This window comes from Schistocerca serialis, chromosome 10 (genome assembly GCF_023864345.2).
Source record: "Schistocerca serialis cubense isolate TAMUIC-IGC-003099 chromosome 10, iqSchSeri2.2, whole genome shotgun sequence".
NCBI lineage: Eukaryota > Metazoa > Arthropoda > Insecta > Orthoptera > Acrididae > Schistocerca > Schistocerca serialis.
In genome coordinates this window covers 125647618-125719706 of record NC_064647.1, presented here as the reverse complement: position 1 = coordinate 125719706, position 72089 = coordinate 125647618, and positions in this window count along the sequence as shown.

The window sequence follows — 72089 nt, the reverse complement described above, 5'->3', positions numbered from 1 at the left end:
ACTACGTTTTACATTCTACTACAAAGCCTTATAAACTGACCAACAACTCTCGTATGAACATCTCTAGGAAAGGTTCTATTATTACAGAAACTGTAATGGTCACATGGCCCCCTTCCTGACAACCTCAGTAAGGCTAGCCACTTCGCGTCCCACCTTTGCGAGGTCTGAGGTCTTCTCCATCCCCGATTATCCCCACTTTGATTATTCTCTTTTCCCCACTGTCATGGAACCTGCCGATACCTTGGTCGCTCCACTTGCTCCTAGTCTCCAGTGCTTGGGGCAGTTACTCCCTCCGACATAAACCCTCCCATCACAGCACAAGACATTAAACTTATCCTCCGGTCCAAACGCAACACGACCCCTGGTCACGACTGTGTCACCTACCGTCACCTTCGAGAAAGCCCCTATTCCTTCCTGACTGTCCTTGCCCATCTCTATAATGTCATCCTCTCTACTGGCTTCTACCCTTACCTGTGGAAGACCTCCCGTGTCCTCTTATTCCTCAAACCCCCCTTCTGCCACCTCTTCCTATCATCTCATCTGCCTCACCTCCGTCTTCAGTAAGGTCCTTGAATCCATCCTCTCCCACCGTATCCATCAGCACCTTGCTCAACACCACCTCCTCCCTCTTACCCAGTGTGGCTTCCGACCCTCCTTCTCTGCTGAAGCCCAACTCCTCAACCTCGTTCACCTTCTGTCCCTCCAGCTCAACTCCCGTCGCTCCGCCATTTTTGTTTCCCTTGACCTCCAAAATGCCTATGACCGTGTATGGCATCCCGGTCTCCTCTTTAAACTCCAAACCTACGTCCGGCCTATCAATTTTGTCCATCTGGTCGCTTCCTTCCTCTTGCACCGTCCTTCCTATGTCACCCTCCACAACACCAACTCCCGTATCTTTTATCCCATGGGTGGCGTCCCCCAGGGTTCTGTCCTCTCCCCTCTCCTTTATCTCTTGTATACGGCGGATATGCCCAAACCGCTTCTACCAGTCCACCTTCTCCAGTATGCTGACGACACTGGCTTCCTGGCTCTCTATCCTACCCTTCAACGGTCCCAACGTACCCTACAAACCCACCTTAACCAGTTCACCAACTGGTGTAACCAGTGGTTCCTCCGTCTCAACCCCTCCAAAACCCAGGCAATCATCATAGGCCACACCACTCGCTCCTTTTGCCTCCATTATTTCTACCTCACCCTTTATGGTCGTCCCATCCAGCTCACCCCCACCCTGAAATACCTTGGCCTCACCCTCGACCGACACCTCACCTGGACCTCTCATCTCCAGACTGTCCAGCAGAAAGCCCATTCCCACCTCCGCCTTCTGAAACTCCTGTCTGGCCGGACATGGGGATTGCATCCTTCTATCAGCCTCCACACCTACAAATCCCTCATCTGTCCTATCCTCTGTTATGCCAGCGTTGCCTGGATCTGCACCACCACCCGCTTTTACAAGGCCCTCCAAATGCTTGAACGCCATGCGCTCCGCCTTGCCTTCTGTATCTGCCTTCCTTCCCCCACACGGCTCCTGCATGAACTGATCCCCTTCCCCCACCTCCTCCTGTGCCTCCAACATCTCCACATCCTTTACATTGTCCACAGGCTTGATTCCCCCCACCCTCTGGTTTCCTCCTTCCACTCCACTGCCCCCCCCCCCCCCCCGGCCTGTTGCCGCGCCTCTATCGCTGTATCCCTCCCTCTCTCCACCTCCATCTCCTTCATCAGGGCAATTTCCAACGCCTCCCCCTCCCGGATGACGAACTTTGCCGTGACATCTACCCTTCCTTCCAACTATAACCTGGCCTTGTCCCCCACCTTCCCCAGGGCCCCCTTTTTCCTCTCCCCTCCTTCTCCCAGAGCGGATTTTCCTCCTCCCCCCCCCCTGAGACCCTGCACCCCATACTTGCCTCTTTCCTTCCCACATCCCTCCCTACCTGGCCCTCTTCAGCGCACTCCCCGCTCATCTCCCCCCTCTCTTCCCCTCCCTCCCTTCTTCCGGTCTCCCTCATCTCCTTGCGCTTGGCAGATCCTCCGTTTTGATCATCGTCAGTGTGCCACATCAGTGTTGTGTTTAGTGCTGTTTCTCCTGTGCGTCAAGAGGTGTGATTTTAATTGTGTACTGCCTTGAGGTTCGCCGTCGGTGTTTGTTATGTGCTACGCTATCCGTCGATACCTTTTATGCTCCAGTCATACTGTGCCTTGTGTTCTTTTAATTGTCAAATTGTGTGGCTTTTTGTGTGTGCTACTTTTAAACAGTTTTTTATATCCATTTTACAGTCACCCCGTTTTTTGTCTATTGCCTTCCATGATATTCCCCCTTTTTTATATCTATGTTCACCATGTTTTCTCCTTCGTTATTTTTAAGTGTCTTCTCTTGTTTTGTTCTATGTCTTTCGGCTGAAGAGCAGCGCATATGCTGCTGCCAGCCCGCCCCGACGGGGAATTGGAATACAATAAAGAAAAAAAGAGAAAATGGTCACATGCATTATAAATTATTGTAAACCTAATATAGGGTGGGAGCCTTCGAAGTATGCCCTATTTTTTAGATACAGTTGATGGTTGAGTAAATTGCCTCTATCTGTAATTAGGTGTGCATAAATTTGTAGTTCCTAAAGCGTGTCGAGTCTACAGCCCTTAACTTCATGATGTAGTAGCTCTATGTCACGTAAAGGTTTAGGTGAATGAGCCATATGCATCAGATGTTCCGCAAAGGCTGACCCCCGTGTTCCTACGCCCTTTATTGGAAGATGTTCTTTAAACCTTACTGCTATAGCTCTGCCTGTTTGACCTATGTAAGAACATGGGCAATCATCACACACAATCTTATATACGCCTGATTTCGCTGACTTATCACAGTCTTTCTCAAGGGTATGAACCAAATTTCGCTTTAAACTCTCGTCGAGAAGGAAATTTTAAAACCTGAATTTTTGAACAGGCGCCCTATCTTGTAGGAGACATTACCTATACAAGGAATCGACAACCATTTCTTGGTCTGATCTTGGTTTTGAGTATTTGTGTTTACTAAAGTCGTTGCCCTTTTTCGCGTTTTCTTATGATATAATTCCCTCACTATCTTTGGATCATAGCCATTATTCTGTACAGTACTCTCGAGCATTTGTAATTCATTTTCGAGGTTGACATCTGACAACGGGATAGAAATCGCCCGATGGATACTAGAATAGAAAAACGCCATTTTATGCGCTTGGGGGTGGGTTGAATCGGCCGGGATGATGTTGTCTGAATAAGTTGCCTTTCGGAATATGTTGAACTCTGTTTTAGCATATTTAATAGTCAACGTTAAATCAAGATAATTTAGTGATCTATTAGCTGATTCCAATTCTTGTGTGAATTTTATTTTTTCATGTAGACAAACGTTGCGAAAATTTGCTTTATTTCTTCTGGAGAGTTATTAACCAGAAGAAGAATGTCATCCACGTATCTTGCATAAAAGATGATGTTGTTCACTAATTCCGGGTACTTTCGGAAAAAAAACAATTCCAGGGAATTTATAAAAATTTCAGACATGATACATGCAAGTGGACTCCCCATAGCTAGGCCACATGGCTGTGAATATAATTTTTTATTGAATGAAAAATAATTGTATTTAAGATTCGTTCTAAGAAGTAGCATTAGCTCAGCAATTTCTATGGTGGATAATTTTTTGTGGTACCTTAAGTTTTGCTCTATAATATTCAAGGTCTGACCCACTGGTACGTTTGTGTACAAGCTAATGATGTCAAATGACACTAATTTGGTGTTTTCGGAACATGTTACGGTTTTGTCTGTTGGCTAGGTCCACTGAATTTTTAATCGAAGAATTATTTTGAAACACGAAATATTCTTTAAGTGTCTCGCTAATTTATGATAAGCACTATTGGTGCTATCCACAATTGGGCGGATCGGATGGGAAATTTTGTGGAGCTTAAATTGACTCCTTAACGTTGGGGGCCTTGGGTTCATGTTTATCAATGCCTTTTTTCTAAATGCTCCGATCAACTTCTTAGTATTGCTGAGACTCGCTCTATCCCTCTGTACGGCGGGCGATGGGTCTACCTCTAGTGGTAGAATGCCATTCTCTTCAAAGAAGATTTCCGTTTTCTGAATATATTCTTTTTTTGTAGAAACGATAATCGTATTCCCCTTGTCGGCCTTAGTTATTATGGCTTCATTATTTCTTAGTTTTTCGTTAATGTTTTTAACATTGCACATATCTTTCGTGAACGGATTACTTCAAGGACAGATCCGAGCCAGATGTCCTCTGCCGTGTATTCCACTCAACCAGACACCGCCATTTGGGACTCTAGTGGTGTCAAGCGAGAGCTTGTAGGAGCGCAGTGTTTTCTGATGGAAGCTGGTTCTGCCTCGGTGCCAATGATGGCCGTGTGTTGGTTAGGAGGAGGCCAGGTGAACGAGAGTACCTGCAACCGACCTCTCTGCGTAGGAGACGTACAGAACCTGGATTTATGGTCTGGGATGCGATTTCGTATGACAGCAGGAGCACACTTTTGGTTATCCGACGCATCCTGACTCAAAATGTGTACGTCAACCTGGTGATTCGACCTGTTGTGCCGCCATTCCGGAACAGCAGTCCATACGGTGTTTTCTAACAGAATAAAGCTTGCCCAAATACCGCTATTGTAGCCCAATATGCTTTATACAGTGCCGACATGTTGCCTTGGTCTGGTTATCACTGTTAGCATTCAACCGCGATTCTTATACATATATTAAATTGCCTTGGTCTGCTCAGTCATCAGAACTGTCCCCTATCGACCACATCGAGCACGTATGGGACGTCATCGAATGACAACTCCAGCACACTGCACAAACAGCATTGACCGACTAAGTGCAACAGGCCTGGGACTCTATCCGACAAACATTTTGGCACATGAGCACACTGTAAATGCCACAATTTCAATATTTGAACGCAGGCATGCAAATGTGTGCAACACAATGTATGTTTGCATGTTTGTATTCAAATTTACCCCAGTTGTTAATGCAGCAGCATTTCACATTTGTAATGGCTTATGTAATGCATACATACACCTGTGATCCTACAGCGCTAATGACTTAACTGTATCACCCAGACAAATGTATCCCAGAAATTTCATTACTCTAATTATTTTTTGGTGTTGCTATTTTTTTCTACCTGTGTATGCTCTGTCAGGGAGGGACATAGTGATTGGGTGACCACAGGAGTATCCCAGCATCAGGCAAACTGTTCGTAGAGATGTATGCCATGTGCGGAAGATTATTGTGCTGTTGAAAAGTGACACCACGGTACTGTGACATGAGTGGTAAAGCATAAGGATGCAAGACGTCCACGACATACCGTTATGTCGTCAGAGCTCTCTATATCGCAACCAGCTGTGACCTGAAGTCATACCCGATGCTTCCTTACACCTCGCTGCCAGCAGTAACATTGCTGTGCCGCTCCAGAACACTGTGTGGGGCGGCGGGTGGAGTAATTGTTATATATAAAATGTTTTGTTTTTCCCGGCCGATACACCATATGTCGGGCGGCGGGTGGAAATTATTGTTAAAATGTGTAGAATGTAATGTAGAAAGGATGCATTTCCCGGCCGATTCACCATATGTGGGGCGGCGGGTGGAATTATATATGTTGTTATTTAAATGTTCCTATCATTTATGCAGTCTTTTGCCGTTGTCAACACTGGCTCACTAACTACAATATTGGCAACCAGAAAGTGATTAGCAAAATGTGAAGCCTGTAATTAGGATTCCTAGTGCCTACTTCATCTGAGAAATACACTTATAGCTACAGCTTATAGTTCTGAGGAATTAGGAGATTGTCTAAGATTCATAATCAAAAACGATTCTCTAAAAATGTTCACTATATTCTGAAAGTCACAGACCAAAAAGAATCCACACAATCCAACTAACAGAGCAGTTCAGTGTCTAATGCGCTGATGCTACTATAACTGTTCAAACTAAATGTTTAAGTGAATGCTCGCCATGATTTGAGGATAATGTTCATCAAACGCCACGCTAGAATGTCTGTTCCGCGGCGGCACGTGAAAATACGACATACGCAAACTAAAGGTAGATCGTTAAAGTTATCCCAGAATTAACACTTCACTCGAAAACGATTTCATGGTTACGCATATCCCGAGTAACTTATTACGGCATCCGAGGCTGTTTATAGCAACGATACCGACGCGACGCGACTCCTGGCACAGGTGGTGTGCTAATCAGCGTCTGGAGAGAACTGGGGCCTTTTTCTCTCGCGCAGCGTTCTTATATATAAAGCCGCGGTGCGGACGGCTAAGGGAACGCCTGATCAATTCCGCTCTCCCGACTAGCCGCTGGGCTAGTAATGCACCACTTCAAGTTATCGAATAAATCATCGCTTCCTTTGCTGATGGCCGATGAAGCTCTCAATTTAAATGTGCAATCAGCACACAGGTAAGTAATCATAATAAAAGTCTGACGTGGCTAAGTCAATTATTTTGGGCGAGAGAATTAATTTAATTACACTACACGCAGTGGACGAGCTCTGAATTTGCCCTTTGGAAATACGCTATCGCTATAGTTTTACAGTTATTCAATTGAAACTTCTCACATTTTTATGATTATATCGGATCTCCTTTCTACTTAAATTTAAACATCCTAGCCTCATTTATTAGCCTATTTAATCTATCTTGCTTCCTTAATTTTTAAGACAAAAACCAGAAAATCATGAATTTCAACTAAAATTTTGATTTGTGAGATCCAGAATACTGTTTCTACTAAATTATTATGCAAAAGAAATCTAAATACAAATTTTTAAGTTTCTAGCTCTTTTCTGTTGCGCCAGTGATTTTTACAGAAAAACGTCCAAATTTCGAAAATGGTTAAAGTTATTGAGTTGACATTCAACACATATTGATTTAGTATTACTCCTGACATGCTAGAAACGTTTCAGGTTATTTACTTGATTTTTAAAGTATTGCGCAACATTTATGACGTCAGAGCTAGTTACAGCGGACTAGGCTGGCACACAATGGAGAGACTGATGTGAATTTTATACGGCATGAGTAGGCTGCTTCCCTACAACTGGAACGATGAACTTCCTCCATGTCGCCGCCGTACTCACCGACGATGGTCACCCATTGTAGTGCAGAACTGTTGAAAACAAAGGAATGCCACTTATCAGGTCCATGCTTCCCAGATACATAAGCACTCCACAAATCCGTTTGTGGTTTTAATGGCAACCCACGCATGGGATCGTAATTGCCTCGTGTGGCTACTGCTGCTTTGCAAACAATGGTGCAGGGTGACAATGTTGCAGGGAGCCCACTACTTGTACACCACTGGCAAGGCAGATGTGGAAGGGCTACTGTGGGCCTGGTGCACAATACTGCGATCCTGCTATGTGATGGTCAGACGTAGTAGACTGGAACACTGATGCCAGTATGTCTGCCCCCATGTCCCCACGCACTCCAACACTGAGCTGCTGTCACATCCGAGTGCTCCATAAATCTGTACATTGCACGATTCGATCAGCCAGCCAAATGTACGCCCACAGTGGGACCCATTTCGAATTGACAGCAGCTGATCTCACATGAGTGTGTGGCACATCTGTCTGTTTCGCAGTAATAACATCTGACGCTGCTCACACCCCTTGTATGCCCTGCCCGCCCTGGTAACAACACTGAACACTCTGGTGGCCGTTCGACGCGTCGCAGATAGCTCGTGTGCCTTGTACGAAATTACATCGACATCCGAGCGTGTCTTTTGAGTGCTTCCCTTTTTTCGTCAGATTGTGTGTGTATGTGGCGGAATATAGCTATGCTGCCACAAACCCTTCACTCCCTTTCCAGTTTTATGGGGGGAACAGGGGAGAACGACTGCCACTAAAGCTCATATGAGCTCAAACTTTATTGATTTCTCCGTCGTGACAGTTTCAGAAGACATATGGGCACGTACATAATACGAGCGTTGTCCAGAAAGTAAGTTCTGATCGGTTGCGAAATGGAAACCATTGGGAAAATCCGGTAAACCTTTATATCAGTGGACAGTGAGAACGTAAAGATGCGTAGGGAATACCGTCTCCCGCCAAGTATGAGGGCCTGGTTAGAGATTTCGCCTGTGTCATGCAGCCCACATAACACAACTGTCGAGCAGATCCTTCTTCATGCCAATTCTCGGCCGCACATTTCAGGGGCAATGAAGACGCTCCTGCAGCGTTTCCGATGAGAAGTGTTTGGCCACCCTGAGTCTCATCTCTGCTCACAAGAACCGCCGTCTATGAGGACAAAATTTTTCATTGACAACAATTTGCAGACCGGTGCAGGTAACTGGCCGAAAGCACAGGCGGCTACTTTCTATGACGAGGATATTGGAAAGTTTATACAAGACTACGACAAAACTCCAAGATGGAGCGGCAACTATGTAGAGAAGTAGGTGGAAGGTGTATCTAACTGCTGCAAATAAAACGTTTCTGGTTTTCACTGTGGTTTCCATTCCGCGACCCATCAGAACGTATTTTCTGGACAACACTCGTATACTGTCCGTCAATTCATTGTGAAAAGTACTCTCTCGAAATTCCAAAGCTCTCCATGATGCACAACGCCTCTATTGTAGCGTCTGCCGCTGGAATTTGTTGAGCACCTCAGTAACGCTTTCGCGCTGGTTAAACGAACCCGTGACGAAACGAACCTCTCTTCGTTGAGTATTCCCTGCCTTTTCTGTTAATCCGAGGTAGTAACGGTGCTTAAATTAGGAGCAATAATCAATAATGGGCCTTAAAAGTGGTTTCTAGGCCGTTTCTTTCATGGATGAATTACGTTTCCTTAACATTCTTTTAGTGAAAACCTGGAATCTGCTCTCCTGCAATCAAAGTAGCTGTTGCACTTAGCTAAATTAATACATCTCTTCAGCTATTTATATACAATATGTTAAATTGGGGTCAATCAATATATGAAATATCGATTCTTCACTGTGTTCTATATGACTCTGTACACAATGTTAAAGAGAGGTCGGCTACAGAGTGGTGCGACAACTGTCGTCATAGGAAAGCTGGCCAAGAGCAGTAATGATTAACGAACAAGATAACACACCAAACAGAAGATTTACTTAATTTGTATTTCTCCAAGCGAATGAAGACTCGTTACAAATAATGCAGCAAGAAACAGACTCAAGTGTCTCTACATCAACAAGGATGCGGCTCGCTGTACGAAGCATGAATGACAGTGTCATAGCAATAAGACTCCTAGTGAAAGTGGGCTAATTGTTTGCCACTGGCTGTTCTGTATTGCAACGGAAGAGGCCGCTCGTAGTCCAAAGCCTCTGGAGGTGTGGTGTGGCTCAGCAGGTATGCATCATTGGATCCGCCAGACGCTTCACGACTGCTTTCGGCGTCTAATGGAAACTTGCTATTCTGTTACTAACTGTGGGACGCCCGTTGGACGGTATGGATATGTGACGCCACATGCAGGTCTTCCTGGATATTGTAGTGGAAGAACAGAATTATGAATAATAATGTACAGTGAAGAACATTGATCGTGTCATTGAATGGATTCCCAACAGAGATTGTAATTATTCAAGTGTATTGGCCAATTACGGATGCAGATAATCGTGAAACAGAACATATGTATCTCATATTAATAAATTCGGATAAAGTAGATGAGAACCGAATAATCTGATTCCGGAATGGTCATTGGTGAAGGCAAACAATAAATAACAGCCGGCCGCGGTGGTCTCGCGGTTCTAGGCGCGCAGTCCGGAACCGCGCGACTGCTACGGTCGCAGGTTCGAATCCTGCCTCGGGCATGGATGTGTGTGATGTCCTTAGGTTAGTTAGGTTTAAGTAGTTCTAAGTTCTAGGGGACTGATGACCACAGCTGTTAAGTCCCATAGTGCTCAGAGCCAACCAATAAATAACATGAAACTTCCTGGCAGATCAAAACTGTGTGCCGGGCCGAGACTCGAAGTCGGGACCTCATCTCCTGCCTTCCAAAGCTCTGAGGGCGGGGCATGAGTCGTGCTCAGATGGTAGAGCCCTTGCCCGTGAAAGGCAAAGGTCCCGAATTCTGGTCTCGGTCGGGTACACAGTTTTGATCTGCCAGGAAGTTCCATATCAGCGCACACTCCGCTGCAGAGTGAAAATCTCATTCGGGAATAAGGAACATCATAAGGATCCTGACAAAAGGAATAACAGGAGATACAAATTAGTAGGTTTGGTGGCACCAGTTCAGACGATTTTCTTCTTCATCTTCTTCTTTGGTGCCACAGCCCATGATGAGTTACTTCCTCAAAAACCTGCCTCCATACCTCTCTGCTCTCTGTTTTTCTCTTTTCCCTTGCATCCTCGGATCTTCATCTTTGTAAAATGAGACGTTTTGAATAAATTTTTTGAGAATATCTAGTGAAGAAAATGCACGCGGGAGAACGGGCGATCAAAAATGATTCCAAACCAATTAAATGATGACAAAACAGAGATTCGGGAATCATATATCCTGACAATCGGTGGTGGGAACGCAGTGTATATTTTAGCAGTTATAAATGAAGTAATCTGTGGATGCAACGATGGTTTTTAATATCTTCAATTCATAACCCATTCTTGAAGTAGTGAATCAAGGACAGGATAAAGAGAAGAGTACATCTGTTGCTTCTGGCTTTTGTGCGTTATGGAGTCCGCTAAGGTATGAAGATAGCCATCGTCTGATGCCGTTTGCCTGATTGCATTTAATTTCATTTGGAAAGAGTACATCTGTTGCTTCTGGCTTTTGTGCGTTATGGAGTCCGCTAAGGTATGAAGATAGCCATCGTCTGATGCCGTTTGCCTGATTGCATTTAATTTCATTTGGAAGATGTCTTCAGTCATCGGGATGGATTGTAGGCGATGTATCATACAATGAACGGTAGCATATTTACGGGTGACGGGAGGTTGAGAATTGGCCAATATTATTACATCTCTGGTGGTAGGTTTCCTATAAATACTGAAAGTATGAATACTGTCACTGATGTCTAAGGTGGATGTAATAATTTATGTGGTTACCCACAAACTCCATTGTGAACTTCATATTGTTGTGATTATAACTCATTTGTTTGAGGAGTTTTTGAAGTTGTCTTGTAGTACTTGTCCATCAGCACAATACAACATCAACATATCTAAACCAGTATCCAACCTTGGAAGGGAGTGGATTATTTTCCAAAAACTACGTTTCAAAATTGTTCATGAAGGTTTCAGCAAGGGCTGGGCTGAAAGGGGATCCCATAACTAAACCATCTAACTGTTTGTGTATCCTATCATTGAAACAAATAATCTTGTGTTACATGAGTTTCTGTAGCTAAACCTGTCATCTGTGACAAGTGGGTTAACTCCTGATTTAGTAAACCTGTGAGAATGCTCAAGGATTCCCGAGCATGTATGTTAGTGAATGAGTTTCTAGCAACAAAAGAAACACCTATGGCATTAGAATGGGGCCTTTGGGGGGGAGGGGGCGATTTGGGGGGGGGGCGGAAAGCCAGTGATCATGCCGTTTTGGGCGTCGGATAAAACGCCTCGTTTCCGTACTACAACAACGACTCGACAGTTTCACGCTCCGCCAACACTCATTATACCGGGTGTTACAAAAAGGTACGGCCAAACTTTCAGGAAACATTCCTCACACACAAAGAAAGAAAAGCATGTGGACATGTGTCCGGAAACGCTTACTTTCCATGTTAGAGCTCATTTTATTACTTCTCTTCAAATCACATTAATCATGGAATGGAAACACACAGCAACAGAACGCATCAGCGTGACTTCAAACACTTTGTTACAGGAAATGTTCAAAATGTCCTCCGTTAGCGAGGATACATGCATCCATCCTCCGTCGCATGGAATCCCTGATGCGCTGATGCAGCCCTGGAGAATGGCGTATTGTATCACAGCCGTCCACAATACGAGCACGAAGAGTCTCTACATTTGGTACCGGAGTTGCGTAAACAAGAGCTTTCAAATGCCCCCATAAATGAAAGTCAAGAGGGTTGAGGTCAGGAGAGCGTGGAGGCCATGAAATTGGTCCGCCTCTACCAATCCATCGGTCACCGAATCTGTTGTTGAGAAGCGTACGAACACTTCGACTGAAATGTGCAGGAGCTCCATCGTGCATGAACCACATGTTGTGTCGTACTTGTAAAGGTACATGCTCTAGCAGCACAGGTAGAGTATCCCGTATGAAATCATGATAACGTGCTCCATTGAGCGTAGGTGGAAGAACATGGGGCCCAGTCAAGGCATCACCAACAATGCCTGCCCAAACGTTCACAGAAAATCTGTGTTGATGACGTGATTGCCCAATTGCGTGCGGATTCTCGTCAGCCCACACATGTTGATTGTGAAGCCTCATCCGTAAAGAGAACATTTGCACTGAAATGAGGATTGACGCACTGTTGAATGAACCATTCGCAGAAGTGTACCCGTGGAGGCCAATCAGCTGCTGATAGTGCCTGCACACGCTGTACATGGTACGGAAACAACTGGTTCTCCCGTAGCACTCTCCATACAGTGACGTAGTCAACGTTACCTTGTACAGCAGCAACTTCTCTGACGCTGACATTAGGGTTATCGTGAACTGCACGAAGAACTGCCTCGTCCATTGCAGGTGTCCTCGTCGTTCTAGGTCTTCCCCATTCGCGAGTCATAGGCTGGAATGTTCCGTGCTCCCTAAGACGCCGATCAATTGCTTCGAACGTCTTCCTGTCGGGACACCTTCGTTCTGGAAATCTGTCTCTATACAAACGTACCGCACCACGGCTATTGCCCCGTGCTAATCCATACATCAAATAGGCATCTGCCAACTCCGCATTTGTAAACATTGCACTGACTGCAAAACCACGTTCGTGATGAACACTAACCTGTTGATGCTACGTACTGATGTGCTTGATGCTAGTACTGTAGAGTAATGAGTCGCATGTCAACACAAGCACCGAAGTCAACATTACCTTCCTTCAATTGGGCCAACTGGCGGTGAATCGAGGAAGTACAGTACATACTGACGAAACTGAAATGAGCTCTAACATGGAAAGTAAGCGTTTCCGGACACATGTCCACATAACATCTTTTCTTTATTTGTTTGTGAGGAATGTTTCCTGAAAGTTTGGCCGTACCTTTTTGTAACACCCTGTATAGCCTTCACTGCTAGTACTGCCAGCCGCAGTCCATCACTGGCTATTGCACGTTCAACATAGGTGGTGATCACACTAATGTGACTATTCCATATACGTCCGCCACTCGTGGACCTGCGGTAGCGTTCTCGCTTCCCACGCCCGGGTTCCCGGATTCGATTCCCGGCGGGGTCAGTGATTTTCTCTGCCTCGTGATGACTGGGTGTTGTGTGCTGTCCTTTGGTTAGTTAGGTTTAAGTAGTGCTAAGTTCTAGGGGGCTGATGACCACAGATGTTAAGTCCCATAGTGCTCAGAGCCATTTGAACCATTTTTTTTGTACCATATAGAAGTTGCTGTATCTGCTGGTGTGATTACTGATAATCATAGACTTTTTACACGATTACATTACAGCATTACGTGATGACGTTTGACACCTAAGGTAGAAAATACAGTTGTATTAATATTTTGTCGCCGGCCGCGGTGGTCTAGCGGTTCTAGGCGCGCAGTCCGGAACCGCGCGACTGCTACGGTCGCAGGTTCGAATCCTACCTCGGGCATGGATGTGTGTGATGTCCTTAGGTTAGTTAGGTTTAAGTAGTTCTAAGTTCTAGGGGACTGATGACCACAGATGTTAAGTCCCATAGTGCTCAGAGCCATTTGAACCAATATTTTGTCTATCTCCTGAACTATGTGTAGCACGTAGATATAATTTTGCAGATCGGCGCTACATTCAGTGTTGAGTTGATTGATTTGCGGGAAGGGGACCAAACAGCGAGGTCCTCAGTCGCATCAGATTAGGAAAGGACAGAGAAGGAAGTCTGCCGTGCCCTTTCAGGGGAAGCACTCCGGCATTTACCTGAAGCTTGAAACACGAATGTAACATAGCAGCGATGGCGAGGCATTGTAGCATCTGTGACCAGAGAGTATGCGCTTGACCGCGCGAGTGTTGCGAGCGGTTCTCAGTCTGTCAGTCAGTCGTTGCGAGTCTGTAGCTCTGTCTAGTTGAAGAGTACTCTGTCAGTAGTCGTCGCGTGCAGTACGCTAGTAGTCGTCATGCAGAGCGGTCGGTCAGTGGTAGCAGTCCAGTGGGATTGCGTGATGTGGTCTGGCGACAACACTGGTCAAGATGCTGAATGAGGTATACTGTTAATTAAGATAATCATCGGATAATGTAAAGTTTAATTATTGTAACTAATTTTCAACAAGTCCCCCAATAATAACTTTGATTTCAAAAGCAATTTTACATAAAATTTTCATTTAATTGAAGTAACTATTTCGTTCCACTTCCCCTAAACAAAAGTTTCAGTTTTCAATTAGATTACAAAAAAAAAAAAAAAAAAAGGAATATTATTATTTGCAATGCAGTTCCTCCAAGCGGTGCGCAACAACAAGAGCAGAAATTTGACTAGGTGTTGCAATGAGGTAAGAATTTAATTTTGATTTTTGCACAGGGCCAAAGACCGATATTTCGGTTTAATTGAATCATTATTATCACTGAGATTTTCTTATCACTGAATGGACTTTAATTTTTTTATGAAGAACTTATACTTGAGTCAGATCGCGATTCTCACTTTTATTGTCATTAAATTTAATTGCTAGGGAGGTTACGTTTGGCTCCTATTCATTTATTATTTGTGTCTTTAAAATTTCAGTGGAGAGGTTACACTTAGCGCAATGTCCATTGGCATTCCTAAATAATATTGTCATTCCTTTAAAATTTCTGCGGGGAGGTTACACTTGGCGACCCTGCCAGGATCGTATTTCGTTGAGAGCCTTTTGAGCGACAGTCAGATATCTGCTCTTATTTGCTTAAATATAATTAGGATTTGGCGCAACGCTTTTATTAACTTGTGACTTTCTTTCTACAGGTCAACGGCAACTCGTTGCTCTGTTGTATTTGTGTGTTGCTTTCGCATTGTGCTTATTTATTTTGTGAAAAATTTTGACTATTGTAAAAATGCCGCAAAAGACTGTGAATAGTGTATCGCGAGGTATTATGAACGAAATTACCGACTTAAACAGCGTGACCGATAGTAATTGTGACACGCAGTGTAATGATGACAATCCTGCGTTCACTGACAATCAGTGCGTTCTAACAATTAGTAATGATGTAGACCTTAATGATGAACAAAAGAACTCGATTGTGTCTTGTGTTGATTTGACGACAATTGATGACGCGGGGCACACTATTGTAATGAGCGCTGCCCTGCTTAACACAACCGATTTACTAAATTCACGTGACGAGCAGACAAATTTGTCTAATGAAAATGGTCAGTGTAGTGAAAGTACGACGGATTTATTTCATTCCGAAATAGGGACTGACAGTGTATGTTTAACTGGCAAACCTTTTTGTAAATTGCAGAATGACCAAATGGTCACGCAAAACGAGACAATTCCAGATCCACCATTAAACACCACAGAGAATAGAAATGCTAATTTTGTGTCGGATCCACTTAAGGCATTGTTGCTACAAATTCTTGAAAAACAAGACAACAGTAGTAAAGATCTCAAACAACAATTTAGTGAACAGAACAAAAAATTAGACAAACTTATTGAAAAGTTCAGACAACAGAGTGAAAGTTTTGACAACCATTTCAAACAACTTAGCGAAACAATTGATAAAAGTGTCGATCTCACAAACGAAAAACAAGACGACCTTAAAGAACAGAACAAACAAGTTAGTGAGCAGATTACAGCTGTTACCATGCAATGTCAGGACAGTAAAGAACAATTACGTGAGGATACTACGACTTGTGCTAATAACAGTAATGAAAAAATTGGCACTGTTGCACAAGAATTAAGTAGCACACGTATAGACACAACAGAATCACATAAAGACGAGATTATTGCAGTCACCGAACAATGTTCAGCAAACGCAACACTGATACACGAAATTAATGCAGTCACTGAAGAATGCCCTAAAAACGAAGTACAGATTCGCGACGAAATTAATTTAGAGTCAGTGGAAGTTTCACACACTCCGAATACGGAAGATGACGAGAAATTTGCACGACAGATCAACCAAATTGACGAAAGTGTTACAGTAACAGAGTTGAAAACTATTTCAGTCACCAATACGTCACAGAATCCGCCACTTTGCGAGCATTTGTCAGAGTCACGCAGCGCGTATCATGTGAGCAATTTACAAAGACTACGCGAATTAAAATCCGAAAAGCCACGCGACTTAAAATATGGAAAGCTACGCAACTTGAAGTACGAAACGACACAGACAAACAGATTCACACACAAACCCGAACGTGTTATCAAACTGAGTGACGAGAACGTAGATTTCGAGCAATTTGCATTTGTAAGAAAATGTAAGGAATTTAATAATGAAAGCGTACAGGTACACGATTTGCACTGTATACGACAATTTATTTTTGTGCTTTCACCGCTATTGCCTGTAATGCAGAAGCTAGCTTTGAACCAGATGCGACAATTTATTTTTGTATTTACAACAGCATTGCCTATAATGCAAAAATTAGAATTAACATGGATACAACTATTTGCTTTTGAATTTATACCGCAATTGCCTGTAACGCAAAAGCCAAAATTTATTTACAGTGCGTAATTGACCTCAGGGGATTCATTACGCTTTAATGAATATGTGCCGTAGCGAGCATAGGGCCCCAAGCTGTAGTAGTGCTATTTCATCTTTAGTTTTCTGCACTGCTGCCTTTTCTTCTACTATCCTTTATATCTATCAAAACTGCTCTTCAACTATTGCTCTATCTAGGATTAAGAACATGTCATGAATACCCGATAAGACAACTTTTACCGACTGTGACATTTTTCATTAGGCACTCCAGAACCGCCGTAATTTTAATTACAGATAAAATCGTAATCTTCAGTATGTGTAAAATTTTGAGCAATCGGAACCATATTTTTGTAACAATAGATGTTTTTCACCACAATAGCATGAAAGTCAGCCGCTTAGAATACCTAACCAACAATGCAGTCTGCAAGGTCAACCAAACTTTAATGTTTCGCCGCGTGCACGTATAGTCCCAGCTCCAACAAATAGTAGCGCATGGCAGCAAAGAAATAACTACGTACAGACAACACACTATTTCAACTCGTATCGCAATGCGCCGTATAGAAATTACTATCATGTCAGACGTAAAAAAAAAAAAAAATGATGAGCACAATTTTCAGCGTACATTTAATAACAGTCGATCTTATGAGCAGCAACAACATCAGCAACAACAAATAATCATGAATGAAACAGACAATAGGTGTCATCCATAGCGTAACACGTCATTAAGAAATAACAGAACAGTTCATATAGTGGATATGCCACAATATTCTCCCGTAAATAACAGCACGTACGATAGAATTTGACCAGACACAGTACAGATTGCATATTCCAGTAACGTAAGCAATAATTTTGACACGCAGAATCTTGTTCACGAAAATGTTATTAATTTTGACGCCATCCGACACTCGTTTGCATTAAAGACAGAATCACGACGTACGTAGACGATATTCTTATCGCAGAAGCTAACTGGTCTGAACACAATCTGATTCTTGAACAACTGTTACAAACTTTCCATGCACAAGGACTTACAGTTAACCTCAGTAAATCGCACTTTGGTAAAACTTCTATAAAATTTCTTGGACACGTGATTTCAGCAGAAGGCATTGCACCTGATCCGGAAAAACTTCAAGCTCTACGTGACATTAGTGTTCCTACGACGAAGAAACAACTACGCAGTTTTTTGGGCTTAATTAACTTTTTTCGTAAATTTATTCATCACTCTGCTTTAGACACACCCAGATTATGCCAATTAACAGGTAAAAACAGTATCTGGTCTTGGGATAAGCAAGCAGACTCTGAATTCATGAACCTGAAACATGCTCTGTTGAATGCACCACTTTTATCGCACCCAGATCTTACCAGAAATTTTTCCATTGCCACTAACAGTTCCAACACCGCTTTAGGCGTACATATTTTCCAGGAAATTGAAGAAGATGGTTCTACAGTAATTAAAAACATCGCATTTGCAAGTCGCATTTTGTCACCTGCTGAACGAAATTACTCCGTTACAGAACTGGAAACATTATGTGTTGTATGGGCTTTTATGAGATTTAGGCACTTTCTTTATGGCAGACATACCACCGTTTACACAGATCACAGAGCGATACAATTTTTACTTTCGGCTAAATTCACACACGATAGATTAAGTAGATGGAAACTTTATTTACAAGAATTTAATTTTACAATAGTTCACATTCCCGGCACACAAAATGTTATAGCAGACGCACTATCGTGTTCTCTCGGCAACAATCAGCAAGACGTAGCAACCAACTTCTGCAAAACAAATTTCAGTGTCATGTACATTCAGCAAGTCGCATTTGAAAACTTTATTTCATCGTCACTACAGGACATAGCAAAGGAGCAAAATAAAGACAATGTGTGGAAAGAAATTAAACACCTTTGGCAAGATAGAGAAAAATGTTACGATTAGGAACCACTACACAGTACGCAATGACATTCTGTTTCGCCGCTCTCATCCTGACAGCAACAATTGGTTATTATGCATTCCTGACGAACTGGTTAACAAATTAATTTGGTACACTCATTTAAGTTACGCACATTACGGAGCACGAAAATGTTTTCTTATACTGAGACAGAACTCTTATTTTACTAACATGGAGAAACGTATACGACGAGTTTTAGCGTCTTGTAAAATTTGCCAGAAAGCTAAATCAGACACCACTTCACATATTCCTCCATTATATCCCATTATACCTGTTAAATTAAGACACATGGCCGCAGTAGATATTTTTGGTCCGATTCCGAGAACTAACAGAGGTTTTTGCTACATCTTTGTCGCTGTTGAGCTCACTTCAAAATTTGTTACCTTCACTCCATTACGTAAAGCTACTGCTAAAACTGTTTCGAAAGCATTTGTAAAACATTTTCTATTTCATGTAGGGCATGTGATGAAAGTAATTTCTGACAATGGATCACAATTTCGTAGTAGCGTATGGACACGCATGTTACGAGCTAGAAACATTTCTCCGATCTATATATCCAAGTACCATGCTTCTTCGAACCCCTGTGAAAGATTAATGAAAGAAATTGGTAAACTGTGTAGAATATACTGCCACAAAAGACATATTGATTGGGATACACACATACTCTCATTCCAAGATGTAATTAATTCCATTCCAAATGAATCCACTATGCTATCTCCGTCTATTATACTGAAAAACGTTGAACCACCAAACAAAATTAAAGAATTAGTAAACTTCCCTAAATGTCGTCGACTAAGACACCACGAAATAATTGACATTGCGCTGAACAACATCAAACGTGCCGCAGAGCGCCGGAGAAGACTGCAAAAACAGGTTTGTACACGCCGAGACTTTCACGTTGGACAGAAAATATTAATACGTACACATTATTTATCCAGTAAATTAAAAGGTAAGTGCAGTAAATTTGAACTTCTATACGCAGGTCCATATCGGATTCGCAGCATCCCTCACCCCAATGTTGTACACGTCGAAACTTTGAGAACTAGAAAATCGAAAGGCAACCACCATATCTCAAACATTAAACCGTTTATTGAATGAAGACACTTTATGATTCAACACACTATGATGTCATTTATTAATGCAATTATTTCACTTGACTAATTATTGATGATTATCGTATTTTTTCTTGGCAAGTGCCCGGCAAGGTAAGGTTAGCAGGTCGCTTTTCTTGTCGTTACACATCAGACCGTGCACATTTTCCACTTTTTTTTGTGTATATGATTGTACTCCAGTTTTGTTTATATGCACTGTGAAATAGTTAAGATATAACACACACCAGTTGACTTTGACATTTTTTTTGCCTTATGACATCTCAACATCGTGACTGTTTTACATTTTGCTGCTGCATTGTATTATTCTGTGTACATTTTTGCATCTGAACACTGTCAATGTCTTTGACATATTACGTTTTCTGTCATGTTATGCTGTATGGTTAATTATGTCACCATAAACCAGTCATTATTTAATGGGTATATGATTTAAATGTAAGACATTAATCTCTGTTCATCAATTTCAGTAAGAAATGGTGCGTGTAAGAAATAAATTCAACAGAAATGGGAATTTCACCTACGGAATAAACGAAAGAAGATGCAATAACTTTACGAGGAAGAGTAAATGGATCAGGATTAACAAGCATTAACAAGAATATACTATACTCATCGTAGAATAGCAGTCTTAACTAATTATTTCTTTCAGAATACAAGGTGATTGATGCAGGCTGTCAGACTGAACTACACATCTTAGTTTTAGTGATGAAATATGCTAGAGATAAGGAATAGTTGTATAATGAGTAATGAAGTGATTTTTTGCAGATGATAATGAATACTGATGAATAATGATGAAGGATATGGTATTATGAATAATGAAGTTTTTCTTTACAGGTGATGATAATAATGAAGTTATGATAATATGGATAATGAAGTGATTGATAATGAAGTTTTTTCTTTACAGATGAGGATAATGTTGGAGTTTTATATTTATGCTATGTAGTTATTTAAGTATTTGTTGCAGTTTGTTTTGACAGCAGGTGTTATATTGCATAGTAGGATGACGGAAAGTTTTGGAAAGGACAGCTATGGAACACATTTTATACACATTTCACTACTTGTTAATTCGAAGTTCACTACTTTTCAGCATAGTGTGCGTTTCTTCTTTCAGGTCAATAATCCATTTTGTATTTTTTCCAGGAGATGCTTGTCATGATACTTACTAAAACTGTTACTTATTATACCTGTTCTAGTACTTGCATTTTTTTTTACCCATTTGTGTCTATCATTTATAAATGTAATCACATATACTGCCTTGTTACATAACCTTGCTACAGCTGACTCATGACGAATGACGTTACCTATCCTCATTTACAGCAATAGGTCAAAAGCAAATAGTGTTATGCCTCAGCAATTAATTATCGATCCCAACGCAATGCATTGCTAACAAAAAAAATGTATAAACAGTTCCAAATAGTGATACCAGTTCGAGAAAATTCTGAATAATACTGATTAGCTCTGAATAGTATGTCACTTGAGTAATGACTTCTTAATGAGACAACAAAAATACGCATATATATAAAATAATGCTTAGTAACTGGCTAGTAATTGCCACTGTTATTGTAATGAGACTACTTATAATCCCCATGATTATTAATGCTATGACTATAATTAACTGATTTTTAATAATGACTTCGTAATGATCTGAATAATACTGAATGAGGAACAATGCTTTATACTATTCGATACCTGATGGCCACTGAGTGCCAATAATTAGTGTCACTTAATGAATTGTTATTAATTATGCCATTAATTAGCTCTTGTTTTCAATGTTCATACTTTGTAATTGGGAATGAATGTGACTGTTTAATAATGCTTTGTAATTAGAAGAAGGCTAATGATCCTTACTAGATTGGAATGACACATAATTAATTAACTATGCTATTGTTTCATAATGCTTTGTAATTAGGAAAAAACTAATGATTATTACTATTGAAATGACAAATGATTAATTAACTATGCCATACTTTGTAACTGGAAAAGAATGCGATTGTTTCATGATGCTTTGTAATTAGGAGAAGGTTAATGATTAATACAATATTGAAATGACAAATGATTAATTAACTATGCTTTAAAATTGGAAATGAATGTGACTGTTTAATAATGCTTTGTAATTAGGAAAAAGCTAATGATTATTACTATTGAAATGACAAATGATTAATTAACTATGCCATACTTTGTAACTGGAAAAGAATGCGATTGTTTCATGATGCTTTGTAATTAGGAGAAGGTTAATGATTAATACTATATTGGAATGACAAATGATTAATTAACTATGCTATACTTTGTAACTGGAAAAGAATGCGATTATTTAATAATGCTTTGTAACTAGGAAAAGAAGATTACTGATTCTATGTAAAACAATTAATGAACATTTTTCTGTAATACTACATACATGGTACAGAAATGTTCAATAACTGGGCTATGAATGCCGCAAACTACTACTGTAATTGACAATATTATGTGACTTAATGTCCTTCACCTCATGAGCTAACTACCCTGAATTACTGCGATGTCCATTTGTCCTGTTTATCCTAGTGATCATGGAGCACTATCTTTGGTTTTGCACTAATTCTACGTTGGTGTGCCTTGTAAGAGCGTGGTGTTGACACGACATGCTGTCCACCACCGTGAGCGATGAAGACGTTATTATGGTCCCACTGTTTGGTGTACCTAATATACTGCCAAAATAAAAAAAAAAAAAAAATGGAATATTACTACGACAGTTCAGTGTCTTGGCTACGCTGATAAATTCTGAGGGGAAAAGAACTTCAAGTTGTGTCACTTGGTGTTGTACTTCTGTGGAAAGATATGGACTTTCAAAACAGCTGTGTGCAATCTAAAGTGCTACAACCATGATGCAATCCTTCCCTTTCCTATCCTAACTCTTGTCACATAGTGAAAATCATTTTTGCTAACATTATTTATGTTCATGGCTATACATTTTTTCAATTCGCTAAACTCCAGTGCGAGTACACTTATGTCACTGGTCGACATGATTTTTTTGCTATTATGTTTATTTATTGCCAAAATGCTAAAGACATTTTTTTTATTTGTTCTGAAGTACAGTATATGTGCACTTTTGTCTTTTATATTGTATATACATTTTTTATTTTCTGAACTACAGTGCATGAGCACTTCTGTTAGGTGTTAATATGTTTTCTACTGAACTTCAGTGCCTGTACACTTTTCTCATTTTTCAATATGATTTCTACTATTCTGTATATTCAATACTTTAATGCGTATGCACTTATGTCATTTGTTACTAATTGTACATACATTTCATCAATTACTGATATGTTCTCAACTGCAGTGCATGTGCACTCATGTCACTTGTCAACATAATATTTTGCCAGTCTGTTTATTTGTTCTGAATATGCTAAAGAATTTTTTTTCAGTGCCTGTGCACTTTGTTATCTGTCAAATAATTTGTATATACATTTTTCTGATTTGCTACTATGTTTTGTACTCACATTTTGTCTTTGTCTGATATATTTTGTACTTAGTGCGTGTGCACAACATTTAAATATTCTGTAAGTTGTAGAATTTTGTTAATTAAAGAAAAATTTTGCCGCGCTTGGCAAGTCCAAATGACTCACCATCGCTGCCAAATTTTTGCCCCCCCAGTGGAGGGTTATGAAACACGTATGTAACATAGCAGCGATGGCGAGGCATTGTAGCATCTGTGACCAGAGAGTATGCGCTTGACCGCGCGAGTGTTGCGAGCGGTTCTCAGTCTGTCAGTCAGTCGTTGCGAGTCTGTAGCTCTGTCTAGTTGAAGAGTACTCTGTCAGTAGTCGTCGCGTGCAGTACGCTAGTAGTCGTCATGCAGAGCGGTCGGTCAGTGGTAGCAGTCCAGTGGGATTGCGTGATGTGGTCTGGCGACAACACTGGTCAAAATGCTGAATGAGGTATACTGTTAATTAAGATAATCATCGGATAATGTAAAGTTTAATTATTGTAACTAATTTTCAACAAGTGCCCCCAATAATAACTTTGATTTCAAAAGCAATTTTACATAAAATTTTCATTTAATTGAAGTAACTATTTCGTTCCACTTCCCCTAAACAAAAGTTTCAGTTTTCAATTAGATTACAAAAAAAAAAAAAAAAGGAATATTATTATTTGCAATGCAGTTCCTCCAAGCGGTGCGCAACAACAAGAGCAGAAATTTGACTAGGTGTTGCAATGAGGTAAGAATTTAATTTTGATTTTTGCACAGGGCCAAAGACCGATATTTCGGTTTAATTGAATCATTATTATCACTGAGATTTTCTTATCACTGAATGGACTTTAATTTTTTTATGAAGAACTTATACTTGAGTCAGATCGCGATTCTCACTTTTATTGTCATTAAATTTAATTGCTAGGGAGGTTACGTTTGGCTCCTATTCATTTATTATTTGTGTCTTTAAAATTTCAGTGGAGAGGTTACACTTAGCGCAATGTCCATTGGCATTCCTAAATAATATTGTCATTCCTTTAAAATTTCTGCGGGGAGGTTACAAGCTGTGTAGGGAAATCACTGAAAATATCAATCGGGATGACCGGAAGAGGGTTCAAACCATCGTCCTCCCGAATGCGAGTCTAGTGTGCTAACCACTGCACCACTTGTATCGGTCATTCACTAGTATACATGGATGCTGTATGCAAAATTTGTTGCGAAAAGGGTTAGTAGTAAAGAAGTAAAGATTAAATTTTAATGCTTGATGCTGAACTTTTACTGCATGAACAGCCAAAATGTAGCAAGCGATAAACTTCTTTCTCATCATCATTTTGGATGTATGGTATCGGGGAAAAAAATGTTTCGGCGCGGTTTGTTGGATATTGGTAAGTGCTCTCAGTGTCAAAGCATTGGACACAGTGCCCCATTGCAAGCTGTTGACGAAGGTACGAGCTCATTTAATAAGTTCACACATCTGTGGGTGACTCGAAGACTTCTTAGATAACAGAACCCAGCACCGAACCCAGTATGTTGTCTTCGATAGCAAGTGTTCATCAGAGACAAGCGTTTCGGCAGGAGTGCTCCAGGGAAAAGAGGTAAGACCACTATTGTTCTCCATATGAATGAATGATTTGGCGGACAGGATTAGGCAGCAATGTGCAGTTGTTTGCTGATGATGCCGTGGTGTCGAAGTTGAGTGACTGTAGGAAGATACGATTTAGACGAAATTTAGATGGTGTGATGAATGTCAGCTGGCGCTAAACTTGGAAAAATGTAATTTGATGCGGATGAGTAGGAAAAACAAATCCGTAATGTTCGGATACTGCATTGGTAGTGTCCTGCGGGACACAGTCACATCGTTTAAATATCTGGTCGTAATGTTACGAAGTGATATGGAATGGAACGAGCCTGTGGGAACTTTGGTAGGGAGAATTTTAGGAAAAAGTGTCTAACAATATCACCACTTGCAAAGTAGGTTAGAAATTTAGAAATCAGATTAATAATGTTGCTCACGCAGCATATGTTCGCTTTATCGGGCAACAACAAAGTTATTGGCTGTGGGTGGTATCGTCAGAATGGAAATAATGAAGTCACTGTAAAAAAAAGTCATTAATTTTGGCACTTATCTTGAATGGGTTCCCACGTAGATTTCGTCGAAGTTGTTATGGCTCATCTCGTTGATTCTAGGGTGATTCCACTTTGACTGCTAGAAGGTCCAGATCTGTATTTTAGCAATATTTGAAGACCTAACAAATGCGTATTTCAGGAAATTCCTAATGATCAAACCATCCGAGATCAGAACAATGGTGTGGTAGAAATAAATTTTGACTTGGTGTTCACGATCCACATTTTTATTAAACTTCTTGTAAATTCACATATACTTCTTCTTAATTGTCACATCATCAAGAAAACCGGTTTGTATCACTCTTCATATATTTAATTTCCACTTTAACCAAACACAAGGCTTGACTGTTCTTTTACAAAGCGAAATAACAACTTCACTTCTGCAATGTGAAATAAAGACTGCTCTGTGCGCATTCGCGCCAAAACGTTTACAAGTAAGTCAAAGATTATGACAGTCACAGAAATGAATACACACAAGAACCATATCACTGTAATATATCGATACATCGGAGTACCTGTACATTAATAAAACCAAGTGTGAATATTGTCACAAAAATACGTCTGTTACTTCATAGAAAAGTAGTACGATATTACTGGTATCGAGAAATGGGGTTGGAGTGCCGTAATGGTCACGTAAATAAAGAACCATTACAAGTGGTTCTCCTGTAAAGGAGACCGCAATAGGACGCCGGTACTGCTAGACCTGTTTGGGATCTGTATCAGACCCGAATAAAAGAAGACATCGAAGTAATTTATAGATTTAATAGCGGTCGGTTCGAACAACACGTAAGTGTTAGGCACATCTTTCAGGAACTCAAATAGGTCTCCCTGGAGGGAAGGCGACGTTATTTTTCGAGAAATGCTATCAACAAAATTTAGAGAACCGACATTTGAAGCTGACTACCGAACTATTGTACTGTCACCAACATACGAGTACATTGCTCTTAAGGACCACGAAGATAAATTAGGGCTCATATAGATGCATGTAGACAGTCATTTTTCCCTCGCTCTTTTTGCGAGTGGAAAGGAAATGGTCATACAAGGTACCCTCCACCGTGCACCGTACGGTGAATTGCGATGTAGAATATGGTCTGGGTAAGTTGTTCACCGTGAGTTATAGTGCCACAAGACAGATACACGGTTTCTAACTTAAAATTTTGAGAATTATTGTGTGAAATACTTAAAATCAAATTCTGCTTGCTCCTGATAGTCTGTATATGCGAAACTTGCAAGTGGGACCGTGTGACCATAGCCTTTCAGTAATGTATTGGTTGGCAGACTGGCGAGTAAGGTGGGTGAAAAGTTTTGTGAACCACTTCCTTGGTGGGTGCTTTACTTTTCCTTTAGATTCATCCGACCAAATTCAACCTGGCAAAAGCTTTCGCTATAATTTTTCAAAGATATAAACGCCATTTGACTGTACAACGGGTGTAATTCCACCATCTAGAACTAGGCCTGAGGCCATTATCAAGTGTTACAAGTACCAAATTTCTCAAGACTTCAGTAGACCACAAGTAATCGTCAGAATATGTAACTTCAGTTATATAATCCAATTTTCTCAAAAGTAAATGCGAGAACTTTGTATAATATGTTAATTTACTGGCAATTAGCACGTCTTCTTCAATTGATGTGGTCGTGGTGTGGCTGTAGCAACAACTATTTTCTTCTGTGATCATCCCAATTTCGGCCGCATCGGACTGTTGTGTGTAAATATTTTACGGTTTTAACTGTTTCCAGTAATTTACCACCAATAGCGTAATCACACAGTAATGGATGCCTTCACCTATTCATGTCCACCTCATATTCATACTTCCATAGTAATCTAGGACGTTTCAACGAGCAAGATAAACAGGAACATTATCTGTAGGAATCTATACAGGAACATCCAACCATCCATCGCTAAAGCTATGTGTTAGCATAAGGTAAGGTAATCTGGCAGTATTTTCAAAGAAACGTATTCTTTAACCAGAGCAAAATAAGAAAAAATGTTGCAGTTAATTTTATTAAGTAACGAGATATGTGGGCCACATTTTATAAAGTTTTACACTCTCCTTATAATTGACACCGTCAATAATTTACGTAGACCGCTTCCTTAGTCGGTTGTTTTTGCCAGCTGTCATGGTAGGGTATAAATGAAAAAGATCATTATCCTCATGATGCACTTGTTTTTTCTTCGCATTATACATGTCAAGTACTCACCTCCAATAAAATTTGCTATAAACTCTCGCAGAAAGAAGAAGAAGCGATGAAAGAGCAATGTTGACAGCTGTCCAGATTAGTAACCCAGGATGGAGTCCTACTGTCGAAACGCTAAATGTTAACTTCCCAAGGTCCCTTTTCTCACTTATTTCTCAATGTAAATAAATCAAATTATTTATGTATCACTATAGGTCTCGTTGTTGTTGTTGTGGTCTTCAGTCCTGAGACTGGTTTGATGCAGCTCTCCATGCTACTCTATCCTGTGCAAGCTTTTTCATCTCCCAGTACCTACTGCAACCTACATCCTTCTGAATCTGCTTAGCGTATTCATCTCTTGGTCTCCCTCTACGATTTTTACCCTCCACGCTGCCCTCCAATACTAAATTGGTGATCCCTTGATGCCTCAGAACATGTCCTACCAACCGATCCTTCTTCTGGTCAAGTTGTGCCACAAACTTCTCTTCTCCCCAATCCTATTCAATACTTCCTCATTAGTTATGTGATCTACCCATCTAATCTTCAGCATTCTTCTGTAGCACCACATTTCGAAAGCTTCTATTCTCTTCTTGTCCAAACTATTTATCGTCCATGTTTCACTTCCATACATGGCTACACTCCATACGAATACTTTCAGAAATGACTTCCTGACACTTAAATCTATACTGCATGTTAACAAATTTCTCTTCTTCAGAAACGCTTTCCTTGCCATTGCCAGCCTACATTTTATATCCTCTCTACTTCGACCATCATCAGTTATTTTGCTCCCCAAATAGCAAAACTCCTTTACTACTTTAAGTGCCTCATTTCCTAATCTAATTCCCTCAGCATCACCCGACTTAATTAGACTACATTCCATTATCCTTGTTTTGCTTTTGTTGATGTTCATCTTATATCCTCCTTTCAAGACACTGTCCATTCCATTCAACTGCTCTTCCAAGTCCTTTGCTGTCTCTGACAGAATTACAATGTCATCGGCGAACCTCAAAGTTTTTATTTCTTCTCCATGAATTTTAATACCTACTCCGAATTTTTCTTTTGTTTCCTTTACTGCTTGCTCAATATACAGATTGAACAACATCGGGGAGAGGCTATAACCCTGTCTTACTCCCTTCCCAACCACTGCTTCCCTTTCATGTCCCTCGACTCTTATAACTGCCATCTGGTTTCTGTACAAATTGTAAATAGCCTTTCGCTCCCTGTATTTTACCCCTGCCACCTTTAGAATTTGAAAGAGAGTATTCCAGTCAACATTGTCAAAAGCTTTCTCTAAGTCTACAAATGCTAGAAACGTAGGTTTGCCTTTCCTTAATCTTTCTTCTAAGATGTCGTAAGGTCAGTATTGCCTCACGTGTTCCAGTGTTTCTACGGAATCCAAACTGATCTTCCCCGAGGTTGGCTTCTACTAGTTTTTCCATTCGTCTGTAAAGAATTCGTGTTAGTATTTTGCAGCTGTGACTTATTAAGCTGATAGTTCGGTAATTTTCACATCTGTCAACACCTGCTTTCTTTGGGATTGGAATTATTATATTCTTCTTGAAGTCTGAGGGTATTTCGCCTGTTTCATACGTCTTGCTCACCAGATGGTAGAGTTTTGTCAGGACTGGCTCTCCCACGGCCGTCAGTAGTTCCAATGGAATATTGTCTACTCCGGGGGCCTTGTTTCGACTCAGGTCTTTCAGTGCTCTGTCAAACTCTTCACGCAGTATCATATCTCCCATTTCATCTTCATCTACATCCTCTTCCATTTCCATAAGATCGTCCTCAAGTACATCGCCCTTGTATAGACCCTCTATATACTCCTTCCACCTTTCTGCTTTCCCTTCTTTGCTTAGAACTGGGTTTCCATCTGAGCTCTTGATATTCATACAAGTCGTTCTCTTATCTCCAAAGGTCTCTTTAATTTTCCTGTAGGCGGTATCTATCTTACCCCTAGTGAGATAGGCCTCTACATCCTTACATTTGTCCTCTAGCCATCCCTGCTTAGTAGGTCTCGTAGTAGGTATTAATACTGTTGATTTTTTTTAAAATATGGGGAATTCGATAATCGATATTTAAAAATTATCATTATTTAGCCTGGATATATAGAACATAGCGATACAGCGACAGAAAAAATGTCGAGGTACCGGACTATGAAAATATCGGGTGCAGTTTGTAAATATACTGACAGATTTAGAGCTGTATAGAGCAAGAATTGAAAGGAAAACGAAGCACCTTCTCGTTTTGCTAGCAATGATAAATGCAAGTAAGTGGCACAATAAAAGTTGTCCGATGGGTCCGTCGTTCGGTTTCGACACATATCGGATTTCTCCAGAACACTTCATATCGCCTTCGCAATTTTTTTTTTCATTTACGCCAACGCCGGTGACCTAGCAATTGTGTTAACGTTGCGTTGTGAAGTTAAACGTTTCAAATTCTCTTGTGGCGCCGAGCGCCGACTACGTCAGCATTTCCCCTCACAAGTCGCCGCCTACCGCAAACACCCGGCTTGCCATTTAGATTTTTGTTCATCATTTACAGCAACTGTTTCTGAAGAATGCCGATGTGAAGAAATAGCACACCAGTTGTGTTAAAAATTGTTTCTTAACGCCACTTATGTGCTATTTCTTCACATCGGAAATGTTGTTATTCCATTCACACAACGCCTTCGAGTGTAATCGGGCTGCCTGTCTTGTGCCACATACATTTGGATTTGATTGGATTGTTTTGGGGAAGAGACCAAACAGTTAGGTCATCGGTCTCATCGGATTAGGGAAGGAAGTCGGCCGTGCCCTTTTAAAGGGACCATACCGGCATTTGCCTGGAGCGATTTAGGGACATCACGGAAAACCTAAATCAGGATGGCCGGACGAGTAATTGAACCGTCGTCCTCCCGAATGCGAGTCCAGAGTGCTAATCACTGCACCACCTCGCTCGGTTCGCATACACTTGGTACACACAGTCAAAGAGAAAGATAGGACGTGATGAATACTCAAAGTAGTTCAGACTCTTTCACACTGTGAAAGTAAAATTTTGTTTCACTTCAGCTTCAACAAGACAACTTCAAATATTTACTGAACATTGTGAAAAGAAATATAAATTAAAAATTATCGACACTCGAATTCGTCATTGTGATATCGATATTTCGCCAAAAATAACACAGACATAAATCGATACTTTGGGAAACACGTCGATGTACCGATATTTTGTTAACAACCCTATTTCTTATTATATGGATATAAAGTGAAGATCGCTTGCTTATTGATGAATTCACGTCTATGAGGTAAATAACCACTCCACTTTCACTGAGAAACGTGTCACACAACAGTAACTTGTTCTATCAGCGCACACATTTAACCGCGGGAGAGAGCAGCTGAAAAGATCCTCGAGAATATATTATCAAACCATGTACCGGCACTACACTGAATTGGATCATCGCCGCTAGCTTGTAATAAAATACTGCGAAATTACCTTACCTTAACTTACATGACAGTCAACGGAAAAATAGCATCCAACGAAAAATTATGCAACATCCTCCTCCTCAGAACAACTTTCACGTGTGAACCTCGTGATCTCGTTGGTACGTTAACTGAAAGGCTGACCTGCGGATCCGTGTCTGGGGTCTGGTCTCCGAAAAAAAAAAAAAAAAAAATTGCGATCATAAATCCCCCAACTCCACATTGCATCGCCATAATGGAAACAGCGGCGCTAAATCTCCGATACTTACTATCCTAACATAACTCTACAATATAGATGATGGAACTCTTAGCTACTTACGGCTAACGTAATTCGCGACCGATCTGTCGTTTTCAGCAGTGTAAGTCTCACACAGAATTACAACGACAATAAGTTGGCGTAAAAACTACGTAAAACTTTTTCGCAACATGCAGATAATAACGGCGACACCGCCATAATTAGGAAAGTAAAACAAAATCGAAAGAAAATTTTTTGAGAAATAAAATGAAAGTAAGAAATAGAGTAGATTAGAGAAACATTTGACGTGCACTTGAATGATGTTCGAAATCATGCAGCTACAGAAAATAGTGATGTACCGGTTGAGAATTAAAGTTCAAGGTTTAACTTAGGATTTTGAAGACTCTTAAAGAATATTTGTGCGATAGATTATGTAGACCGTACTGTTTGCTGTTGTGTGGCCTTGACGGTATGTGAAGTCAAACGGTAAAATATTTTTACAGTAGAGATGCTAGTGTTAAGCAAATTATTACATTCTCTGTCGGGACCTCGTTTCCTGTATATGATTTCAAGCATGATTCAAAACTTTTAGACAAATCATTTCACAAAACATTTGACCGCTTTTTTCAGCGTTTTTAATTTTCAAGTTCTGTTCAGAAAGCTGGTATTCGTGAGACTTTTCAACTCTCCTTGTTGTTGTTGTTGTTGTGGTCTTCAGTCCTGAGACTGGTTTGATGCAGCTCTCCATGCTACTCTATCCTGTGCAAACTTCTTCATCTCCCAGTACCTACTGCAACCTACATCCTTCTGAATATGCTTAGTGTATTCATCTCTTGGTCTCCCTATACGATTTTTACCCTCCACGCTGCCCTCCAATACTAAATTGGTGATCCCTCGATGCCTCAGAACTTGTCCTACCAACCGATCCCTTCTTCTGGTCAAGTTGTGCCACAAACTTCTCTTCTCCCCAATCCTATTCAATACTTCCTCATTAGTTATGTGATCTACCCATCTAATCTTCAGCATTCTTCTGTAGCACCACATTTCGAAATCTTCTATTCTCTTCTTGTCCAAACTAGTTATCGTCCACGTTTCACTTCCATACATGGCTACACTCCATACAAATACTTTCAGAAATGACTTCCTGACGCTTAAATCTATACTCGATGTTAACAAATTTCTCTTCTTCAGAAACGCTTTCCTTGCCATTGCCAGTCTACATTTTATATCCTCTCTACTTCGACCATCATCAGTTATTTTGGTCCCCAAATTTTCCTTAAAATCATAATTTTTTAATTACTCGGGTTACTTTCAAACTTTACTTCACGGTACTTAGTTTGATACCCTATTTCCCACCGTTCGTTTGGAATGAAAATTCAGAGAAAAATGTTCACGGAAATTACTAAGTGTTACTTTTATATGTTCATCCTTTTAGCAGGAGGTCTCTGTGACGACGGCCGTTTACTATCGTGGTAAATAAATAAAAACACCTACAGTCGTCCTTATGATTTGATTTTATTTTGTCGCTACCAGTTTCAATGCTTCAGTGCGTCATCTTCAGGCCTGTATGCGTAAAACATTAAAGATAACATTATGAACTTATCAGACAAGTTACATAGAAACAGGTTAAAACAGAATGAGAAACAATGGCAAGACTCCACAAATGCATTTACACCGAACATTTGACAGAAAGAACAGATACATCCATTTTCACATATCTAAAATATACCATCACGAATTTCACTCAATACATTGTACAATTATACTATCTATTAAAAATTCTTTAAATACTATTCGTGATTTTTACTGGACAGTCGGACACACATTATCTGCACAATGCAGTTATTCGTAACTATATATTTAATATTTCAGTTATTTCTTCGTGATCACTTAAGAGTACTTTTTGAGCGCTGTGGTACTCAGTACGCTTCTCTGATTGTTTCATCCTTCATGATCCACTGCATCCTTGTGGGCTACTGAGTATCGTTTTGCGTCATTGTTTCATGGCACTACACGATACATGATGCATTCGCATATGAATGTTTGCTTCATGAACAGGTTCTTCCTATGTTCTATATATGTGGGTCCAACATTCGGTTTATAACACGTCTTGGACGTTGATTTTATAGATATGACATAGAGTATGCCCCTCATCTGTGTACAACTAAGCATTTTATACTCTGACACGACACATAGGTGATGTTCCTTCTATTTACTTGTTTGTGAGGTATTGTTTCCTTCTTCCCATCACCTTTTACAATTATTTTGTCTTACAGTAAGTTATTTCAGGGTTCTGCAGATAATGTGTGTCCGACTGTCCAATAAAAGTCATGGATAGTATTCAAAGAATTTTTAATAGATAGTATAGCTGTACAATGTATTGAGTGGAAATTCGTGATGGTATATTTTAGATATGTGACAATGGCTGCATCTGTTCTTTCTGTCAAATGTGCGGTGTAAATTGTGGAGTCTTGCCATTGTTTCTCATTCTGTTTTAACCTGTTTCTATGTAACTTGACTGATAAGTTGATAATGCTATCTTTAATGTTTTATGCGTACAGTCCTGAAGATGACGCGCTGAAGTGTTGAAGCTGGTAGTGACAAAATAAAATAAAATCATAAGGACGGCTGTAGGCGTTTTTATTTATTTTTCGTGAACTACTACCTAGTTACCCTGTTTAGCCGGCCGGTGTGGCCGAGCGGCTCTAGACGCTTCAGTCCGGAACCGCGCGACCGCTACGGTCGCAGGTTCGAATCCTGCCTCGGGCATGGCTGTATGTGATGTCCTTAGGTTAGTTAGGTTTATGTATATTTCTAAGTTCTAGGGGACTGGTGACGTCAGATGTTAAGTCCCTTAGTGCTCAGAGCCATTTGAACCATTTTTTACCCTGTTTATTTCCATGCTGTTACAACCTTTTTTTGCACAACTGGCGACACGCTGGTCAATAGCATTTGCTGTCATCCATTTCACCACTTTCGTGCACCTATGACAGTTCGGACAAAAATTGATTCTATAATTTCTTTTTTTCGCTCTGGTCACTTGTGTGACCAAGAAAAACTTCAGAGGAAACGCCTATTCCAGTGTCTGCACATTATTAATAACTTTAGACAATCATCCTATGCAAATCATTGTAATAGTAATGTACCTCATTATATCCTCAGAAATACAGAATGACTTACAGTAATAAAGGAAGATACAACAATAAGTAATAAGACTAAAATGTTTCAATTTCTCCAGCTATCAATTAAATCGTGGAAGGAACTCCAGTTACAACACGGGGCAATTTTATATTATACCTGTAAACGTTAGTTTTTTGATCTAATATTACCGTGTACAATAATTAATAAAGTTCTTGATAAATTTTGTTCCATGACAGAAATTCGCGGTGGAAGAGGCAACGGGGAAAGGATAGTCGTATGCTTTCCAGACAGGGTAAAATAGACTACTGGCCATTAAAATTACTACACAACGAAGATGACGTGCTACAGACGCGAAATTTAACAGACAGGAGGAAGATGCTGTGATATGCAAATGATTAGCTTTTCAGAGCAGTCACACAAGGTTGGTGCCGGTGGCGACACCTACAACGTGCTGACATGCGGAAAGTTTACAACCGATTTTTCATACGCAAAAAGCAGTTGACCGGCGTTGCCTGGTGAAACGTCGTTGTGATGCCTCGTGTAAGGAGGAGAAATGCGTACCATCACGTTTCCGACTTTGATAAAGGTCGGATTGTAGCCTATCGCGATTGCGGTTTATTGTATCGCGACATTACTGCTCGCGTTGGTCGAGATCCAATGACTGTTAGCAGAATACGGAATAGATGGGTTCAGGAGGGTAATACGGAACGCTGTGCTGGATCCAAACGGCCTCGTATCACTAGCAGTCGAGATGACAAGCATCTTATCCGCATGGCTGTAACGGATCGTGCAGTCACGTGTCGATCCCTGAGTCAGCAGATGGGGACGTTTGCAAGACAGCAAACATCTGCACGAACAGTTCGACGACGTTTGCAGCAGCATCGACTATCAACTCGGAGACCGTGGCTGCGGTTACCCTTGACGCTGCATCACAGACAGGAGCGCCTGCGATCGTGTACTCAACGACGAACCTGGGTGCACGAATGGCAAAACGTCATTTTTTCGGATGAATCCAGGTTCTGTTTACAGCATCATGACGATCGCATCCGTGTTTGGCGACATCGCAGTGAACGCACATTGGAAGCGTGTATTCGTCATCGCCAGACTGGAGTATCACCCGGCGTGATGGTATGGGGTGCCATTGGTTACACGTCTCGGTCGCTTCTTGTTCGCATTGACGGCACTTTGAACAGTGGACGTTGCATTTCAGATGTGTTACGTCCCGTGGCTCCACCCTTCATTCGATCCCTGCGAAACCCTACATTTCAACAGGGTAATGCACGACCGCATGTTGCAGGTCCTGTACGGGCCTTTCTGGATATCGAAAATGTTCGACTGCTGCCCTCGCAAGCACATTCTCCAGACCTCTCACCAACTGGAAACGTCTGGTGAATGACGGCCGAGCAACTGGCTCGTCACAATACGCCAGTCACTACTCTTGATGAACTGTTTGACTCAGTACCGAGGCGTATCAAGGCCGTTATTACGGCCAGAGGTGGTTGTTCTGGGTACTGATTTCTCAGGATCTATGCATCCAAATTGCGTGAAAATGTAATCACATGTCAGCTCTAGTATAATATATTTGTCCAATGAATACCCGTTTATCATCTGCATTTCTTCTTGGTGTAGCAATTTTAATGGCCAGTAGTGTAGCTTGTGGAGTAAACATGCAGCTGTAGAGAGTGCCATATCGTGTCGAAACTAGAGATTTATCAAATGCCACGAGTAAGAGAAGAGAGATTTTCGACACCTCACTGTAACATTATCGCTCCGTAGTCCACTGCGGTTTGTGATTCGCCTCAGAAGATGGCGCTAAGGTCGACCTACGGCCCAGATCTGGTCTGGTGTCCAGCTGCGTCGCAGACGAAAATCGACCAACGCGACTGGATGCCACTTCGGAAACCTGTTTGGGGCTGTAGGGCGCCGTGTTTAATGCCTACCCGTGTCGCGGGTTATTTCCCGCTCTATTACTCAGCAGGCGCAATAAGAGAAAGAGCTCGTGGCGCATTCGCGACGTCGCTTCGTACAATTTCGCCCGCCCCCAAAAGGCCAACTAAGTAGGATTAGCTTGTCTCTCACGGGCGTGATCGTGAAATTACGGCGCCTCTGCCGAAAATTCCCGACGCGAAAGAGTGCAATAAACCTTTGCCAGTAGGTCGCGTAGAGAGAGGAGACTCCTTGAAGATCAGTGTGTCTCGCGCCGTAGGTTAAGTGAAAACCTCAAATCGGTCGTCATACTTGGCAACATTTGACGCTAACTGTGGTGTCACCGCCAGACACCACACTTGCTAGGTGGTAGCCTTTAAATCGGCCGCGGTCCGTTAGTATACGTCGGACCCGCGTGTCGCCACTATCAGTGATTGCAGACCGAGCGCCGCCACACGGCAGGTCTAGTCTAGAGAGACTCCCTAGCACTCGTCCCAGTTGTACAGCCGACTTTGCTAGCGATGGTTCACTGACTACATACGCTCTCATTTGCAGAGACGACAGTTTAGCATAGCCTTCAGCTACGTCATTTGCTACGACCTAGCAAGGCGCCATATTGAGTTACTGAATGTGTTCTGAACAGAGAATATTGTGAATCATGTACCGTCAAGAGCGACGTTCGTCATGAATGGATTAAAGTTAAGTATCAAACTACTTACGTCCGCTTTCTGAATTCTAATTCCTTGTCATGTTCCAGAACTCATCTCAGTGTAGTTCTTCCCAACTCACTCCAGCCTGCGTGAGCTAAAACGCGTGCATTTCGGCCTCCTCTAGTAACACGGTGTTGGCTCTTCTGCCAACACAACACTAACAACTACCGGTGAAACTGGAGTTCAGTAGTGTTCGCCGACGCAACCGAAGGGGTGGAATGGAGGAGGGAGGTGGAGTGTTTGAGTAATATCACCAATAACACCCAATTCACCACCCACCACACACTCACCACTCATCACCCCCGATTCTATAAATAATATTCACGTGCATCTTGAGTGGTATATGTGGAAACAGTAGCAAAAATGGTAACAGAATTAAGTTAGTAGTAAAGAAGTAACAAAATTAAAACGTCAAGTTATATCTGACGTTTACCACATGTGCAACGGAGATTTTGGAGCAGAATAATGACAGTCTATGGAATAAGTGTAATCGTTGAGATAAGGGTAGTTGTGGGGACGATGAGAAAACTTCTTTAAAAATGAACCGAACAACGTGAAATAATAATTCCTTTGTACCATTTCCATGCACATAATTTTGAACAAAACTGACCACAGTAAGAACGTTAGGCCGTAGTAGCAATAGATAAATCACAATTCATGACGACAGTGAGAAATATGTTTGTCGTTTCGGAAACTATATTCATTTCGAAAAGTCCATTTATACAACGGGAAGGGATAACAGACGAGCGCATTGGTCACGATTATTATGTGTGACAACGCTGTATGGTATTTACAGTACGATAATATGCAAAGAGTGTCTCCTATTCTTGATTATGAGTCAGCTTCGTAAAATGTAAGCATGAAACTGGTCATCCATGATGGTCTTTTGTCTGCGATAGTTAAGTCTCTTTTTATGTTACAATTTTCTGCAAATACTAAGTTTTAGTCTACAATCGGTATGGAAAGTCACAAGCCGGTTAAAAACTCTTTTTAGTAACACCTCATTCATCCCTGTACTATTAGTATGTGTTGAGAAAAATGGATCTTGAACTGAGAAATAATATACAGGGTGAAAAGTATTTAAACCAACAAACTCTGGGAGGTTGTAGGGGACATCAAAACAAATATTTTTCGTTAATGTCATTTTTTCCTATGAGGAGTATTTAAACCGGTAGAGGAAGATTTCTCTGGCGGCAAATTAATTAAACCAACAAACACTTTTCCATTTTTTTATGACCAAGAGACAACACATTAACACAACCCAGTTTCAATTATAGTAGATTTTCAAAAATGCCTCCATTGACACGTAAACAAAGGTTACAGCGTAGGATCATGTTCTGTCTGACACGGGCAAAAACCCCAGGAGAATCCTGAATTGTTCCTGCTGCTGCTACTATCCGGGCAACCAGATCCTCTTCTGATGCAACAGGAGTTGCGTAAACAAGGTTGCGCATCTCTCCCCACACAAAGTCCAGAGGGGACATATCTGGGGATCGAACAGACCATGGTACAGGACCACCTCTGCCAATTCACGTTTCTGGGAACCGTCGGTCCAGGAATCGACGCACACGACGACTGAAATGTGCCGGCGCCCCGTCATGTTGGAACCACATGCGTTGTCTTGTAGGGAGCGGGACGTCTTCCAGCAATTCTGGCAATGCTCTGGCGAGAAAATTGTAATAGTGCCTGCCATTTAATGGCCTAGGTAGCAGATACCTCCCAATGAAACAGTCCCCAACAACACTGATACACACATTAACGAAGAACCGCACTTGATGAGCGCTAGTAACTGTGGCATGTGGGTTATCCTCACTCCAAACACGCGAATTGTGCATGTTGAAGACTCCATCACTCCCGAACGTTGCTTCATCGATAAACAACACAGAGGATGGAAACGTAGCATGCATTTCACACTGTTCCACGTACCACTGAGAAAACTGTGCTCTGGGTGGATAATCAACGGGTTCCAGGTTGTGGACACGCTGTAAGTGAAATGGACGTAACAATTCCTCTCGAAGCACTGTTCTTACATTCGTCTGATTCGTCCCTATGTTACGTGCAATTGCACGAGTGCTGATTGAAGGATCCCGCTCCACATGCTGCAAGACAGCTTCCTCAAATTGCAGCGTTCTTACCGTGCGACGGCGTCCCTGTCCAGGTAATCTGCTAAATGACCCGGTCTCACGCAGACGTTGGTACACAGCAGCAAAGGTCGTACGATGCGGGATACGGCGATTCGGATATTGTTGTTGATAAACCCGCTGTGCAGATCGTCCGTTGTGGTGCGCTACGTAGTACGCACCAACCATATCAGTGTACTCACTCCAGGTGTATCGCTCCATTAGTAAACAGTGACAATGCACTACTACACTGGTGGACTGCAGTTTCCTACAACTGAAGAGCGTAATACGCCCTCTAACAACTGAAGATCGCAATACGGCCTCTAACAACTGAAGAGAGTAGTACGGCCTCCACCGGTTTAAATAATCCTCATAGGAAAAATTGACATTAGCGAAAAATATTCGTTTTGATGTCCCCTACAAACTCCCGGAGTTTGTCGGTTTAAATACTTTTCACCCTGTATATGATAAACAGCTCTCTTTCTTAATTTTGTGGTGCTGTAAACTGGAAGAAGTTGAGAATTTTTTTGAGAATTTTGTTTAAAGGTCGAGGGAAGTCGCTAAATGGTTTCATTATCAATCACTGCGCTAGTATATTCTTCTTAATTTGCGTTGCGTTTTTAGAAACGCTAGTTTTTCAAGCGTCTCGTTGTTTACCACACCATAACCCCTGAACTATGTATCGCACTGTGACGTAATCTTGCAGGTACATTCAGTGGTGTATGTGGAAACTGCCTGCAAAATGTGCTCCAAATTGAGGTGGTAGTGAAGCAGTAATGAATGAAAGCGTTATGCCCGATCCCGAAGTTTTACTGCATCAACAGCGAAAATTTAGGAAACAATTACCTTCTTTCCTTCATTATTTTGTGGGGACATTCATGAGAAAAATTTTCGCAAAGGTTCGTGATTATATGTAACAGTTATTGGAAGTAGCCTGGATGAATACAATCTGTACGTAATGAGTCAAGCTGTCTAGATTCAGTACTTGTTTTATTCTGTTAAACTTGTAACATAAGATTATACCTCTTAATGAATTGTTTACGATAGCACTTAAAATTTTATAGTTTTGCCGGTAATTTTGTGAAATATTTTTAAAAAAATTTTGTTGTCTTTGGAAACTGTTAGATAGGTACCCTCGTCGTTTTATTGATGTAGTTATATGGATTTATGTATTACATACAGTGAGAAATGTTTATTCCGAAACTAAGAGGATGGAAATATTTTTGCTTGTGATAAGCATCATTTCGCGTTAAATTACGCATGTGAATAAAACTTCGTATTTTAATAAACCAATAATTCGATGTTTTCCTGCTAAAATTTTCTGTTGTTCGCATATACTGCACACAATGGACACTGATATTCTATACACAGTAAATGTTTTTTCGCCAAAAATCAGTTAGCCTACTGTTTTATCAGACTGCGAACATAGCAGCCACCGACCATGCAAGTTTTATTCATTAGACGTTCGATTGGTAATGTTCTTACATATTTTAAACTCTTCCCAGTAACAAGTAAGAGTAGTTTTATACACTCCTGGAAATGGAAAAAAGAACACATTGACACCGGTGTGTCAGACCCACCATACTTGCTCCGGACACTGTGAGAGGGCTGTACAAGCAGTGATCACACGCACGGCACAGCGGACACACCAGGAACCGCGGTGTTGGCCGTCGAATGGCGCTAGCTGCGCAGCATTTGTGCACCCCCGCCGTCAGTGTCAGCCAGTTTGCCGTGGCATACGGAGCTCCATCGCAGTCTTTAACACTGGTAGCATGCCGCGACAGCGTGGACGTGAACCGTATGTGCAGTTGACGGACTTTGAGCGAGGACGTATAGTGGGCATGCGGGAGGCCGGGTGGACGTACCACCGAATTGCTCAACACGTGGGGCGTGAGGTCTCCACAGTACATGTTGTCGGCAGTGGTCGGCGGAAGGTGCACGTGCCCGTCGAACTGGGACGGGACCGCAGCGACTCACGGATGCACGCCAAGACCGTAGGATCCTACGCAGTGCCGTAGGGGACCGCACCGCCACTTCCCAGCAAATTAGGGACACTGTTGCTCCTGGGGTATCGGCGAGGACCATTCGCAACCGTCTCCATGAAGCTGGGCTACGGTCCCGCACACCGTTAGGCCGTCTTCCGCTCACGCCCCAACATCGTGCAGCCCGCCTCCAGTGGTGTCGCGACAGGCGTGAATGGAGGGACAAATGGAGACGTGTCGTCTTCAGCGATGAGAGTCGCTTCTGCCTTGGTGCCAATGATGGTCGTATGCGTGTTTGGCGCCGTGCAGGTGAGCGCCACAATCAGGACTGCATACGACCGAGGCACACACGGCCAACACCCGGCATCATGGTGTGGGGAGCGATCTCCTACACTGGCTGTACACCACTGGTGATCGTCGAGGGGACACTGAATAGTGCACGGTACATCCAAACCGTCATCGAACCCATCGTTCTACCATTCCTAGACCGGCAAGGGAACTTGCTGTTCCAACAGGACAATGCACGTCCGCATGTATCCCGTGCCACCCAACGTGCTCTAGAAGGTGTAAGTCAACTACCCTGGCCAGCAAGATCTCCGGATCTGTCCCCCATTGAGCATGTTTGGGACTGGATGAAGCGTCGTCTCACGCGGTCTGCACGTCCAGCACGAACGCTGGTCCAACTGAGGCGCCAGGTGGAAATGGCATGGCAAGCCGTTCCACAGGACTACATCCAGCATCTCTACGATCGTCTCCATGGGAGAATAGCAGCCTGCATTGCTGCGAAAGGTGGATATACACTGTACTAGTGCCGACATTGTGCATGCTCTGTTGCCTGTGTCTATGTGCCTGTGGTTCTGTCAGTGTGATCATGTGATGTATCTGACCCCAGGAATGTGTCAATAAAGTTTCCCCTTCCTGGGACAATGAATTCACGGTGTTCTTATTTCAATTTCCAGGAGTGTAGATACATCCGAGTTGCATCCTAACAATACCTCAGCGGTGTAATTCTTTACTAAGGAGATGTACACCACTGAACACGATAGTCCCTTAAAGAAGTTTCACTGGATAACCAGCGGTTAAACAACCCAGTTTCGACGGCGCTGAAGATTACTTCGGGTAACATTCTGTAAGTCTAGGAAACAAATAAATTTGTAATCATGTAGTCGATAAAACTTGGTTCGCCTTACCGCAAACATTTCTTTAAATACATTACCTTCTGTTTTCTTGAAATTTCCGGAACAGCCGGGATTTGCATAAAATTTAATATCAATTTGTTTTCGAAATTCGCCATTTCTTTTCACTACAGTTCTCATGATAATAAGAGATCATTTTGAGATCCATCTAGTTTGAAGCAAACAAGGAACAGAGTCGCTACATCTTAGTCGGTCTCGTATATTTTCTCTCTGGCTTGAAGATAGCACGTTTAAACAGTGCCGTAATTTGATATCTGTTTTTAACATGTTTTTATTAGGTCGCTGTCTTTTCTGGTTGTCTTTTCGGTATAAATTTTGCAGTTTATTTTAAACTAACTTCTCGATGAACTAGAGACTTAAAACTTTCAACGTATGTCAGAACTGGATGACAGTATAATATTAACTGGATTTCTTGTTTAGTCTGTGGCGGAGGGTGCCTTGTGCACCACTACCATTCCCCCCTTTTCTTATTTCAGTCAGGAATGGTTCGCGGGAAGAACAACTGCTCATGAACCTCAGTGTAAGCTCCAGTCTTTCAATTTTCTACCTTCACGGTCCTTTCGTGAGGTATACGTAGGACGAAACTGTATATTGACTGACTCAGGTCAGGAGAAACCGAAATAAACTTGATATTTACCGTCTGTTGTAATCCCATCAAAATATTTGCAATCGATTTAAATCTTTCACACATACAAGCTACCAAGTGGAAAATAATAAATGAAATAAAAAACGTTTTAACACAACACGTTTTCAGAACGAAATAGAAGATATGAAATAATTTCTACTAGTCCCATACAGATTCGTAAGCTTAAACATATGGTCTTGAAAATCTGTGCTTGTGAATTTTTAATATCTATGACAATACTTGCAAAATTTGAAAAGAAAAATGTGTATTGCTTGCAGTAGGTAACTCATGCGTGAATGGTTCACCCAAGTCAGTAACAAAATTATTGCATTGCAACTGATACGAACGGTTGTGTGATATTGTTTTTCAATGACAGCCACTCTCTATGCTTCTTACTGTTACCTATTGCATGCATACCACGTTTTTTGAACGTAATTTCTTTCACGTACAGCCCCATCGATGGGTACGTACACGATAAGAGTTGCAATTCTCTGTGACAGAGTTGCCACCAGAATGACCATCAGTGGGTTACTCTTATGGCAGAACGGTACGTCAAGGGCATCACACATCCTCATGTTATATTTCGTGTGACAGTACTGTGGTGTCGTTTTCCAACAGAACAATGCACGTTCGTGTTTAAAGCTGCTACCATGCCTTCTAGCGCATATAACAGGTGTGAACAGCGTGAGATGTTGAGTATCACTATGAAGGACACGGTGTTGTCCAATATTTGCGTGACAATGTTATCAGCACCTGAAAGAGGTTGAAAAGGACCTAATTCTGGATCTCCATTTGGCCGGCTGATCGAATCGTGGAATATCCAGACTTGGGGAGGCGTTCAGATGTGACAGGTGGACCCTTACTGGATTGCAAGGGATTGTGATAGTGGATATACCCGTCGAAAACCTTCCGGTCGAACATGTCTGATCACGACATGGGAGCATTGTCATATTGTGCACCAAAAACATCGGTGCCTCCCATCCGCGAGCAAGTAATGCACTCTCTGCAACATTTGGTGTCATTCAGCACCATTGGTTGGCGACTGGCAGCTGCCGGAATAGGGAATTGCCATCGTGTAGGTTACTGTTACCACGACAACGTAAATGGCTGTGTTTGAAGTAGTTCTGCGACTGAGAAGCAAAGACTTCCATTCTGTTCAGCAATCAACTGTGATTCTGTATTACCTCAGATGATCATCGTCAATGAGTATGAGTGTGACCTGGAAGGATGCCCAGTTGTTCCAATGTTTTGTAAAGGCGCAATGGTTTTACTCCTAGTATCGTGCTGAGGGGAGAGGTTGAATATCGCTTCAGGGCAGAGCTGGCAGCGACTAAGATAACTTTGATGGCAGAACGGTAAGTCAAGGAGATCATGGATCCACATGTTATGTCTCGCACAACAGTACCGTACTGGCATTTTCCAACAGAACATTGTTCATTCACGCATGGCACCTGTCTGTACAAATAGTCTGTGTTTAGTATGTTGAGGTATTCCTGTGACATTTAGGGTCCGCCCCCCCCCCCCCGCCCCCCCCCATGTGTGGGGGATATCAAGAGTTGTGGGCCAGCTTGCCAAAGGGGAGCATACAATGGCTCTGAAAACCCTTCTGAACCGAGTCGGTGCATCCGTCCTGGCCACAGGGGGCCCAACGTTATATTGATATGTGGGCTCATACTGCCAATTTCTTTGCTAATTTGGCTCGATTTTATAATCACTGAAAGAAGACGACATACTCCATCAACCCACAAAGCTTCATATCATTTCATTTTCTTGTCTCGTTTTGGATGCTTCACGTTTGGGCAGTTTAGCTGTATTGTTAGTAAACTGTAATACGACGACAGGTCGACCGCACTAGAGATGAATAAAAGTGTTGTGTATGACATGCACGATGGCAAGGAGAGGTCAGCTACAAAGTTTCTACATCTACATTCTACATTTATACTCCGCAAGCCACCCAACTGTGTGTGGCGGAGGGCACTTTACGTGCCGCTGTCATTACCTCCCTTTCCCGTTCCAGTCAGGTATGGTTCGCGGGAAGAACGACTGCCGGAAAACCTCCGTGCGCGCTCGAATCTCCCTAATTCTACATTCGTGATCTCCTCGGAAGGTATAAGCAGGGGGCAAGGAATATATTCAATACCTCATCCAGAAACGCACCCTCTCGAAACCTGGACAGCAAGCTACGCCGCGATGCAGAGCGCCTCTCTTGAAGAGTCTGCCACTTGAGTTTGCTAAACATCTCCGTAACGCTATCACACTTACCAAATAACCCTGTGACGAAACGCGCCGCTCTTCTTTGGATCTTCTCTATCTCCTCTGTCAACCAGACCTAGTACGGATCCCACACTGATGAGCAATACTTAACTACAGGTCGACCGAGTGTTTTGTAAGCCACTTCCTTTGTTGATGGACTACATTTTCTAAGGACTCTCCCAATGAATCTCAACCTGGCACCCACCTTACCAACAATTAATTTTATATCACCATTCCACTTCAAATCGTTCCGCACGCATACTCCCAGATATTTTACAGAAGTAACTGCTACCAGTGTTTGTTCCGCTATCACATAATCATACAATAAAGGATCCTTCTTTCTATGTATTCGCAATACAATACATTTGTCTATGTTAAGGGTCACTTGCCACTCCCTGCACCAAGTGCCTATCCGCTGCAGATCTTCCTGCATTTCGCTGCAATTTTCTAATGCTGCAACTTCTCTGTATACTACGGCATCAGCCGCGAAAAGCCGCATGGAACGTCCGACGCTGTTTACTAGGTCATTTTTGCCGGCCGGAGTCGCCGTGCGGTTCTAGGCGCTACAGTCTAGAGCCGAGCGACCGCTACGGTCGCAGGTTCGAATCCTGCCTTGGGCATGGATGTGTGTGATGTACTTAGGTTAGTTAGGTTTAATTAGTTCTAAGTTCTAGGCGACTAATGACCAGAGAAGTTAAGTCGCACAGTGCTCAGAGCCATTTGAACCATTTTTGAGGTCATTTATATACACTCCTGGAAATGGAAAAAAGAACACATTGACACCGGTGTGTCAGACCCACCATACCTGCTCCGGACACTGCGAGAGGGCTGTACAAGCAATGATCACACGCACGGCACAGCGGACACACCAGGAACCGAGGTGTCGGCCGTCGAATGGCGCTAGCTGCGCAGCATTTGTGCTCCGCCGCCGTCAGTGTCAGCCAGTTTGCCGTGGCATACGGAGCTCCATCGCAGTCTTTAACACTGGTAGCATGCCGCGACAGCGTGGACGTGAACCGTATGTGCAGTTGACGGACTTTGAGCGAGGGCGTATAGTGGGCATGCGGGAGGCCGGGTGGACGTACCGCCGAATTGCTCAACACGTGGGGCATGAGGTCTCCAAAGTACATCGATGTTGTCGCCAGTGGTCGGCGGAAGGTGCACGTGCCCGTCGACCTGGGACCGGACCGCAGCGACGCACGGATGCACGCCAAGACCGTAGGATCCTACGCAGTGCCGTAGGGGACCGCACCGCCACTTCCCAGCAAATTAGGGACACTGTTGCTCCTGGGGTATCGGCGAGGACCATTCGCAACCGTCTCCATGAAGCTGGGCTACGGTCCCGCACACCGTTAGGCCGTCTTCCGCTCACGCCCCAACATCGTGCAGCCCGCCTCCGGTGGTGTCGCGACAGGCGTGAATGGAGGGACGAATGGAGACGTGTCGTCTTCAGCGATGAGAGTCGCTTCTGCCTTGGTGCCAATGATGGTCGTATGCGTGTTTGGCGCCGTGCAGGTGAGCGCCACAATCAGGACTGCATACGACCGAGGCACAAAGGGCCAACACCCGGCATCATGGTGTGGGGAGCGATCTCCTACACTGGCCGTAAACCACTGGTGATCGTCGAGGGGACACTGAATAGTGCACGGTACATCCAAACCGTCATCGAACCCATCGTTCTACCATTCCTAGACCGGCAAGGGAACTTGCTGTTCCAACAGGACAATGCACGTCCGCATGTATCCCGTGCCACCCAACGTGCTCTAGAAGGTGTAAGTCAACTACCCTGGCCAGCAAGATCTCCGGATCTGTCCCCCATTGAGCATGTTTGGAACTGGATGAAGCGTCGTCTCACGCGGTCTGCACGTCCAGCACGAACGCTGGTCCAACTGAGGCGCCAGGTGGAAATGGCATGGCAAGCCGTTCCACAGCACTACATATAGCATCTCTACGATCGTCTCCATAGGAGAATAGCAGCCTGCATTGCTGCGAAAGGTGGATATACACTGTACTAGTGCCGACATTGCGCATGCTCTGTTGCCAGTGCCTATGTGCCTGTGGTTCTGTCAGTGTGATCATGTGATGTATCTGACCCCAGGAATGTGTCAATAAAGTTTCCCCTTCCTGCGACAATGAATTCACGGTGTTCTTATTTCAATTTCCAGGAGTGTATATTGTGAAAAGCAATGGTCCCATAACACTCCGCTGTGGCACGCCAGAGGTTACTTTAACGTCTGTAGACGTCTCTCCATTGAGAACATCATGCTGTGTTCTGCTTGCTAAAAACTCTTCAGTCCAGCCACACAGCTGGTCTGATATTCCGTAGGCTCTTACTTTATCAGGCGACAGTGCGGAACTGTATCGAGCACCAACTGTCGTTGTAGGTAAGCTGGAGGGGAGCAGAAGTGATCAGAAATAGAGTCCAGCTCTCATTGACAACAAGGATGAGACACTCTGAACTACAGCACGAACCATAGTGCCAGAGCCGCAACTAGGCGGCGTCTGCACAGCTTTGTGTAGCAAAGAGGCTCGAGACACGAATGGGCCATCCCATATTGCGGCGGCAGAGGGCGCTCGTAGTACAGAGCCACAGAGGCGTGGCTCAGCGGGAGTGCAGCATGGGGTCCGCCGGATCCTGCTCGAATGCTATTGACATCTGACGAAAACTTGCAATTACGTTGTCAGCTTTGACGGCTGTTGGGTGGTGTCTGTACATCGTACCACAAATACCGCTACTACTGATCAAACTTCAGAAAGGAGTCTGTAGATAAAAAGGCTCTGAGCACTAAGGAAGGTCATCAGTCCCCTAGAACTTACAACTACATCTATATCTACATCTACAAGATTACTCTGCAATTAACATTTAAGTGCCTGGCAGAGGGTTCATCGAATCACAATCATACTATCTCTCTACCATTCCACTACCGAACAGCGCGCGAGAAAAACGAACACCTAAACGCTTCTGTTCGAGCTCTGATTTCTCTTATTTTATTCTGATGATCATTCCTACCTGTGTAGGTTGGGCTCAACAAAATATTTTCGCATTCGGAAGAGAAAGTTGGTGACTGAAATTTCGTAAATAGATCTCGCCGCGACGAAAAACGTCTTTGCGTTAATGACATCCATCCCAACTCGCGTATCATATCTGCCACACTCTCTCCTCTATCACGTGATAATACAAAACGAGCTGCCCTTTTTTGCACCCTCTCGATGTCCTCAAAAAATGGCTCTGAGCACTATGGGACTCAACTGCTGAGGTCATTAGTCCCCTAGAACTTAGAACTAGTTAAACCTAACTAACCTAAGGACATCACAAACATCCATGCCCGAGGCAGGATTCGAACCTGCGACCGTAGCGGTCTTGCGGTTCCAGACTGCAGCGCCTGTAACCGCACGGCCGCTTCGGCCGGCTCGATGTCCTCCTTCAATCCCACCTGGTAAGGACCCCACACCGCGCAGCAATATTCTAACAGAACGAGTGTAGTGTAAGCTGTCTCTTTAGTGGACTTGTTGCACCTTCTAAGTGTCCTGCCAATGAAACACAACCTTTGGCTCGCCTTCCCCACAATATTACCTATGTGGTCTTTCCAACTGAAGTTGTTCGTAATTTTAACACCCAGGTACTTAGTTGAATTGACAGCCTAGAGAATTGTACTATTTATCGAGTAATCGAATTCCAACGGATTTCTTTTGGAACTCATGTGGATCACCTCACACTTTTCGTTAGTTAGCGTCAACTGCCACCTGCCACACCATACAGCAATTTTTTCTAAATCGCTTAGCAACAGATACTGTTCTTCGGATGACCTTACTAGACGGTAAATTACAGCATCATCTGCGAACAACGTAAGAGAACTGCTCAGATTGACAAAAAAATGGTTCAAATGGCTCTGAGCACTATGGGACTCAACTGCTGTGGTCATAAGTCCCGTAGAACTTAGAACTACTTAAACCTAACTAACCTAAGGACAGCACACAACACCCAGCCATCACGAGGCAGAGAAAATCCCTGACCCCGCCGGGAATCGAACCCGGGAACCCGGGCGTGGGAAGCGAGAACGCTACCGCACGACCACGAGATGCGGGCTCAGATTGACACCCAGGTCATTTATATACAGGGTGTTACAAAAAGGTAAGGCCAAACGTTCAGGAAACATTCCTTACACACAAAGAAAGAAAATATGTTATGTGAACATGTGTCCGGAAACGCTTACTTTCCATGTTAGAGCTCATTTTACTACTTCTCTTCATATCACATTAATCATGGAATGGAAACACACAGTAACAGAACGTACCAGCGTGACTTCAAACACTTTGTTACAGGAAATGTTCAAAATGCCCTCCGTTAGCGAGGATACATGCATCCACCGTCCGTCGCATGGAATCCCTGATGCGCTGATGCAGTCCTGGAGAATGGCGTATTGTATCACAGCCGTCCACAATACGAGCACGAAGAGTCTCTACATTTGGTACCGGGGTTGCGTAAACAAGAGCTTTCAAATATCCCCATAAATGAAAGTCAAGAGGGTTGAGGTCAGGAGAGCGTGGAGGCCATGGAATTGGTCCTCCTCTACCAATCCATCGGTCACCGAATCTGTTGTTGAGAAGTGTACGAACACTTCGACTGAAATGTGCAGGAGCTCCATCGTGCATGAACCACATGTTGTGTCGTACTAGTAAAGGCACATGTTGTAGCAGCACAGGTAGAGTATCCCGTATGAAATGATGATAACGTGTTCCATTGAGCGTAGGTGGAAGAACATGGGGCCCAATCAAGACATCATCAACAATGCCTGCCCAAACGTTCACAGACAATCTGTGTTGATGACGTGATTGCACAACTGCGTGCGGATTCTCGTCAGCCCACACATGTTGATTGTGAAAATATACTATTTGATCACGTTGGAATGAAGCCTCATCCATAAAGAGAACATTTGCACTGAAATGAGGATTGACACATTGTTGGATGAACCATTCGCAGAAGTGTACCCGTGGAGGCCAATCAGCTGCTGATAGTGCCTGCAGACGCTGTACACGGTACGGAAACAACTGGTTCTCCCGTAGCACTCTCCATACAGTGACGTGGTCAACGTTACCTTGTACAGCAGCAACTTCTGTGACGCTGACATTAGGGTTATCGTCAACCGCACGAAGAATTGCCTCGTCCACTGCAGGTGTCCTCGTCTTTGTAGGTCTTCCCCAGTCGCGTGTCATAGGCTGGAATGTTCCGTGCTCCCTAAGACGCCGATCAATTGCTTCGAACGTCTTGCTGTCGGGACTCCTTCGTTCTCGAAATCTGTCTCGATACAAACGTACCGCGCCACGGCTATTGCCCCGTGCTAATCCATACATCAAATGGGCATCTGCCAAGTCCGCATTTGTAAACATTGCACTGACTGCAAAACCACATTCGTGATGAACACTAACCTGTTGATGCTACGTACTGATGTGCTTGATGCTAGTACTGTAGAGCAATGAGTCGCATGTCTACACAAGCACCGAAGTGAGCATTACCTTCCTTCAATTGGGCCAACTGGCGGTGAATCGAGGAAGTACAGTACATACTGACGTTACTAAAATGAGCTCTAACATGGAAACTAAGCGTTTCCGGACACATGTCCACATAACATCTTTTCTTTATTTGTGTGTGAGGAATGTTTGCTGAAAGTTTGGCCGTACCTTTTTGTAACACCCTGTATAACTAACGTAAGAACATCACACACATCCATGCCCGAGGCAGGATTCTAAACAGCGACCGTAGCGGTCGCGCGATTCCACACTAAAGCGCCTAGAACCGCTCGGCCACTCCAGCTGGCGGAGTCTGTAGAGACAGAGAGCACCAGATCGCTCGGGATGACTTGCTGCTCGGCCAGTTCGCTAACGGCCACCACGCCCAGTACGGGAAGCTACAAAATTCGTATGAAAAGAGAGAAAGAGAGAGAGAGAGAGAGAGAACCACTGGCGAGAGGAAAGCGGGCTCTCTCGTGTGGGCTGTGTGGCGGGGCACTTCCCGGTCCCCCGACAGCGGACAGTAATTGGCCGGTCGTCACCGCCGGTCGGCAATTATCGCGGCCGTCCCTTCCCGCGCGCCGCGCTTTCGCCCCCCTGGAAGACCTGCGCTGCCCGGTGGCTGGCGAGTTGCGCAACAGTGGCGCGGTGTCCCGCACGCTTCCTCCCTGGGTCCGGCCTTCCTTTCACGCGGCCGCTCGCTCGCCGCGTTTAGCGCCGGCTCGTCACATTTCGCGTCCCGCCCTCGCCCTTTCATTGTGCGCCCCTCCCTTTCACCTGACAGACGCTCTGCAGAAACCTGTCCTTCCACAAAACTCTGCCCCAGATACTGTCTTTACTCTACAGAGCCCGTAATGCCTTTCTGTTCTTCCAGGATGGGGGAGGGGAGTAGGTCGTCCTTCAAAGAGTACGTTGCCACAACGAAGGTGAGACACTGTATGACCGAGCCATTGTACAATGTGTCCGAAAAGGTGCTTGGCACCGTAATTATACTGTGAATCACCTGACACCTGCACCTCAAATATTTCAGACGTGGATGGCAGTATCGATACGCTGTTTTCACAAAACCCAATTGCAGACAAGAACTTGTATTCGCGGCCAGTAGACAAATTTTGGGACACCAACTGCGACATAATCGCAGAAAACCTGAAAACTATTACAATGAAATTTTACTGAAAAATGTCCCAACAAATAGAAAAGTGTTTGAATAAATCTAAGGTTAGATGGAAGGAGTATATAGAGGGTCTACACAAGGGCGATGTACTTGAGGACAATATTATGGAAATGGAAGAGGATGGCCGGCAGGTGTGGCCGTGCGGTTCTAAGCGCTTCAGTTTGGAACCGCGTGACCGCTACGGTCGCAGGTTCGAATCCTGCCTCGGGCATGGATGTGTGTGATGTCCTTAGGTTAGTTATGTTTAAGTAGTTCTAAGTTCTAGGGGACTGATGACCTCAGATGTTGAGTCCCATAGTGCTCAGAGCTATTTTTTTTTGGAAGAGGATGTAGATGAAGATGAAATGGGAGATACGATACTGCGTGAAGAGTTTGACAGAGCACTGAAAGACCTGAGTCGAAACAAGGCCCCGGGCGTAGACAACATTCCATTGGAACTACTGCCGGCCTTGGGAGAGCCAGTCCTGACAAGACTCTACCATCTGGTGAGCAAGATGTATGAGACATGGAGAAGAAATAAAAAGGTTGAGGTTCGCCGATGACATTGTAATTCTGTCAGAGACAGCAAAGGACTTGGAAGAGCAGTTGGACGGAATGGACAGTGCCTTGAAAGGAGGAGATAAGATGAACATCAACAAAAGCAAAACGAGGATAATGGAATGTAGTCGAATTAAGTCGGGTGATGCTGAGGGAATTAGATTAGGAAATGAGACACTTAAAGTAGTAAAGGAGTTTTGCTATTTGGGGAGTAAAATAACTGATGATGGTCGAAGTAGAGAGGATATAAAATGTAGACTGGCAATGGCAAAGAAAGCGTTTCTGAAGAAGAGAAATTTGTTAACATCGAGTATAGATTTAAGTGTCAGGAAGTCGTTTCTGAAAGTATTTGTATGGAGTGTAGCCATGTATGGAAGTGAAACGTGGACGATAAATAGTTTGGACAAGAAGAGAATAGAAGCTTTCGAAATGTGGTGCTACAGAAAAATGTTGAAGATTAGATGGGTAGATCACACAACTAATGAGGAGGTATTGAATAGAATTGGGGAGGAGTTTGTGGCACAACTTGACAAGAAGAAGGGACCGGTTGGTAGGACATGTTCTGAGGCATCAAGGGATCACAAATTTAGCATTGGAGGGCAGAGTGCAGGGTAAAAATCGTAGAGGGAGACCAAGAGACGAATACACTAAGCAGATTCAAAAGGATGTAGGTTGCAGTAAGTACTGGGAGATGAAGAAGCTTGCACAGGATAGAGTAGCATGGAGAACTGCATCAAACCAGTCTCAGGACTGAAGGCAACAACAACAACAAGGTTAGATATGGTTTTCAAGTTAACAACACTGTGAAACTCCGTTTAAAAAACAGTTTGAGTAAAGACTCTGATAAATTTGACGGTTCTCGGGTTTAGAAAATCGTTTGTAGCAGTTGTAACAAATTTTACATCGGGCAAACTAGCCGCTCTTTTAAAATTAGTTTCAGGGAAGCACGTAACAAAACTGCATTAGGAATGCATTTAGCAGAAACCGGCCACACCGTAGACAATATCGAGAGTTGTATGCGTATTTTACACAGGGCAGTGAATGGTCGCGCTCTCGATTTGTTGGAGGAGTTAGAAATGGACAAAGCCAAAAGGCATGAGCCGACTAGGTTAGCCAACACTTACTTTGCTTTGTTTAATAAGATACTATAATAACCAAATAATGCTTCGCGTATTTATACCTAGCCTTACTTGATGAGTTACGTTGAGAACAGAAGGCATTTCCCTTAGTTCCGCACAGTAGTCGCCCAAATCTTGTAACTGATTATCTCCTACCTACTCATGGAATGTATAGCCAAACTATACAATTTTATTTATTGAATGCTTATATGTTGTTCAAAAGTTTTCTGTGGGAGACATGTCACGATGTATGTAAAGCCCTCCATTGGTTAAGTTCTTCCGATCGGTGCGCGCCTACACAATATCCTAGCGGCCGACCCAACAGAGGGCGCTGTTCATTGATGTGTCTCTTTTTCAGCTGTCATATAGACATTTTATCTTTCATAAGCAATTTATAGGTTGCACAGGCAATGTATAACTCTATATTAATTGTTGACCGTAAATTCACCATAAAAAATGGCCGGACCTATACTCTTCATATATTTTCTTTCAATAATTTTACATGGGTAACTGCATTCATCTTTCAATCTATTACAATTGGTTTCTATGATAGTCATCAATTTCAATAAGTCTGCTACATGCATTTTATCTAATGTGTTTTTATTGTATTATGTTTTTGCGTAAATGATGACTACATATAAGCAAGCCCACAGTAGCACATCTAGGGAGGGTGTAGGCAAACTGGTTTCTGGATGCTACTGTACCTCAGTAGCTAGTTAGCAATAATCACTATGTGGACGATGTGGCCTATTCTACACCATATTTTAAATCTATGTGACGATGCTATGCTGATTATATTTATATGTTTTGAGGATGCCATTATGGCCGTATCACTTTAATACATGTTCCCAGTCTTAAGTTTCTCATCTGTTCTGACTCCTTGAGTGCCCTTCAGACCACGCAACACTTGTACCCAGCGGATACGGTCGTCCAGAACATCCATGATGCCCTACTCCACCTGCAACGGCAGGGGAAGGAGGTTTCTTTCTGCTGGGTGCCGGGGCACGTGGGTATTAGGGGAAACGAACTGGCGGATGTGGCTGCCAAAGATGCATGTTCCCTCCCTCACGTTGTTGAATGTGCTGTCCCCCTCCATACTGTTACCTCCCTTTTGCGTTTTCGTGTTATGCGTCAATGGGAAGAGGAGTGGCTGGCAGTCGGTGAAAATAAGCTGCGTTTGGTCAAGGCCACCACGCGGCCATGGCGTACGCCCTACCAGTCATGCAGGCGGGATGAGGTTCTCCTCACTCGCCTCCGCATCGGGCACAGTTCCTTAACGCATGGTTTTTTACTCCGGCGGGAGGACCCCCCAATCAGCAGTGCTTGTGGCGTCCAGATTATTGTCCGCTACATTTTACTTGACTGTCCTTTATTCTCTGACCAGAGGGCGGTGGTTTCCTTGCCGCCGGATTTGCCCTCTATTTTGCAAGACGACGCAACGACTGTGGCTAAGGTCTTACGGTTTTGTGTCCTGTCCAATTTGTTGCCTCAGATTTTAGGGAGAGGATTTTAATGTGCTGCTGGGTGACTGTCTCACCCAGGTTTTAGGTAAGAGGTCCGCCAGTCACGAATATCTACTTGTTTCACTTCGATTTCTGTTCTCTTTTCCTTGTGTTTCCTTTTTTAGTGTATTTCTTCTCCTCTTGTTTTGTCTCTGTATGTGAGGATTTGGAACTGCGTCAGGTCTGTGTCTTTTAGCCGTTCTCCTTGTTCGCTGTCCGTCTTCGTCCCTTCACCGCATGTGTTTCTGTTTCTATGCGTTTGAGCGCTGATGACCACGCTGTTTAGCGCCCGAAAACCTCAAACCACACACACACACACACACACACACACACACACACATGACGTGGTGTAAAAAAGATCTGAAGATGGTCATTACAGACTGAAACCGGTTATCGCCTAAAGAATTCATTTGTGAGCACAGACTGGAATAAAAAAGCAAGATTTTGGGACGTTGACGAAAGTGCAGTTTTTTACAACTGTTACTTTTAAACTGAACGAAGCCCATTGATAGAAAAATCCTTAAAAGTAGCATAAATGAGAATGTCAGCTATGTACGTTGCAGGACGCTAGTACAAATAGTACACGATTTATCGTACTGTGAACATTTTCAACACCCGCGGCTGTTAGTTCCATCCTGTTGCTTACAAGGGAAACTCCCAATCGCAACCAGCTCAGATTTAGTGGTAATATGGCCCAGTGGATCTACATCTACATACATACTCCGCAATCCACCATACGGTGCGTGGCGGAGGGTACCTAGTACCACAACTAGCATCTTCTCTCCCTGTTCCATTCCCAAACAGAACGAGGGAAAAATGACTGCCTATATTCCTCTGTACGAGCCCTAATCTCTCTTATCTTATCTTTGTGGTCTTTCCGTGAAATGTAAGTTGGTGGCAGTAAAATTGTACTGCAGTCAGCCTCAAATGCTGGTTCTCAAAGTTTCCTCAATAGCGATTCATGAAAAGAACGCCTCCTTTCCTCTAGAGACTCCCACCCGAGTTCCTGAAGCATTTCCGTAACACTCGCGTGATGATCAAACCTACCAGTAACAAATCTAGCAGCCCGCCTCTGAATTGCTTCTATGTCCTCCCTCAATCCGACCTGATAGGGATCCCAAACGCTCGAGCAGTACTCAAGAATAGGTCGTATTAGTGTTTTATAAGCGGTCTCCTTTACAGATGAACCACATCTTCCCAAAATTCTACCAGTGAACCGAAGACTACTATCCGCCTTCCCCACAACTGCCATTACATGCTTGTCACACTTCATATCTCCTATTCGTTCTATTCAAGTACCACATATTATGACTCTTGAATTCTGTTCGGAAGTTATGACTCTTTGAACTCCTTTGTTCTAACAAAAGTCACACCTTTCATTTGTTATTTTCATTTCTGTGACAGGTCCGTGCCGCATCTTGCCTGCTCTCACTATTCATCACTTTTACTTGCGGTCATATATTCTTTCCTCGTGACTCATATTCTGTACATTATGACAATTGCCGAGACTACAGAAGGGGAACATACACATGAAACACTAGACGGAAATTTCAAAATTTTGTGAAAAGGAGGAGGTATGGAGGAGTTTTGCGGTCCAAAACGGTGACCACGCAGCCACATCGCCGTGGTTCTTCTAATTCACTCGATGTTGCACATATTGAGCTTGCCCGTTCACTGTTTCTATTTTGCTCCTTTTCGTACAGTTCAGTACAAGTTCTACCTATTTTCATGCTCGATCTGTGTTTTGTTTTTGACGGCATATCCACTGTACCATTTTACCACTAAATCTGTGGGGGTGTGCAATAGGGAACTTCCCTTGTTAGATGCTGGGCGACCGTGTTATGTTTGTTTACATAGTGTTGTATGTGCCACTGCAACGGTCCAGTCGCTTATTGTGTGGCAGTGGACGCATAGGACGTGCTTGAAATTTCCAGTGCGAAAAACGCGTAAATGCTCTGGTTTACGGTGAATATAAGATGTATGCCGATCGTTTGTGTCCGTTGGATATTAGCGTAATAGACGTCATCCTCTTCAGACAATTACAGATGGTACGGAACGGTGTATTACTGCCACCTGCGCTGCAAATTCCGCTGAAATACACTCCTGGAAATTGAAATAAGAACACCGTTAATTCATTGTCCCAGGAAGGGGAAACTTTATTGACACATTCCTGGGGTCAGATACATCACATGATCACACTGACAGAACCACAGGCACATAGACACAGGCAACAGAGCATGCACAATGTCGGCACTAGTACAGTGTATATCCACCTTTCGCAGCAATGCAGGCTGCTATTCTCCCATGGAGACGATGTAGTCCTGTGGAACGGCTTGCCATGCCATTTCCACCTGGCGCCTCAGTTGGACCAGCGTTCGTGCTGGACGTGCAGACCGCGTGAGACGACGCTTCATCCAGTCCCAAACATGCTCAATGGGGGACAGATCCGGAGATCTTGCTGGCCAGGGTAGTTGACTTACTCCTTCTAGAGCACGTTGGGTGGCACGGGATACATGCGGACTTCCATTGTCCTGTTGGAACAGCAAGTTCCCTTGCCGGTCTAGGAATGGTAGAACGATGGGTTCGATGACGGTTTGGATGTACCGTGCACTATTCAGTGTCCCCTCAACGATCACCAGTGGTGTACGGCCAGTGTAGGAGATCGCTCCCCACACAATGATGCCGGGTGTTGGCCCTGTGTGCCTCGGTCGTATGCAGTCCTGATTGTGGCGCTCACCTGCACGGCGCCAAACACGCATACGACCATCATTGGCACCAAGGCAGAAGCGACTCTCATCGCTGAAGACGACACGTCTCCATTCGTCCCTCCATTCACGCCTGTCGCGACACCACTGGAGGCGGGCTGCACGATGTTGGGGCGTGAGCGGAAGACGGCCTAACGGTGTGCGGGACCGTAGCCCAGCTTCATGGAGACGGTTGCGAATGGTCCTCGCCGATACCCCAGGAGCAACAGTGTCCCTAATTTGCTGGAAAGTGGCGGTGCGGTCCCCTACGGCACTGCGTAGGATCCTACGGTCTTGGCGTGCATCCGTGCGTCGCTGCGGTCCGGTCCCAGGTCGACGGGCACGTGCACCTTCCGCCGACCACTGGCGACAACATCGATGTACTGTGAAGACCTCACGCCCCACGTGTTGAGCAATTCGGCGGTACGTCCAGCCGGCCTCCCGCATGCCCACTATACGCCCTCGCTCAAAGTCCGTGAACTGCACATACGGTTCACGTCCACGCTGTCGCGGCATGCTACCAGTGTTAAAGACTGCGATGGAGCTCCGTATGCCACGGCAAACTGGCTGACACTGACGGCGGCGGTGCACAAATGCTGCGCAGCTAGCGCCATTCGACGGCCAACACCGCGGTTCCTGGTGTGTCCGCTGTGCCGTGCGTGTGATCATTGCTTGTACAGCCCTCTCGCAGTGTCCGGAGCAAGTATGGTGGGTCTGACACACCGGTGTCAATGTGTTCTTTTTTCCATTTCCAGGAGTGTACTAGAACGTGTGCAGCTGTCGTTGCATGGCAGACTGCGAGCTTGTACTGCCGCTGGTGGTGGTCGTTTTGAGAGCACAGACTTAAAGGCTACATTGGTTCTGTAAGCGTCAGACCACACAGAGGTACTGCATTCACCAATGTCTTTCGTTTGTCCTGGGGATTGTCCCCTTAACGTGAAACCTCGGGAGACCTATTAAAATCTGTGTAGGGATACATATACACACACACAAGGAAAGCTTACATTCGTTTGTGCTACGACATGGAACAAAAAACTGCCGGTGCTTACAAAGTTCAGACTACAATGTCTCATAAACTGCTTGCACTAGACTCCTGCAACAAGCATTATTGACGTTCTAATTTAGTCTACTTTCTCTGTGGTACTGTCCATAGACATTCTTCCATTGAAATATTTGTACTTTTTTAAAAAAAATAAATAAGCATTTGAAGCTCATAATACTTTGTGTGTGGGCTGCATAGGCGGTCCCTTGCCTACCATTCCAGTCTGTGTAATCCGCGTACTAGTGCCGTCTTCCATTTCCGAAATATGTGCGCTGTAAATTTTAGGTGATTCACCCTGTATAGCATTATTGGTTGGTTGTTTTGGGGGAAGGAGACCAGACAGCGAGGTCATCGGTCTAATCGGATTAGAGAAGGATGGGGAAGGAAGTCGGCCGTGCCCTTTCAAAGGAACCATCCCGGCATTTGCCTGGAGCGATTTAGGGAAATCACGGAAAACCTAAATCAGGATGGCCGGACGCGGGATTGAACCGTCGTCCTCCCGAATGCGAGTTCAGTGTCTAACCACTGCGCCACCTCGATCGGTTATAGCATTATTGATCAGTTTCTTTCGCGTTCAGAGGACAACTCTGTGAAAAATGAAAGAGGTGCAGGAAATCAGGATATGTGCGAGTAACATTTACACACCAAAGTTTTCGTAAAAATTCAATTATGCACAGGGTGACTATAATTAAAGTTAAATTTTGAAACCGCTGTAAAAATAACACCACTGGTCAGAATGTTATCTGAGATGGGGGAATATGTATAGCAGAAGAAAAATAAATAGTTACAAAATGTAGCAACAGATGGCGCTGTAAGCTTCATAATTTAATAATGGTCGACTACAAATGACAAGTGAATCACACAACCATACCTAAGGTGTATGTTTGACGTTAAAGAAGCTCTACTACTCAGTGTGCATGGGTGTTCAGATGTGATACTGTTAGTTACGTAATCCCATCCACCACAGCAAGGTCAAATCACATTGGGTGGGAAAAATCGGTTTTTAATTGTCCTGAGCCCAAATCCGCATAAAAAGCATCAATCAAAAATGGTTCAAATGGCTCTGAGCACTATGGGACTTAACATCTGAGGTCATCAGTCCCCTAGAACTTAGAACAACTTAACCTAAGGATATCACACACATCCAAGCCCGAGGCAGGTGCCAGACTGAAGCGCCTAGGACCGCTCGGCTACTACGGCTGGCAGCATCAATCACACCGGTTTTAGTTGTCCTGAGGCAAATTAGTCAAAATCAAATCGGATTATTAATTTCCGTGTGACTGGAGCAAAAGGTGTTCAGTATGCTGTCCACAGTTTTCTGCAACAAGTTCAAATCGAGAAACAGCATGTTCCATAACTGATCGAAGTGTTTCCGCGGTCTCGTTCAAACTGTGTTGCGCAGTGCAGCAAAGTTTGCAAATCGGAATACTGAACACAACATTTTTCAGGTTCCCCCACAGCCATAAGTCACACGGATTAAGATACGATGATCGGGACGGACAGGATGTAGGGAAATGGCGGCTGATAATTCTAGCATTTCCCTTCATCAGCTGCTTAACTGGATTTGCAATGTGCGGAGGTGCGCCATCATGCATAAAAATGATCCCATCCACACATCCACGCTGTTGGAGAGCTGGAATGACGTGGTTGCCCAAAAGACACTCATAGCGCTTACCAGTGACGGTACAGGTAACAGGACCGGAAGCACCTGTTTCTTCGAAAAAAATATGGCCCGATGATAAATGATGTCGTAAACCCACACAACACAGTGACTCTTCAGAATGAAATTGTACTGGTTGATTTGCGACTGGATTTTCCGTTGCCGATATTCGACAATTGTGTGTTGACATATCCTGTCAGATGGAAGTGGGCTTCGTCTGTCCACAAAATCTTCCACGGCCAATCATTGTCCAGTTCATTGCGAACAAGAAATTCTTGGTGGTAGGCCAACAGGAAGTAACTCGTGCACATGGGTAGTTTTGAACGGATAGCAAAGCAGGATATTTCGTAGGATTTTACGCAATGCGCTCACGGGTATGCCCACTGTTCGGGCAGTTCTCCGTGCACTACACGTTTGCACACCACCACTCGTCTCCTCCTGCATTGCTGTGGCCACTGCTTCCACTGACGTCGAATCAATTCGTTTCCTCCCTCTACCAGGTAGCACACCAAAAGCGCCCGTCTTTCCGAATTTCCGAATCATTTTCTCGCGACTCACGGCAGTCTTCGGACTAACGCCTTTTTTTCAAACCCTTCAGTGTCCGGAACTTCTGCAGAGCGACTTCTGCACAGACATCATTCTTGTAATACAGCTATACAAGCAGAGCGCGATCGTGCATTGAGACAGTCATGGTGAACGTCGCAGACGCGAAAGGATGAAAAGCCGTGTACCCGTCGTGTTTATACCAACTTCAATGAGTCGTGCGCATGACAGGTGTTTTCGTTTACGTGTTCTGACATATACAGCGCCACGTATTTATCGATTTGCACACTATTTTTTTTCTTCTACCATACGTTTTGCCCCTTCTCTGGTAATATGGTTCAAATGGCTGTGCGCACTATGGGACTCAACTTCTGAGGTCATCAGTCCCCTAGAACTTAGAACTACTTAAACCTAACTAACCTAAGGACATCACACACATCTATGCCCGAGGCAGGATTCGAACCTGCGACCGTAGCGGTCTCGCGATTCAAGACTGCAGCGCCTAGAACCGCACGGCCACTTCGGCCGGACTCTCCGATAATATTCCGTTGCAATTTCACGTCATTCTGACCACCGGTGTTATTTCTAAAGCGTCTTCAATGTTTAACTTTAATTATAATCACCCTGTATATACACTCATCAAAAAAGATTTTGAATCACCCCGTTTCGCAGAACTCCTGAAGGCAGACGTTGACTGTGAATATTATATCACAGACACAGTCCCTTTGAATGTTCAGAGATGTCACTAAACCTGCCTAAAGATGTAAATAACCATGCATGAGCAGCGCCTGTGAGACGGAAGGGGTCCGACACGCGATCATTTCCAGTCATTCCACCAGGAATGAGGTACACGGCTCGTGTTGTCTGTAGTTCAACGAAGCCTAGACGGTCAAGACCGCGGTTCGATCGCGTCAGCATTGTTACTTTGTGCCAGGAAGGGCTCTCAACAAGGGAAGTGTGCAGGCGTCTCGGAGTGAACCAAAGCGATATTGTTCGGACGTGGAGGAGATACAGAGAGACGGGAACTGTCGGTGACATGCCTCAGAGGAACCCTGACAGTATCGTCACCATGTTGAATAATGCTTTTCATGCAGCCACAGGATGTCGTGTTACGACTCAAATAGCCTGCATGATGCGCAACTTCACTCCCGACGTCCATGGCGAGGTTTATCTTTGCAACCGCGACACCATGCAGCGCGGTACAGATGGGCCCAACAACAAGCCGAATGGACCGCTGAGGATTGGCATCACGTTCTCTTCACCGATGGGGTGTCTAATACGCCTTCAACGAGACAGTCGTCGGAGACGTGTTTGGAGGCAACCCAGTCAGGCTGAACGCCTTAGACACACTCTCCAGCAAGGTGGAGGTTCCCTGCTCTTTTGAGGTGGCATTATGTGGGGCCGACGTACGCCTCTGGTGGTCATGGAAGGTGCCGTAACTGCTGTGCGATACGTGAACGCCATCCTCCGACCAATAGTGCAACCATATCGGCAGCATTTTGACGAGGCATTTGCGTTCATGGACGTCAATTCGCACCCCCCCCCCCCCATCGCCCCATCGTGCACATCTTCGTTCATGATAACGACGTCGCTCGACTAGAATGGACAGCATGTTCTCCACCCATGAACCCTATCGAACATGCCTGGAATAGATTGAAAAGGGCTGTTTATGGACGACGTGGCCCACCAACCACTCTGAGGGATCTACGCCGATCGCAGTTGAGGAGTGGGACAATCTGGACCACAATGCCTTGATGAACTTGTGGATAGTATGCCACGATGAATACAGGCATGCATCAATGCAAGAGGACGTGCTACTGTGTCTTCGAGGTACGGGTGTGTGTAGCAGTCTGGACCAGCGTATCTGAAAGTCTCGCTGTATGGTGGTACAACATGCAATGTGTGGTTTTCATGAGCAATAAAAAGGCCGGAAATGATGTTTCTGTTGACCTCTATTCCAATTTTCTGTACAGTTTCCGAAATTCTCGGAATAGAGGTGACGCAAACCTTTTTTTGATGTGTGTAGACAGTTCATCCACTCCGTAAATCGAGAATTGTACAATTTTTGCCTCTTACCGATGTCGAAACTGGGCTCATATTGGTCCCTAGTATTCCAAGACTTCATAGACTTTTAAATTTTTTATGTAATTTCATGTTGAATCTTGGAATTTTAATTTAATTTTATTAATTTGGGAGTTATATGAACATGCTATGCTAACTGGCAATCGCAGAAGCGCTGACCTAGTATGTTCTCCTGCCTGTTGCGATTACTGGTAAGACTTCATGGAAGTCTCCAGAGAAGCAAAAGGGTCGGCCTGAGTGGCCGTGCGGTTCTAGGCGCTACAGTCTGGAGCCGAGCGACTGCTACGGTCGCAGGTTCGAATCCTGCCTCGGGCATGGATGTGTGTGATGTCCTTAGATTAGGTAGGTTTAATTAGTTCTAAGTTCTAGGCGACTGATGACCTCAGAAGTTAAGTCGCATAGTGCTCAGAGCCATTTGAGCCAGAAGCAAACGGTACGGCTAGGCATAGAGATATTGTTGTTATGAAAAATACCGAACTGTTGTATGGAACGCTTCAGGGGATATTTTATGGGATACCGGTACAGCCGCACGACGTGAATTAATACACTCCTGGAAATGGAAAAAAGAACACATTGACACCGGTGTGTCAGAATCACCATACTTGCTCCGGACACTGTGAGAGGGCTGTACAAGCAATGATCACACGCACGGCACAGCGGACACACCAGGAACCGAGGTGTTGGCCGTCGAATGGCGCTAGCTGCGCAGCATTTGTGCACCGCCGCCGTCAGTGTCAGCCAGTTTGCCTTGGCATACGGAGCTCCATCCCAGTCTTTAACACTGGTAGGATGCCGCGACAGCGTGGACGTGAACCGTATGTGCAGTTGACGGACTTTGAGCGAGGGCGTATAGTGGGCATGCGGGAGGCCGGGTGGACGTACCGCCGAATTGCTCAACACGTGGGGCGTGAGGTCTCCACAGTACATCGATGTTGTCGCCAGTGGTCGGCGGAAGGTGCACGTGCCCGTCGACTTGGGACCGGACTGCAGCGACGCACGGATGCACGCCAAGACCGTAGGATCCTACGCAGTGCCGTAGGGGACCGCACCGCCACTTCCCAGCAAATTAGGGACACTGTTGCTCCTGGGGTATCGGCGAGGACCATTCGCAACCGTCTCCATGAAGCTGGGCTACGGTCCCGCACACCGTTAGGCCGTCTTCCGCTCACGCCCCAACATCGTGCAGCCCGCCTCCAGTGGTGTCGCGACAGGCGTGAATGGAGGGACGAATGGAGACGTGTCGTCTTCAGCGATGAGAGTCGCTTCTGCCTTGGTGCCAATGATGGTCGTATGCGTGTTTGGCGCCGTGCAGGTGAGCGCCACAATCAGGACTGCATACGACCGAGGCACACAGGGCCAACACCCGGCATCATGGTGTGGGGAGCGATCTCCTACACTGGCCGTACACCACTGGTGATCGTCGAGGGGACACTGAATAGTGCACGTACATCCAAACCGTCATCGAACCCATCGTTCTACCATTCCTAGATCGGCAAGGGAACTTGCTGTTCCAAGAGGACAGTGCACGTCCGCATGTATCCCGTGCCACCCAACGTGCTCTAGAAGGTGTAAGTCAACTACCCTGGCCAGTAAGATCTCCGGATCTGTCCCCCATTGAGCATGGGACTGGATGAAGCGTCGTCTCACGTGGTCTGCACGTTCAGCACGAACGCTGGTCGAACTGAGGCGCCAGGTGGAAATGGCATGGCAAGCCGTTCCACAGGACTACATCCAGCATCTCTACGATCGTCTCCGTGGGAGAATAGCAGCCTGCATTGCTGCGAAAGGTGGATATACACTGTACTAGTGCCGACATTGTGCATGCTCTGTTGCCTGTGTCTATGTGCCTGTGGTTCTGTCAGTGTGATCATGTGATGTATCTGACCCCAGGAATGTGTCAATAAAGTTTCCCCTTCCTGGGACAATGAATTCACGGTGTTCTTATTTCAATTTCCAGGAGTGTACAAAGCGGAACGGTAGTTGGAGTTAGACGCTTGGTGTATTTCATTTCGGAAATGGTTAGGAAATTCAATATGCTGAGATCCACAGTGTGAAGAGCGTGCCGAGAACATCAAATTTCAGGCATCACCTCTCTCCACATCGCAGTGATCGACGGTGTCTACTTAACCACCGAGAACAGCGGCGTTACGTAGAGTTGTCAGTGTTAACACAGAAGCAACGATGCATGAAATAAACGACGAAACCGATGTGGGACATCCGAAGAAGGTATCCGTTTTGACAGTGGGGTGGATGTGTCTTTAGTGGGCTATGGCAACAGACAACTGACGCGAGTTCCTTTGCTAACTGGACGACATCGCCAATCGCGCCTCTCCTGGGCTTGTGACCATATCGGTTGGACCTACATGACTGGACAACTGTGGCCTCGTTAGATGAGTCCTGATTTCAGTTGGTAAGAGCTGATGGTAGGGTTCGAGTGTGGTGCAGATGCAAGTTGCCAACAAGGCACTGTGCAAGCTGGTGGTGGCTCCATAATGGTGTAGACCGTGTTTACTGGTCCAACTGAACCGATCCCTGACTGGGAATGGTTATGTTCGGCTGCTTGGAGAACATTTGCAGTCATATGGACTTCATGTTCCCAAACGATGGTGGCATTATTTTGGATAACAATGCTCCATGTCACATTGGTTCGCGATTGGTCTGAAGAATATTCTGAACAGTTTGATCGAAAGAAACAAAATGAACAAACAACTCCATTTTCTGAAGTTTACACGTAGCAGAGACAATACAATAGGAAAATTAATAAAAATATCCGTTGTTCAAAAACGTACTTTGGTAACAAACGAAGGAAAAGGTACGTTTTTGAACAACGGATATTTTTATTAATTTTCCTATCGTATTGTCTCTGCTAAGTGTAAACTTCAGAAAATGGAGTTGTTTGTTCATTTTGTTTCTTTCGACAAAGTCAGCAAGAAGATTAGGAAACAGGGAGACGCACCTATACTGAAAAAGCGAAGCCTGCCTTCCGACAAATTGCTGAGACTCCGTAAAATGTTGTGAAGTGCTCGTATTGCACTGCTGCTCTTTATCTCACTTAAAAAAGTAATAATTCTGTTGACTGTTTTACCGTGTTGTATGTCACGTTCGACGGGTCAAAACTGGCGCTAAAAATTGAGTTTTCAACTGTCTGATGATGAGTATTCATGCAAGAAAGTATATTGTTTCTAATTACGTATTGAGAACTGAGTGTCAATTCAACGCATTGGTGCTTAGTAGATATGTTTAACACAGGGCTTTGACGGGTAAACAGACTTCTAAGACACACCAAGACGGCGGACAGGCTTGAAGTCACGTCTGCACTCGGCTCAGATAACGCTGTCTTCCCTATATTCTGACCCCCTTGATAGTCACCAAGTCTTTGTAAACAGCGGTCGGAATGTTCTACCGATCTTCCGTTTCCTCTGCGGCAGACATCCGCTCTTAAGCTACGGCGCTATTCAAGAAGGGCTGTATGCGAGTACTCACCCTTAAAAAATCTCTTTCCCCAAGATGGAAATCGCAAGGTGCAAAATCGGGACTGATCGGTGCATACTCAAAAAAAAAAAAAAAAAAAAATCCATTGAAAACTGTGAATAAAATGGTTCAAATGGCTCTGAGCACTATGGGACTTAACGTCAGAGGTCATCAGTCCCCTAGACCTTAGAACTACTTAAACCTAACTAACCTAAGGACATCATACACATCCATGCCCGAGGCAGGATTCGAACCTGCGACCGTAGCAGCAGCGCGGTTCCGAACTGAAGCGCCTAGAACCGCTCGGCCACACCGGCCGGCGAAAACTGTGAAACAAAGCTTGTGTTGTGCAAGAGAACAATGCTTTTGCTAAATTTTCCCCGCGTCTTGTCCTTTATGGCTGTCAGATCTGCACATTGCGAATCGACATTAAACGTTGTGCCCTTTGTCATACACTCTGTGTACACAACTCCTGTTGAGTCGAAGACAATGGTGGTCGTGGCCTTCACTGTTGATGTCGCAACCTTCGCAATGCTTCCGCTCTCTGTTGCAGATGTGGGACCTTTGTCTCATCGCCCGTGATGATCCAGCTTTGGAGATCATTGCCTTCCGCGGAGTAGTTTTCAAGGAAGTTTCGAGGCGCTTTAAACATTGCGTCTTTGAGTGCTAGTAAAAGCTATAGGGAGAGACTGGTAATATACAATATACACAAGAGTCAAGAGGGCGTAATAAGCGTGAATCACCAAGAAAGAAGGGCTTAGATTAAGAAGGATGTAAGACAGGGATCTAGTTTTTCGCCCCTGCTGTTCAATCTGTACATCGAAGAAGCAGCGATGATAAGGACAGGTTCAGGAGTGGGATTAAAATTCAAGGTGCATGGATATCAGCGATACGATTCACTATAGCTATCCTTAGTGAAAGTGAAGAAGAATTACATGATCTGCTGAACGGAATGAACAGTCTAATGAGTACAAAATATGGACTGATAGTAAATAGAAGAAACACGAAATTAATGAGACGTAGCAGAAATGAGAACAGCAAGAAACTTAACATCAGGATTGATGGCTAACAAGCAGACAAAGTTTTGAAATTCTGCTACCTAGGTAGCAAAATAACCCATGACGAACGGAGCAAGGATATCGAAAGCAGTCTATCAGTGGCAAAAAAGGTATTTCTGGCCAAGAAAAGTCAACTTTTATCAAACACACGCCTTAATTTGAGGAAGAAATTACTGAGAATGTACGTCTGGAGCACAGCATTGTATGTCAGTGAGACATGGGCTTTGGGGAAACCGGAACAGAAGAGAATCGAAGCATTTGAGATGTGGTGCAGCACACGTATGTTGGAAATTAGGTAAGGTAAGGAATGAGAAGGTCCTTCTCAGAGTCGGAGATGAAAGGAATATGTGCAAAACACTGACAAGGAGAAGGAACAGGATGATAGATACCTGTTAAGACATCAGGGACGGACTTTCAAGGTAATAGAGGGAGCTGTACAAAGCAAAAATTCTAGGGGAAGATAGAGATTGCAGTAAAGAACGAAATGAAATTGTCGTATGGCATAGTTGGCCGGGCGGTCCCATTCGGGTACGGCCGCCAAGTTCAAGTCTTACCTCAATTGGCACCACATTGGGCGACGTGCGGCCGGCGATGAGGATGAAGTGTTGATGAGGACAACACCCAGTCCACGAGCGGAGAAAATCTCCAACCCAGCTGGGAACCGAACCGTGGCCCAGGGCATGGGAGGCAAGCACATTGCCACCCACCTAAGCAGGCGGACGGAGATTAGAATTCATCCAACCGATAATTGAGAACGTAGGTTGCAAGTGCTACTCTGAGATGAAGACTTTGGCACAGGAGAGGAATTTGCATCAAATCATTCAGAAGACTGATGAATGAAAAAAAAAAAATTGTCGTGGAACCAATCGTGATCACAATTTCAGATCTGTAGTCGACCGCGGACGATGGAATGAGCTCTGCCTATTCCAATGCAAATTTGTTAAGTAATGCCAGCGACACTCACTCTGCATCGGCTGCGGCTCAGTTCCTCCATTGTCTGGACATTCTCGTCCGTTATCGATGCCGATGGCTTTCCTTAAGAGATCAGCGTCACTGATGAAGCATCACTGATGCTTGTGTGGTCTCTGTCAAGCTGCTGGCACACTTTCACTGCAGGTGGATGCGACACTGTATATGGTAAATACACTGCCAGAATATATCGGTGAATCTGTGGGTAATTTAGAAGTTTTCCCACAAGGATCGTACTTGCTGTCCACTGCACTTCAACTTTGGAGTACGCTTTCAATATCCGCCACATTTTACTCGCACACTGTGATTCGCCTGTGATCCGTACGGCGGCATTTGCAGAAAAATCGGAACATGTACTCTCTGTTGATAATGCACCACTCTTGTTGTGCATTAATTGTTCACTAGAATGACAATCATAACTTACATTCTTAAGTCCCGACGTACACAGAAGAGCCGAAACATCATGACCACCTCTTTGGTCCACAATCCAAACACAATACAGCAGCGATTATGCTTGACATCGGTTCTACAAGTCCATGACAGGATCCCAGAAGTATGTGGCGCCAGATGTCTAAGCACAGGTCTAGCAGTTCTTGCAAATTACGGGATGGTGGTTTATGGGCCCGCAGCTGGCGCCCGATGCGTGTTCCAGTGCGTACAGGTTAGGCACATTTGCTGGCCAAGACATCAGTGTGAATTGACTATAATGCCCCGCAAACCACTGTAGCACGATTCTGACCTCGCAACACGGACAGTTAGTCTGCTGGAAGATGTCTTCAAGCATGAAGCGATACAGGTGGTCCGCAATAAAGTTCACGTACTTCACTGCTATCATGACGCCTTCGATTACCACCACAGATCCCACGGAGGCACAACTCAGCGTAGCCCATAGCACAATTCTGTTCCCACCGGCCCGCATCTGTGACAGGGTGCATGTTTCGTGCAGACATTCGCCTGGATGACTGGCGTGTACGGATCCAACCATCGAAATGCGATTCATTCGATAGGCGACACGTTGTTCCAAGGTGAAAATTCAGTGACGCTGTGTCCACTGCAATCATACGCTACTGGCCATTAAAATTGCTACACCACAAAATGACGTGTTACAGACGCGAAATTTAACCGACAGGAAGAAGATGCTGTGATATGCGAATGATTAGCTTTTTAGAGCATTCACACAAGGTTGGCGCCGGTGGCGACACCTACAACGTGCTGACATGAGGAAAGTTTCCAACCGATTTCTCTTACACAAACAGCAGTTGACCGGCGTTGCCTGGTGAAACGTTGTTGTGATGCCTCGTGTAAGGAGGAGAAACGCGTACCATCACGTTTTCGACTTTGATAAAGATCGGATTGTAGCCTGTCGCGATTCCGGTTTTTATCGTATCCCGACATTGCTGCTCGTGTTGATCGAGATCCAATGACTGTTAGCGGAATATGGAATCGGTGGGTTCAGGAGGGTAATACGGAACGCCGTGCTGGATCCCAACGGCCTCGTATCACTAGCAGTCGAGATGACAGGATCTTATCCGCATGGCTGTAACGGATCGTGCAGCCACGTCTCGATCCCGGAGTCAACAGATGAGGACGCTTAGAAGACAACAACCATCTGCACGAACAATACGACGACGTTTGCAGCAGCATGGACTATCAGCAAGGAGACCATGCCTGCGGTTACCCTCGACGCTGCATCACACACAGGAGTGCCTGCGATGATGTACTCAACGACGAACGAATGCCAAAACGTCATTTTTTCGGATGAATCCAGGTTCTGTTTACAACAACATGATGGTCGCATCCGTGTTTGGCGACATCGCGGTGAACGCACATTGGAAGCGTGTATTCGTCATCGCCATACTGGCGTATCACCCGGCGTGATTGTATGGGGTGCCATTGGTTACACGTCTCGGTCACCTCTTGTTCGCATTGACGGCACTTTGAACAGTGGACGTTACATTTCAGATGTGTTACTACCCGTGGCTCTAACCTTCATTCGATCCCTGTGAAAGCCTACATTTCAGCAGGATAATGCACGACCGCATGCTGCAGGTCCTGTACGGGCCTTTCTGGATACAGAAAATGTTCGACTGCTGCCCTGGACAGCACATCCTCCAGATGTCTCACCAACTGAAAACCTGTGGTCAATGTTGGCCGAGCAACTGGCTCGTCACAATACGCCAGTCACTACTCTTGATGAACTGTGGTATCGTGTTCAAGCTGCACCTGTACACGCCATCCAAGCTGTGTTTGACTCAATGCCGAGGCGTATCAAAGCCGTTATTACGGCCAGAGTTGGTTGTTCCGGGTACTAATTTCTCAGAATGTATGCATCCTAATTGCGTGAAAATGTAATCACATGTTAGTTCTAGTATAATATATTTGTCCAATGAATACCTGTTTATCATCTACATTTCTTCTCTCCTGACTAGGGCTGTTGGTAAAACCTCGATATATCGTTACCTTTGAAAAAACTCGATGCATCGCACTGCAAACTATTTCCGACTCACCGACATATCGAAATCGAAATGGCAATACCGTGTGCCGATATCTTTATATTATATTATTTTTTCGTAATTTTCGGGAAATATTTAAAATTGTTCTTTTGAAGTGATATACGGGCATAAGTATACATGGCAAAAAGTAGTAGTACAATTGCACTGGGGGAGGGGGTGGGGGTGAATGGAATAACAAGATTTGCAATGTGAAGAAATAGCATTCCAGTCACGTTAATAACTGTTTTCGCTGGCGTTGGCAAAAATCGAAACAAAAAAAGGGAAGTCGACGGGAAGCGTTCGGAAGTATCCGATAAGTGCCAAAACCGAACGAAGCACCCATCGGGTACCTTTTATTGTGTCACATACGCGCACTATTGTAAGCAAAGTGGTTATAACCAAGCGTGAACGTGCATCGTTTTCCTTGCAGTTCTTACTGTAAGGGGGATAAGCTGGCTGCTAGCTTGATGATGTACAGAATATCTAATAATAAATAAATACTTTAATATACAGGGTGGTCCATTGATTGTCACCCGGGTCAAATATCTCACAAAGTAAGCGTCAAACGAAAAAACTACAAAGAACAAAACTCGTCTAGCTTGAAGGGGGAAACCAGATGGCGCTATTGTTGGCCCGGTAGATGGCGCTGCCATAGGTCAAACACATACAACTGAACCCACACTTTTATTACATATTCGTGTAGTACGTGAAGAAACATGAATGTTTTACTTGGACCACTTTTTTCGCTTTGTGATAGATGGCGCTGTAATAATCACAAACATATGGCTCACAATTTTAGACGAACAGTTGGTAACAGGTAGGTTTTTTAAATTAAAATACAGAACGTAGGTACGTTTGAACATTTTATTTCGGTTGTTCCAATGTGATACATGTACCTTTGAGAACTTATCATTTCTGAGAACGCGTGGTTACCTGTATATACCACATTAATGCAATAAATGCTCAAAATGATGTCCGTCAACCTCAATGCATTTGGCAATACGTGTAACGACATTCCTCTCAGCAGCGAGTAGTTCGCCTTCCGTAATGTTCGCACATGCATTGAGAATGCGCTGACGCATGTTTTCAGGCGTTGTCGGTGGATCACGATAGCAAATATCC